The sequence below is a fragment of the Podarcis gaigeae genome (genome assembly GCF_964106915.1).
Source record: "Podarcis gaigeae genome assembly, chromosome: 7".
Lineage (NCBI taxonomy): Eukaryota > Metazoa > Chordata > Lepidosauria > Squamata > Lacertidae > Podarcis > Podarcis gaigeae.
This window is the reverse complement of record NC_139683.1, coordinates 32285349-32357437: the sequence shown is the minus strand read 5'-3', so window position 1 is coordinate 32357437 and position 72089 is coordinate 32285349. Positions and strand designations below refer to the sequence as shown.

The 72089-nt window shown below is 42.4% G+C and overlaps 1 protein-coding gene across 1 annotated transcript; it reads left to right on the top strand.

Annotated features, from left to right (window-relative positions):
- The first annotated feature begins 45096 nt into the window (after positions 1 to 45096).
- Positions 45097 to 70163, top strand: PI15 (peptidase inhibitor 15). The gene is made up of 6 exons (XM_083748763.1): positions 45097 to 47374; positions 47890 to 48227; positions 61593 to 61711; positions 62479 to 62611; positions 62733 to 62848; positions 63908 to 70163. The coding sequence occupies exons 2-6, from the start codon at positions 47955 to 47957 to the stop codon at positions 64041 to 64043; spliced, it is 777 nt and encodes a 258-aa protein (XP_083604889.1). The 5' UTR covers positions 45097 to 47374; positions 47890 to 47954; the 3' UTR covers positions 64044 to 70163.
- Positions 70164 to 72089: the final 1926 nt, after the last annotated feature.

The following is a 72089-nucleotide window of genomic DNA, read 5'->3' as shown; positions in this document are numbered from 1 at the left end:
TTAATGAAAAACAAAAGAAGTTTCTTTTCCTCCCCTCCACCTCAGACATTGGCTTCCTCCCCTCTCCTCTTTCTGCTATTCATTAAACCTAAGATACTGCCAAATGTAACTTTGAAAGATGTAATGCTGCATGAGGCATATTTATGAAGGAAACAAGATTCACAAAGTGCCATTACTATTTTTATGGGCTTGGAATAAAAGAAGAATTCTTTATATGGCTTACAAGATAGAATGGCAGCAAAGCCCTGATCTACTCTGGGGGATGTAAAAGTTGTCATTTGTAGGATAAATTTACAGCAAGGAGATAAGAAAGTTCTGAATTATGGAGTGGATGGAACATTAGTCTCAGAGGGCTTGAGAATATTATCTTCCCACCACTAGGTAATATGGCCAGTGAAAAGTGAACTGGCCCCTCTATATATGATGGATAGTGTTGTGCAAAACATTTTGTATACCAGTATCTATCTCAGCTAAGATAACAGTGGACATTGCTTCCTTTGACTGCTCTCTGCTTTGGAATAGTTCTGTGCAGCTCCAATGAAAATAGGCATTGAGGAAAAAACAAATATAGCTTTGATCGCTTTAGTTTCAGGAAAACTTAGCAATACCACAGCTGGACTGCACTAACTGTACTGTGCATTTGTCTTGCTCACTGCTTATGTTTGACTAGGTGTATCCATCTGACAATCCAATTGGCCAAACATTAATATGTGATCACACATGTTTCATTTTATTTGATACCAGTGAAACAACCTTTGTTATGATGAGTGGGGCATGGAGATCATGCAAATTACAGAGTCCCGCTCATTATTAGGGCAAAAAATTTGCTGCCCTTTCATAATACCCAGAATCTGTTGCATCAGGTAGCGGCCCAACTGTGCCCAATAGTAGGACCATCTCTGCTAGGCTACATGGCCCTACCCTGAGGAAGGTTCTTGTACAGACAAGAACTTGGCTTGATGAACCCATCCAGTGAATATGGACTATTCAGCTAAGCTATACTCAGGATAGACCCAGTGAATCATTTGGCTTGTTAGTCACATCCATTGATTTCAATATCTACTCTGAGTATAATTTTGTTGGTACAAACTACCCAATTGTAGTTATGGATCAACAACTGTGTACTGCATGAATAAATACAGAACTCAAGGTCATCCAAGGAAACTGAATGTGGGAAGATTAAGGAAGTGCAACAGAAACACAGCACATAGTTAAACAATGGTATCCATTCTCAAGATGTAAAAATGGCCACCTGCATGGATGACTTTAAAAGCAGAGTAGACCAAATTCATGGAAGATAATGCTATCAGTGACTACTAGTTCTCTCTTCACTGTCAGAGGCAGTTTGCCTCTCAATTATCAATACCACTTGTTCAGAATCCCACATGTAAAGAGTGCTGCTGCAACCAGGTGATTTTTGTAGGCTTCTCTAAATATCTGCTTGACAACAGTGAAAATAGGATGTTGAACTAGATGGCCCTTGGGCCTGATCCAGCATGGCTCTTTTTACACTCTCTCCCAGCCTATTTCCTCCAAACTGGAAGAATCTGACGAAGCGATGGGAGTGGGCAAAACAGCTACAGAGGACCCCATGTTGTGAGTATCCAGCACATGTTCTGGTAAGGAACACAACACTTTTGCTGCAAGCTATCCTTGTGATTCCTCTTGGCTCAAGAACAACTTGCAGTTTGAACAGTGTATGAGGTAAATGAAAATGCTATTATCCAAAGCCAACTAATCTTAAAAACTTGGTTAAAAATAGAAAGCATTACCATTTGTCTGGCATGACAGTTCTTGGTGATTTAATTGTAGAAATGGGAAGGTCATACTGAGTTACAAAGTGATTGGCTTGGTCTTTTTCAATGTCCATTTGAAACACCTCTTAGATGGCTATCCAAAACACATGGGGAACCTGTGGCCTTCCAGATGTTTTTCAACATTAATTGGACATAACTGGACACCCATTAGTCCAAGCTGGCATGGCCAGTCGTCTGGGGCAATGGAGTTGCACCGTATCAACATCTGGAGAACCATGGGTTCTCATTCTTCCTATACACAGTTACGATTGAACTCAACTCAGCATTTCATTACACATGTCTTGGATTGTTCTCTTAATGACACTTTCAAATATGTGTGTTATTAGGATTGAAGAGCTAAGTATTTATTTTATGTAAATATTTATCTGCTTTGAGAAATTGGATCATTGCCTTCTAACTGGGGTGAGCATTTATTCCAAATTACTTAACCACTCTTCATTAAAATATTCCCGGATGGTGTACAATATCATGAATAAAATTAGTTCCCACAGCAAACAAATTTAATTTAAAACCAAACAGCAAAATATGACAAGCAGGAAAAAAATCCAGAACCTAAAACTAGAATAGAACAAGAAAAGACATAAAAAATCAAACAGACCTGAGCAAATAGGAAGCGATAAGCAGTGTTTTAATAATAAGTGACTTTGTGAGGTTTTATGTATAGATTTAGGCTTTATTTGGCATGATCTACACTGGCCTTCTGCTCAGGCTATTTCTTAAATTCTCTCTGACTGACAACTCAGAAAAAGCTTCATATCCAGTTCGATGTTGAATGAGCAAGAATAAGTCTTTGCAGTATGACCCACTGCTGGATGAGAAGGCTATTAATTGCTACAAGAAGTACAGCGCAAGGGCAAAGGCCAATCAGGACCCTGGGTAGCTCCCTGCCAGCTGAGATTGGGAAGATGTTGATTCAGCAAGACTTAGAACCATCTGAAACCTTAGAAACACTGGCAGGGTGTGGAGAATTATCCTGCTTTATATGTGGAAAACCAGTCTGTTTTATTCCCACTTTCACCAAGGTTAGCATATTTCAAAACTGTATACAGTGGTACCTCATGTTAAGAACTTAATTCATTTTGGAGGTCTGTTCTTAACCTGAAACTGTTCTTAACCTGAGGTACCACTTTAGCTAATGGGGCCTCCCACTGCCGCTGTGCCGCCACCATGCGATTTCTGTTCTCATCCTGAAGCAAAGTTCTTAACCCAAGGTACTATTTCTGGGTTAGCAGCATCTGTAACCTGAAGCGTCTGTAACCTGAGGGACCACTGTAACCTCTGCCACCATATACTATACAGATTGCCAGTCCCTTAAACTGCAACCCAGTAGCTGTGGTACTTTAGACAGGCACACTTTGTGACTAATCAAAAGTAGCAAGTTGTTATTATTAACTATAAAAGTAAAAAAAAAAAGTAAATAGTATACTAACTTCTTCTTTAAGACTTATACTTGCTTTTATATGGTTGTTGTTGTTGTTGTTGTTGTTGTTATAAATGGCAGTTTGGCCCATCACCCCCCTGTCTGGACCTTCAGGTGGAAACTTCAACCCAGACCTCTTTACTGGGGTACCCTGAGATTTTGACATGTCCAAGGGGAGTGGCTCCCTCTCATCCCTGGGTTAGACTAAGGATCCAACCCAATGCCTTTCCCTGGCAAAGTTGACAGTTGCTATATGGAAGGTAAAATCCCCAAATTTATGGAATATGTATGTATTCACATCAATACATTGCCAGTTTAAATATGGATAAGGGAGTGCAAATCATTAATCCATTGGAGGATTAATGTATGGAGCTCATTAGTTTCTTCTTTCATTGTCAAAGCACCATGCATTTGACTAGTGCAAGAATGACACAGGATAAATTCTAAACAGCATGGATGTAATTCAAGAAAACATGCATTTCTTTGGAATTTAGTGAGGTTTCCAGGACTAAGACAGCACAGTTCTAACCTACACACAAATAAGTCCTGTTGAATTAAATGGGGCTTATACCCAGATAAATTAAGTTAGGACTGCAGCCTCAATGAATGATTACCAAGACTGTAATTGTACCCAGGAGCATAGGCCATTATTTTATCTGTACGAGTCCTGTAACAGCAGGGATGTTGAATGGAAAATGCCTTCTTTGGTACAAGGTCATTTCAGCCTCTCCAACTAAAATGTTAATTTAGAGTGAAACATTGTCTGCTCGCATTTCACTGCTTTGTAAGGAAGCATAGGGTGGTTGAATGCACACCCAGTTCCATTAACTTCTGACCTTTCTGAGTGAACTTTTGCAACACATCACACAATCAGTTGTGTTAATTTTAGCTGTAATTCAAATTATTTTTCAGTGTAGCAGTGTGGGGACCACCCATAAAGCAATAATATTCATAGTAGGAACACCTTGTTTTCCAGAGGTATACTATGTTCCTGACACACAGGGTGGAACCACCACCCTCAGTAGTGGTGTAGTGAAACCCTTGTTTCAGACCCTCAGTTCTTGCAGAGTGTTGTTGTGGTAAAGCCACTGCTGCCCTACATTGTGTACCCTATTCTGAGGACACCTGAGGGTAGTCCCTTAGTTTCTAACCATCGCAAGAACATAGGAAGAACACTGCTGGATGATGCCAAAGGCCTCTCTAGTCCTTCCCACAGTGGTCAAGTAGGACGCGGATGTGATAGTCCTCTTCTGTTGTTGTTCTCCAGTGAGTGGTGTTTAGAAATTGCTGCCCCTGATCCTGGTGGTAGCATATAGCAGGCAAGGGGAAAAGATTAGGAGCTACTAGTGCATTTGAAGTAGATTGGCAAGGATTTCTGACTCCCAATTGTTTGATAGTGGCAACAAAATAACCCCTCTCCAAAAATGGCATTGTTGAATGAAGAAAGCCGGGGAGGGAAATTGATTTTTGTGTGCAAGGATTATGAGCTCAGCTGTGGCCTGGTACTCAGAACAAACCCCTGAGCTCTGAATTATTTAATTCTAAGTGTGTATCTTTTGCACCTAGCTTCAACTGGTGGATCTCATGGGTTCTGGTCATCTCCATGACTTTGTCTCCACTTCTGCCTGTCACACTGCTTATGCATGCTTTATGTCTATAGAGCAAATGGAGCATCCAGAGCAGACATTGTAGTGATGCAAACAGTTGAAATAAAATGCCAATTAGAGACAAAAGTCCAGCACTTCAGAAATAGCGTGTGCATGGGGGGGGGGGGGGTGGAGACCAGATGTCAAGGGAACCAAAACTGAATTGTCAACAGATTGAGATCAAAGTCTACATTTTGGCTGGCCTTTATGATGCTAAAGAGGCTATCTGTTGTATTAAAAAATATATAACAGAAACAAGTGTGTGCTCAACATTTGTTTGTTTTTCCTTCTTATAGTGCTTTTTATTTTATTTTAAGGAAATGTTAAAAGGAAATACAGGTTTTATATAGCTTTCCAAAGACAGATTTTGGAATTGGATAGCATTTAGCCGGAGAAACATCTGCTGTACTTAATGAAAATTAGAAGCTGGAAGATTTCGAGAGATGGAGTGTCTGACTTAGAACTGCAAGAACCACACTTGGAGAGTTCAGCCATAAAAGTGACTGGGTGACCTTCTTGAGCCAAACATTATCTGATGTATCTGGCCAAATTAGACAAAGAAGTAGGAGATTCATGACTACATGTTCTGTCTTTTAAAATCAATTTAAAAATCAGCATCCTTTGCTGATATTTGCCAGAATCAGGACTGTGGTTCTGCAGGAGCTCTACCCCCTACCACATTGCTACTATTTGCTGCATTAGCGAAAGCGCAATGACAACCATGGAGTACCGACTGGATGTGAAAGACCCCAATGAACGACATATAATGAATGAGGGCCCTTTCATCTTTTTTGTGTGCATTCACAATGATCTGTGCTTATGGTGCTATTGGGGTGGTCATATACTATTGGACAGGACATTTCAATACTTTTTGCAACTTCAGATTTTTGGGGGAATTCACACTGCTTCATTTCCAATCAGTGCACATCCCATATCTTCCTACAGAAATCCTGTACAGTGGTACCTCAGGTTAAGTACTTAATTCGTTCCGGAGGTCCGAACTTAACCCGAAACTGTTCTTAACCTGAAGCACCACTTTAGCTAATGGGGCCTCCTGCTGCCGCCACGCCGCCGGAGCCCGATTTCTGTTCTCATCCTGAAGCAAAGTTCTTAACCTGAAGCACTATTTCTGGGTTAGCGGAGTCTGTAACCTGAAGCGTATGTAACCTGAAGCGTATGTAACCTGAGGTACCACTGTAACTTTTAATACCACAAATATTCTTTGTTCTGCTTTTGTTGCACTGTAGCCCTTCTGGAGGTGGCATTGGGGACACATTACAGGACAAACCAAAGCAGACTAGACCCACCACTGATGCGCAATTCCTTTGTCAAGATCATGTTGCAGAATATACCCACAATATAGCATCTGTCTGGGGGAAGTCTGAAATTTAAATATTCTTAAGTCTATGCTCTGTGTCAGGGACTGGGCAGAGAAGGAATGGTGGAGACCGCCTCCCTATGCTGACCCTTCCAGGGAGTAAGAAGAGAAAGACAGTATAGATTTACAACAGGGGTTTGAGGGAGGTCACAGTTCAGAGGCCGATGACGGGAAAAGTTGGGCCATCATGGGAGAGCCAGAGCAACACCTTGCTGACACGTTCTCATTAGAAAGCATTCCAGACCCTCCACCACCCAGAACCTGGCAAGCCTTAAAAGTAGGAGAGCAAAGAGCTCGAAGACAGAGGGCACGTAGCGGCACGGGTAGAGGAGATGATGAGAATGAGGAATGAGGAAGTGGGAGAGATGGAGGATGGAGATTCACTCGGGACAGCGCCATTATCCAAGAGGCTGAGTTCATTGTCTTTATACTTTCCTGGGCAACCAGCTGGGAGCTGCTGACAGCATCCTGACACCCTGCCTCCATGTTCAGAGGCATTCATGTTTCTGAATATCAGTGGCTGGAAGCCACAGGAAGGGAGACTGCTTTTGTGCTGCTTGCCAGTTTCCTATAGGCATCTGATTGGCCATTGTGAGAAAAGGATGCTGGACTAAAGGGACCACTGACTTAATCCCACAGACTCTTCTTATGTTCTTAACTCACTTAGGTTCATATTGGGTTGGTGAACCCTGAGCCTGAGGGTCTGGTATGGCCCCTGAAGCCTACCTTTTAGCACCTGCCATTTTTGTTTGTGGTGTATTTTTATATCCTATGTTATCAACATGTTTGCTTACATATTGGCAGCAGACTCAGCACCTAGATGGTTTTAAACTGGCCTGGACATCTGAGTGACTGACTGCTGAAGTAAGCTGGACAGTGGCATACACAGGCAATATTCCATTACAACTTTGTGTCTATTTAATGAATCAAAAATGTTTGCAAGCGATAATTGATTCCCATTAGAACATATTGGCGCAAGTGTTCAGCACAGCTGAATGTATCATCTTTAGGAACAAATGAGTGTTTTACAGCATTTTTGGAAAAGTAAAGCGATACATAAGGCGATACGAAAAGACACAGTGTTCTTTAAAAAGTCACAGAACACTTTCATATCTTACCAACAATATGACATTAGTCAAACTATCAGTCCCTGAGAAATGTAGTGCCAATGTAAATACCGGCAGATTTTGGCAGAACATTTTGGCCCAAGTTTTTGAGACAAAGCCATGCATCTCTTCCTTATAAATTAATTGAAGTGTTTTCCACCACCTAATTATCTCAAAGTACAAGGGCGCAGATCAATCCTATATATATTTATTTTGAAGCTGTTGTTTCTTAGTTCAGTGAGGTTTACATCCAAGAAAAAGTGCACAGAATGAAGCCAAAGTCTCAAAGAAGTCTATGGAACTGATTGGCTTTAAGTAGAGATGTACCAAAACTAAGGTATTCACCAGACCTGTAAGTAAACATGCACAGGACTGGTCTGCATGGACCATTCAAGTCAGCAGAACTTGTAAGGAGACAATAATCAGTAGATATTCTGTCTGAGGGCAATGGTGCATAGAGCATCAGTTTCCTGTTGAGGAATCTGGGACCAGTAATCCCAGTTCTTGTTGGGAAAAGGTGCTCTGCCCCACACTGTTGTCTTCCTCCAAGGGAAATTCTTGGTCTGGGGCTATGGAGGTGGCAATGGATGACAGAGACAATGAAAGCGTAGATCTGTTCATCCTGTTCAAAGTACGCTCTAGGCAGGGCTGTGCTCACCTGATTTTGTCCACAAACATACAAGGCTCACTTTTGCCTTGTATGCCTTCCTTGAGTTGTTGCAAAATCCCTAGTGCTCTCTAGAACTGGATAGTGCCTGCTTACTGTGTACAAAAATCGTGAACTGAGATGCTGAATTATGGCAGCTATGTAGACAAAATAGGGTTCTGAGAAAACAGGAAGATATATTGTGGAAACTCCAAGCTTTGCAAAAGCAGAAATATTTGTGTGGATGGGTGGGTGGGACTAGGATGGGTAACTCCCCCCCAACCCCCCCTCACAACCCTTCCCCAAATGAGTATGCTCATGGAATGAAGAGTTTCTGCTATGGATGGAAAACTGAGGGAGGGAGTGGAGAGTGATATGGAATATTCTGAAAGAAGGTCTGTCTGAAACACTGAACAGGATCATTCCACACTGCAGCAGCATTTTGTTGTAGGTCCCACTTGTGGTATCACAAAACTCAGAGCCTTCAAAGAGAGGACTTGAGCTGAAACTCTGTAGTATCAAGTAGTAATGGGCAAACTGATGATACTCAGTAGGAATGACAGTAATTCCATACCAGTAATTCATAGATACAAAAGTAAATTGTTGCAAAGATTCACTGACCTCATCCAACATTTGAAGAAAAAAAATATTAATGGATATTTGTGAGGAGTGGTGCATTTGTAGTAGCTTATAAGAGAAGCATTAAATAAATTTCCTAAAATTCCCATTGTAAATTACAAGGAGTAATTTTATATATTTAGGTGTGACCAAAAACCGATCATCTTCTGCTCTTTCAGAATAAAACTTTCATTTTTTTAAAAAAACCTCCCTTTAGACATTTGATATGATATTTTCTGCTACTTAACGTGTTTTTAAATCTATTTTATGAGTATTCCACTTGTTTACTTGAGTAGCTCACTAAGATTCATTGTAGAGTGAGTTGGTAGCTATATAAATAATCTTATTAATGCTGCAGATGTTTTTCCTATTTGATGGCCAAAGCTCTCTCACATCTAGGCTAGAACTTGTCTTCTTTCTTCAGCTTACTGTCTAAAGTTTTCTCAATAATTGGTTAGTGTTAAGGGCTCAGTCCTGCACAAAGTTCACACTTTCAGACTTGCAGTGTGGATGAGAGATGGATGATGGTTTCAATTGTGCTAAAATCATGAGTATACCATATGGTCCTCTGTGAACATGGTTTGAGGGAATGGGGTGCTTTTTGGGTGGAAGAAATGTTAAGGTATCTTAATCTAAATTTTACCTTTCCTACCACTGTTTGCAGATTCTATTTCTCCTCACTCATTCTTTGTCAGTACTATTTTCTAACGCTCCCCCCCACCTTTCTGGAGTGATCCCAGCCAATCAGAAATCACTCTGTGTGATAACACTGCAATATCGGATAAGCAATCATAGTGGGCTAAATGATGTTATAAAAAATAGGTAAAGGGACCCCTGACCATTAGGTCCAGTCGTGACCGACTCTGGGGTTGCGGCGTTCATCTCGCTTTATTGGCTGAGGGAGCCGGCGTACAGCTTCAGGGTCATGTGGCCAGCATGACTAAGCAAGCCAGAGCAGCGCATGGAAACACCGTTTACCTGGAGAGGTACCTATTTATCTACTTGCACTTTGACGTGCTTTCGAACTGCTAGGTTGGCAGGAGCAGGGACTGAGCAACGGGAGCTCACCCCGTCGTGGGGATTCAAACTGCCCACCTTTTGATCGGCAAGTCCTAGGCTCTGTATTTTAACCCACAGTGCCACCTGCGTCCCTTACATGATGATATAAATGAAAACAAAAGAAACTCATAGCCTTCTCTCTGAAAATTCACACTGGCTGTTAGCCTTGTAGTCAGGTTAACTAAGCTGATGGTGGCGCAATGGGTCAGTGTGCCTAACTGTTAACCAGAAGGTTGATGGTTCAAGCTCACCCAATCCTGTGGACAGGATTCCTGCATTGCAGAGGGTTGGACTAGATGATTCTCGGGGTCTTTTCCAACTGTAGAATTCTACGATTCTTCAACTTCTGTGATGCAGCAGCTCTAACTTCTGCATTTGTTGTCAACACTTTTAGCTCCTTTGAGAGACACCTGTGAAAAACCACTGCTGAAACCATTTTAGAAAAGCGTCTCCCCCAACCCCTGTCAGATCATCTGCATTTAGTATCTCTACTGCCAATACTAAGACTTTGGGATAAGGTAAACTACAAACTAGATAGTTAAAAACAAAACAAAACCCAGTTCTTGGAATTTGCTTATTAGAAGAGTAATTTTTGGTATTGGCCAACATAGTATTCAGAATCATGCTGCAAAAAAACCCCCAGCTAGCTGGCTTCATTAAACTGCCTAGTTATTTATTGGCAGATCAAGTTCAGGGAAAGAAAGTCAGTCTGCCTGGATGCAGCATTTATTGAGTCTGAAGCAAAATGTCAAGGGGAGAGATTTTACAGATGAACCATAAGTTACTGCTGATGTCGCATAATCTTGTTGTAAGAATTGCGACGATTGGTTGAAATGGACATGAAAATGTTTCTTCTGTTCCTTCAGGCAACATCCAAGAAGTGTATGAAGAGAAAAAATGTGAAATGAACAGCAAATAACACTGCATATATATTGCGGCCCAAATGCCATGAGCTCACGGCTGGTGTGGGCCAAGGCATGGGAAGATGCAATAACCACAGGACAATTTCTTGGGATTTAAACAAGCCACAACTTTATTGATTACAGATGTCAGTTGGTTTTGGTGTAGGCTTTGGGTTAATTGCTTGGCAGGGTTGACCCTGGTATATGGATCACCCTACGATGTACATCGAATTGGAGTGAGCTCCCCAAGATTGCCATTTTTGCGGGGTGCATGGGACGCAGGTGGCGCTGTGGGTTAAAGCCTCAGTGCCTAGGACTTGCCGATCGAAAGGTCGGCGGTTCGAATCCCTGCGGTGGGGTGCGCTCCCGCTGCTCGGTCCCAGCGCCTGCCAACCTAGCAGTTCGAAAGCACCCTCGGGTGCAAGTAGATAAATAGGGACCGCTTCCGTGTGCAGCTCTGGCTCGCCAGAGCAGCGATGTCACGCTGGCCACGTGACCCGGAAGTGTCTCCGGACAGCGCTGGCCCCTGGCCTCTTGAGTGAGATGGGCGCACAACCCCAGAGTCTGCCAAGACTGGCCTGTACGGGCAGGGGTACCTTTACCTTTACCTTATGGCCCATTGGCCCCTGTCTGGACATCCAGACAGTAGCGCTTCTCCCTGGCCCCCTTTAATAGGGTACACCAATTCCTTGGTGTGTGGGGTGGGGCACCCAACACCTGTTCCACCTTGAATAAAGATCCACCCCAATACCTTATCCACCAACAACTTTGGAGAATTGCTATGAGATAGGCAAAATCTCCAGACAGGCCAAATTTGTCCCAGGAATTTTTCTGTTTGGCCCCGAATTTGGTGACCAGGTGTTTCCACAGCAAGTTCTTCAGCTTGACCTGCCCACTCACCTTTAGGCCGAGTCATAACATGCTGCATAGGGTGGGAAGGTGAGAAATCCAATGACCACTGAGCACCCAAGTCCAGGTGTGGTCTCCTTTTATGCCTAGGAAGCAGACCAGAGGGACAACAGGGGGACAAAGTCTTCCCTCTGGTTTCCTGCCCAAGCCATCCCACCCCCTGCTTGCCTGGGATGGGACAAAAACTGTAGGTGAACCGTAGCAGCCAGCATAGCTGAGGGAGGAGAAAATGATATCATCCCTCACCCACTTAAGGACCAGAAGACCACACCCAGCTCGGCTATGGTTGTATTGGTCCACAATCGCTGCTTCCTGGCCAGGCAGACAGTAAGTGGTCCTTCTTGGTAAATTCCATTAATAACATGAAGGATGATTTCTGGGAAAGTCTATACAAACAAGAAACTGAAGGGTGTGTCACTGACAGCCTCAAAATGGAGCATTTATGTGTTAGAAGAGCAACAAATGTTTTCTGACAGCAGCTGAGAGGAGATGCCAGGCTGGGAATGATCCTTGCAGGCCCATGCTCACCCAGGTGTTGACCCTGAGCATCACCCAATGCTCTCCATCACCCAATGCTCTCCATTTGGAGGCTTCCGGAGCTGCAGAACCCTGGACTTCAGCTCCAGGGCCCAGCCCCAGTTACACCACTGATCTTGGTGGTGCCAATATCTTCTGGTAAATAAGAGAGGGATTTACCATATTGGTTCAAACTCCCGAATATAGGACACACCCCTAAAATGAAATCTCTAACTCACAACCTCCCTAACTGCAACACCATAGTTATAAGCCACACTTAGGTTTTATACAAATCAGCTTTAGGAATAAAGTGCAGCCTATATTCAGAACAATATGATATTTTATTGTGCCATAGATCTGATATGTTTTATTAGCACTCAGTGCAGCCAGACATTCATTCTCTCCTAATTTTTATTGAGTTTTGTTTTTAAAAATGTCATGTCAGCACTAGGTAACACAGTTGAGTGTTGGCCTCTCAGGCACCTGTTAGAAGTGCAGATCCTTGCCAGAAAAAATAGAAATTGGCAACCTTACATATTTGTTTCTCTTTCCTAGGGTCCTCTGTATTAGGACTTAATCTGTGAGTCAGATCCTCTCAGGCACTTTGCTGAACCAGCTGCTTCTCTCCCTGTTCCAAACAACAGATATTTCAAATAAAATATATTTATTTTGTTTGGGGCTTTCCCACAGACTTTTTTTTTTAAATAACTTTTGACAAACTGTACTGGCTGAAGTTTGATTCTGAGAAGGATGCTAAACTCTCTTTCACTCTGTGTGGCTGCAAAATGTCTTGGGGCCTGTTTGGCTGTGGTACTGTGCTTGACAAAACTGTTTGGATGGCAAATTGGAAAAGACTGCTTATTGTGTTGTTGAACATTGTATGGAAGGGTGTATGGAAGCTGCAAGAGATGCTTCAATATGGAGACAGATTAGAAAGTATTCCTTCTTCCTGAGTATAAGTATATGCTTGTTCCATTCTAGTTCATTACTGTCCACACCAGAAGAAAACAACATGGTGCCCACCAGAAGTTTTGAGCTACAACTCTGACCATTGGCCATTTTGACTGAAGTTGTTGGGAGTTGTAGTCCATCTGGGCACCAGAGGCACCATGTTGACAAACCCCAGTAGACACTTGCTAGCATCAGCTGTCAAGGACTTCAGACAGGGGACTCAATTCTGATCCTTAACTCCAACTTGAAATATAAGTGAAAGATTTTGGACTGGTTCTTCCAATATAAGATGGAAGTCCCAGTGTGTCTTTAAATTATGTACTGGAAGCGTAGCCCAAACATTCCTTTAGTTATTAAACTGGTAATGCTAGTAAAAATACTCATCACCACAGTTTCTTAGAAGGAGATTTCACTGGCATCAAATGTCCTTTCATTCAAGCAGATGCTATAGGGTTGGAGGACTGGGAAGTGAAGCAACAAAACCACCACAGACTATGATGCGTAACAACAGAGAGTATTGGCACAGTTCTTTAGGTTGGTTGCATTTCCTCTCCCTGCCTATTCAAAGTGGTTGGCTTCCTTTGCCCTTGCTGATGTTTTCAACCATTGGCTATGGGGTATCATCATGATATAACTATGTCCACCCCTCGATTCCTAATTGGCTGGGATTATCTGGGGAAAGAGAGCAAAGACAGAAAGAAAAATTGTGATGAACTGCAGCAAAGAGTGGAAAGAGTTGTTGAAAACAGTTGTGAACAGGCATAAAATGGGAAGATTTGAGGGTTGTTAAGGGGGTTCCCCTTAAAAGTAGTAGTGCACAAAAAATGAGGGCAAAAATCTAGCCACAATGAAATAATACACAGGAAGCTGCCTTATGCTGAATCAGGCTACTTGTTCATCTAGTTCAATATGTCTACACTGACTGGCAGCAGCTAGCTAAGGTTTCAAGTTGGAGTTTCCCCCAGCCCTACCTGGAGTTTCAACCTGGGATGTTCTACATACAAAGCAGATACTCTACTCCTGAGCTGCAGGCCTTCCCCTGTCCACCTGGCATAGTTCTGGATATTTGGCTTATCCCTTCCTTTTAAATTAATTTTTCTTTTTAAAAAAGTTGTTTATCTTTCTTTGCACTAAAGCACCCCAGCCAAGTTCTAGCATAGCATTACATCAAGCTGCTTTCAGGCCCTGGGGAAACAGACAATCAGTATGGGCAAATGATCAGCAGTGCCAAAGGATGAGGGAAGATAACATGTTAGCTGAGAAACAAAAACATAAAAGCAAAAACGACTGTTTCCTTTCCCTCCCTTTCCTTCCACAGTACTGTTGCTGGAATACCTCATTTGAAGATTAGGCATTCTAAGAACAGTGTTTCAATCTGCTATGGACTTTTCCAGTCTCGTGCTTGACCTCTCTCTCTCTCTCTGACCTTCTATGTGGCACTTAGTTCTAATGGGCTGAACAGCAGAAGTATTCACTGCTCTCCATCTCATAAGATCAGGGAGTATTGTTCTCATTTTATTCCTCAGGCCTTGAGCAGCTGCGGAAACCCAGCCAGGTGGGCGGGGTATAAAATAATAATAATAATAATAATAATAATCATCATCATCATCATCATCATCATCAGCAGCATGAAGGACAGCCGCATGCAATCAGACAATTAAGCCTAACTTAACATTGCTGATCATTGCACAGAAGAACCTATTTAAACGTGCTCTAAAATTCAACCATGCAAAGTGCAGTGTGCTGCAACTTAACATCCAATCCCTAGGGAAAACTTTAAAATACACTTCTCCCTTCCTAATGCTTGTTGGCAGGGTTACATGACACAAAGTTAATCTGTCTGTTGCTAAGAAGTATTAATAATAATAATAATAATAATAATACCCCACCCATGGTAGTCTCATTCTTTGTGGAGTCACTCTGCGCGGCTGTAGTTTGTTAAGGGGTCACCTGACAACTCTGAACACCCTTAAAAAAACCACACTACCTAGGATGGGGGACTGCCTGGGAAAACCATGAGTTTTCCCATTGAGTTCATGTTGGAAGGAAGGTGGCCTATAAATATTCTGTTCCACAACAGCCTAATTTCCACAGCAGTGTGAGATTCCATGGGTCCAGGTGCTCTTCCGAATTCGAATCTGGCTCTTTGTTGGCCAGTGATCCACATTTTATAACACATATCTCATTAATACTTCCACAGCCACAGATAGAACCAACAATCCTCCAATTAACCCAGGAGGGAGAGGGGGATTGACAGTTAATGAAACACCATGGGACTGTCCCCCCCGCTTGGGGTGCGGTTGGTTGGGTTTTATCTTCTAGGGGTACTTACCCTATCAGACCTCCACCTCTTTCCCATACCACTTTGACCCATGAGTCCTGGCCCAAGGATGACTTGTTATTGAGGGGATGTTACCCATCTATTGGGGAGGCTAGTATGGGATCTGGGGTTTCCACAATTGAAGGGCTAGGGAGGAATGGCAGTGGGGCTAGATATCTCTATCGGCGAAGGGTTTCAAGATGCAGTGATCCTCGAACCCCTTCCAATCTACACCCCATCCCAAGGGATGAGGGTAGGGAGAGCAAGGATAACACACCACCGTCATTGGTGCTGTGCAATGCCAGGTCCATAGGCAACAAAACCGCCACCATGCGTGACTTTTTTGTCTCGCAGGGGATTGACCTGGCTTGTGTGATGGAGACCTGGGTACGGGAAGGCGAAGTAGTCTCCCTACATGAGATAACACCCCCAGGTTACTCTGTCCTCCATCAATCGCGGACTGTGGGTCGGGGGGGAGGAGTAGCGTTGTTATTCCGGGAGGATTGCTCTTTCAGAGCTCTGCCATCACCGGCGATCTCCGGCATTGAATGTGTTGGTCTCGTGTGGGGCACCAAGGAGAGCTTGGCTGTCTGGCTGGTGTACCGACCACCCAGCACACCTGCAGCCACCCTGTCAGACCTGCTGGAGGTGGTGGCGGCCTGGGCCTTGGAGTTCCCAAACCTACTGGTTTGGGAGACTTCAACATCCATGCCGATGCCGCTCCCTCCTCAGGCTCTGGACCTAGTGACTTCCATGGCAACACTAGGGCTCTCCCAGGTTGTTTTGGGCCCCACTCATCAAGCAGGCCACACGCTGGATCTGATCTTTGGGGCTGGCATAGATGTGATCATGCTCCCTGCTGTGGAAGTGTCATGGTCTGATCACTACGCTCTGAAAGCCAAGATAGACTTCCCGCTCCTCCCCGGCTCGGGTGGTGAACCTATTTGGGCTCGTCCGCAAAAACTGATGGATCCTGATAGATTCCGACAAGCCTTGCGGAACCCTGCTCCTCCTGGTGACTCATTAGATGACCTTGTTGAGGACTGGAATAACCGGCTCTTGGCAGCCATTGATGAGATCGCGCCTAAGCGCCCTCTGCGACCCCGTCGAAACCGGGCCCCTTGGTTTACTGAGGAGCTCCGGAAAATGAAGCGGGATCTCAGATGGCTAGAGCGAGTATGGCGACGGACTCATGACGGAGCCTCAAGAACATCTTATAGGACGCTTATGAAAGCCTATGAGATGGCTATGAAAGCTGCTAAGAAATCTTACTTTGCAGCTTCCATTGCATCCGCTAGCTCTCACCCGGCACAACTTTTTAAAATAATTAGGTCAATAACATCCTTAGGAGGACAACCAAATTTAAGCACAAATTCGACCCACAGCTGTGAGGCATTCGCGAGTTTTTTTGCGGAGAAAGTCCTGTTGCTCCGCCGTGACCTCCCTGTCAATTTAGATACAGTGACTGAACTGGAGGCCCCTCGACTGACTTCAGGTCCAGTGTTGGACCATTTCGATCGGATACTCCCTACTGATGTGGATAGATTCCTCCAAGTTGGTAGGCCCACCACATGCCTCCTTGATCCATGCCCGTCTTGGCTGATTAGGGAGTGTCCAGATGTTGCGCGGACCCCCCTGGTTGAAATTATCAATTTGTCCCTTGACACGGGGACATTGCCAGGGGAACTGAAGGAAGCAGTGGTGTGTCCACTCTTAAAAAAAACTTCATTAGATCCCTTAGACCTATCAAATTACCGCCCAGTTTCAAATCTTCCATACCTGGGTAAGGTAATTGAGAGAGCGGTTGCTGAACAGCTTGGTAGGTTTCTGGAGGAAACAGCGGCATTAGATCCATTTCAGTCCGGTTTCCATCCTGGTTTTGGGACAGAGACGGCTCTGGTTGCCCTAACAGATGATCTCCGTAGACAAATGGATCGAGGCGGGTCAGGACTGCTGATCCTTTTAGATTTGTCAGCAGCCTTTGACATGGTCGATCATGATCTTCTGAACCACCGCCTCGCAGACGTGGTGTGATGGCCTGGGATTCCGATTCAGAGGATGAACCAGAGGAATCCCAGCCTGCACAGGAGTCCCCGCCTCCAGGGCCGGCTGAACTGGGGCAAGGCCTAGATGCTGAAGAGCCTGCACCTGTGGCAGAGCACCAGGAGCTGGCCCCAGGTGAAACCCTTCTGGCCCCAGAGGTGCTTGAGGACTCAGTGGCGTCAGGTGAGCCTCCTCCAGGGCCCAGTAACCCGTCGGCCTCTCCTGATCTGCAGAGGCTTAGGGCAGAGAGGCGAAGGGAACTGGTTGCTCCCAGGAGGAGTGCTCGCCTTAAGGCCAGAGGAGGCGGGGCTCCTGGGGGCCGGGACCATCCCCGGCCTTAGAAGAGGATAAAAGCCTAGTCAGCCCGGTCCCAGGTTGCGAGAGCAACGTCGTTGTTGGCTTCGGACCTTCCTGTGTTCCTGACCCCTGCTCGGCCTCCTGTTCCTGACCATCCGGTACTCCTGTTCCCTGCCCGGCCTCCTGTTCCTGACCATCCGGTGCTCCTGTACCCTGCTCGGCCTCCTGTTCCTGATCGTCCGGTGTTCCTGTTCCCTGCTCGGTCTCCTGTTCCAGCGTTCCTGTTCCCCGCCCGGCTCTCCGCCTCGGACCTCGCCCCTCTTCGTGTGGACTCTGCTTACGCCCACGGTACCTTACCCCCAGGACCAGGACACGTGGGGATACAGGGCATAGCCCGTAACTGGTTGTGCTCTTTTATCTCTGGTCGGGGACAGAGGGTGGCACTAGGGAGGGAAATGTCATCGTGCCACTCCTTGGTGTGTGGAGTGCCGCAGGGCGCAATTCTCTCCCCAATGCTTTTTAACATCTTTATGCGCCCCCTTGCCCAGATTATCTGGAGCTTTGGGCTGGGCTGTCACCAATATGCTGATGACACTCAGCTCTATCTGCTGATGGATGGCCACACTGACTTGGCCCCGAACACACTGACCAGATGCTTGGAAGCTGTGGCTGGATGGTTTCGTGGGAGCCGATTGAAACTAAATCCTTCGAAGACAGAGGTCCTATGGCTAGGTCGGGATGGCATGGGGATGAGGGACCAACTCCCTTCTCTTGCGGGGGCCCAATTAGTGCCATTGCCTTCCGTTAAGAGTTTGGGTGTAATCCTTGACGCCTCCCTTTCCATGGAGGCGCAAGTTACAGCAACAGCCAAGGCGACATTTTCCCACCTTCGCCGCATCAAGCAGTTGGTCCCTTACCTTTCCCGCCCCGACCTGGCCACAGTGATCCATGCGACGGTCATCTCCAGGCTTGACTACTGTAATTCGCTCTATGCGGGGCTGCCCTTGAAGCTGTCCCAGAAACTCCAGCGGGTACAGAATGCTGCAGCGAGGCTCCTCACGGGGTCTCTGCCATGGGAGCATATTCACCCAGTGCTTTTCAAGCTGCACTGGCTCCCGGTGGAGTACAGGGTCAGATTTAAGGTGCTGCTTTTGACCTTTAAAGCCCTTCACGGCCTAGGACCCTCGTACCTACGGGACCGCCTCTCCTGGTATGCCCCACGGAGAGCCTCAAGGTCCATAAATAACAACACCCTAGTGGTCCCAGGCCCTAAGGAAGTTAGATTGGCTTCAACCAGAGCCAGGGCCTTTTCAACTCTGGCTCCGGCCTGGTGGAACGCTCTGCCTCATGAGACCAGGGCCCTGCAGGATCTGATTTCTTTCCACAGGGCCTGTAAGACAGAGTTGTTCCGCCTGGCCTTTGGCTTGGAGCCAATTTGATTCCCTCCCTCTCTCTTTTTTCCTTTCTTTTCCTTCTCCTCCTGCGATGAGGCTACATTTTAATATTTTAATGTTCCATTATTTTAATGTTGTATTTTATTTCTGTTTTTAAGTTGTAATCATTCATCTTGTTTTTATTATTGCTTGTAAGCCGCTCTGAGCCCGGCCTTGGCTGGGGAGGGCGGGATATAAATAAAATATTATTATTATTATTATTATTATTATTATTATTATGCAGGGTTTGTGTTTCCTTTTGAAATGAAGCACAGCTTTCATTGAGTCTAGACGGAGGAGAATCCCAGCACTGCACCCCATATAGATGGTCCCTTACTTCTCCTAGCAGGCTTGGGTTTAAAGACAGGGAAATCCACCTTGCTCTCTCTCTTTGCTACATCCTGCCACTGTCATCCCACATCGTGTCCTGCCGCCCTCCTTCCTCCATGTTGCTGCTAACCAAGTGAAACTATTTCCCTCCAACCTACTCCATCCCAACCTGAAATCCTAAAGCCCTCTTGTCTCTGCCCACTAGCACAAAGCTGGAGGAGGGGGACTACCCCTTCTTGTCTGGTACATCTTTGCCCTCATCATGGCTTCCTTGATGGGTTAATGACTAGCCATCATCAGCCTTTGTCCTCCAATGATCCATGCTCAGCTAGCTCTGCCAAGCTGCCCTGGCTCAGTAGCATAAGCTGAATCCAGGGGTTTCCATGTTTGGCACAGTTTAATCAAACCTTGATTAATTCTATCTCTTACTCTATCCAAGAATTATGGGGGACTTGCACCCACAAACTCTGGCACCCAGAACCTATGGCAATATTAAACAAAGCAGTTTACAATCCATAGGGGAGAAAGCAATCTGGAGAGGAGGAAAAGCGAAGAATTGGCAATAGCAAACAACAGAAAGGCAGGTGAATGAGAAAGGCAAGGGGTGGAGAAGCACGCAGAAAATGTGCTTCACGGTATCTGGCATATTTTATGAAACACACACAAGCAAGAAGACTTACAGAGTACTGTCATTGCATTCACAGCGGTATACAGCCTATCAATGAACTTGGCTGCTTGTCTAGACAGAGAAAGGAAGATGTACTGGCTCATTTCCCCACTAGTATTCTATTTCTGTCTAATCATTCATGCTTAAAGTTCATATGAGAGTTAGAAAGTCAAGATAATATCTGGATATGTGCAAGTTCACTCTCTTTTGGGAACAACACTGCATACCTTCCTTGTTATGATCTTTTGCCCTTTTACACTCATACTAATAATCGTACTCCAGGGTTTATGATGCATATGTGTCTGTTCCTCTCAGGAATACCCTTATTTCAATTTGCTTCACACTATTGGTATCACTCAATCATCTTTTCTTGGCTTTAATCCCGCACTAAGAACAATGTCTTCACAGAGAATCCATCCAAGCTATGAAATTAGTTACAAGCTTCTCTTGGCAATATATTGCAGCGTTGCATACCATGTGAAGATTCTCTAGTGCTTTGTATACATTGCTTGCAAAAGTTCTGGAGATACTCACTTCACAGTTTCTGAGCTATGATAGTTGTTGCCCTACTTTGAACTTGCACTCTGGAAATCATGTTAGGTTATAGCATTTCATTTGTTTTGGAACTAAGCATTGCTGGAGTCTTTTTAAAACCAGTTCATGGTTATGAATTCCCTGCATGAACCTTTAATGGAAAGTTCATATTTTACATTCTGGAAAACAACTGATGTCAAGCACACTCTACCAACCTATACAAACTCTTTGATAGAGGTGATAGATAGATAGATAGATAGATAGATAGATAGATGATAGTTAGGTAGATGATAGATAGATGATAGATAGATAGATGCATATAGATAGAGGTGTTCTGGTTGATATAGGGTACTTGGACTTTCAAAAAGCATTTGACAAAGTTCCCCACCAAAGACTCCTGAGTAAATTAAGTACTCCTAGGGTAAGAGGAAATGGCCTCTTGTGGATCAGGAATTGTTTAAGCTGCAGGAAGCAAAGAGTAGGAATAAATGAACAGTTCTCTGAAAGCGGAGTCCCCTAAGGATCATGATTGGGACCTGTGCTTTTAAACTTGTTCATAAACAATCTAGAGCTAGGAGTGAGAAGTGAGGTGGCCAAGTTTGCTGATGCTACTAAATTATTCAGGGTTGTTAAAACAAAGAGAGATTGTGAAGAGCTCCAAACATACTTCACCAAACTGAGGGAATGGGTGGCAAAATTACAAATGCAATTCAATGTATATGAATGTAAAGTGATGCATGATGGGGCAAAAAGTTCCACATTTTGGTACCTGAGAGTAAATGAAAACAAATCCTATGCTGAGTCAAGCCTCATCTGCACTATACATTTAAAGCAGTTTCATACCACTTTGAACAGTCATGCTGAGCGTTGATAGGAGACCCCTATTCCCCTCACAGAGGTATAATTCCCAGTGTTTTCTGGGAAGAGGAATTGATTGAGGAATTGTAGCTCTGTGAGGGAATAGGAACAATTTCCCTAAGAAGTTTCAGCATCCTTAACCAACTACAGTTACAGGGTTCTTTTGGGGAAGCTATGATTGTTGAAAGTGTTATTATACTGCTTTAAAAGTATAGTGTAGATGAGGCCCTGCTGTCACTTAAAAAGGTTCCTTTGAATCCATCTACATTTGCCAGGCCCAGAAAGGATGAGACTTCATTGTGTTGGTGGAGGGTCATAGATGGTATCAACTTCAAAAAACTGGCTGTAAAGTTATCAATGACTGGTATCATGTCCAGGGCTGGTCAAAAACTTTTTGGTGCCTGAGGTGAAGGACATGATGGTGCCTTTCCATTCCATGTACAAAAATCTGACCAGATTGGCAGCTGAATCATACCTTAATGCTATTAAGGGAACAGTGTCCTCTGCTGCACCTGAGGGCAACACATTGATTTAGGAGGGGAAAGAGCTGACCATGTGCCATACTCTGTTCCCCAACACCTCACTGCTCTTCTCTGCCCCTCAGTAGCTGCTGCCTGAAGTGGTTACCTTACTCTGCCTAATGGTAGGGCTGGCAATGCTCAAGATTGACTTCATGTAGCATAAGTTTAGTCAAGTTACTCCACTTTAGATTTAACCATTTTGTTTTTTCTTAAAAACCCAAAAGTCATTCTCAATGGGATGCTTGTGTCAGAAGTAACAAGACTCTGGAATTTGGTCATATATCACTAATATGAAGCATACTTTTCATGAACCAATGTCGAGCTACAAGTCTGAAGATAATTCATCCATGTTCTTTAAATCTTTTCCCAAAGCAATTCAAAAATATGCAATCATTATAGGTCTGATATTTTAGGTTCAGCTGACCAAAGCTATTTTTGTCCAATGTTAGTGTAGTACAAAACTCTTGTTGGACTTTATGTCTCATGAAAGTAGTGATATTTGAAGCAGAGATGTTGACTGCGAGGTAAGAAAGTAAAATCTGTTTTCTAAATTTCTGTGGCCTTTTGAACCTGGTTTTGCAATATTGCTGCCTATCCAAATATGGTTATCAAAAACTTATTTGAGATGTCATGGGAACACTGTGGGCTAACATTTAAAACAGCTAATGAATAAAACGTTCTATTGAATTAAGCTAAAACAGGAAGTTTACAGACTTGAAATTAATGATCCCTTTCAAGAAAAATAATGCAGGGTTGTCACAAAATACATATTGAAGTGTCTTTCACTTTTAAGACACCAAATTTTGCTTGAACACTTGTCCTTTAAATGCATTATCTCTGCAATCTTTATATCAGGCCTGCAAAATATGCCAGCATTCGTATATCCACATTAGAGATGAGGTGGAGAGAAATTAGGATGACTTGTGGTATGTATCCTGAGTCAGTTGCCTGATTGTTGGCTGACATTGAACAGGGTCATGCCTGGGTTAAGGATCACCTCAATTAGCAGGTCAACAAAGGTAGCCCCCACCCCCCAGCGGCCATCTGGAAGTTCTCTAGCCTGCCCACTCCCCCCCCCACCTGGACTCCTGGTCAGATTATTCCACCCAGATTCCTTTACCAGGGTACCCTGAAATATTGCAGTGGACCGGAGGGAAATCTTGGTTCATCTGATCTGCCACTGAAGCCGTGACTCATAGCCAGGCCACCATTGGCCAGTTTAAATTTAAACTTGGCAGTCTAGACCATTGTCCCCCATGGCAGGCCGAGGCAGTAAACAAATGTATTTCTGCGAGGGAGGATACTGTTGCTCCCTTCCTTCTCCTGGCTGCACCAGGATGCAATCGCCTCGTCCCTGGAAAGATAAATGGTCTTTGATGAAAGAGACCAATTCATCATATATAGCTGCTTCATTTTAAAGACCTTGCCAATAACTCCAAAGAGAAAATAAACTAGATTTTTTTTTTTAAAAGGAAGAATCCTCTTTCGTATCAAGCCTCAAAAAAGGTTTATAATGCTATCCAAATGGTAGGCAGTAAGAACCTGACATTCTTCTGTGTTGAGTAAGCTTGTTGCTGAACAGACTGCAAAGCCAAGGACTATAAGAGCTTCCATCCAGGGGCACAGTGACATGTTCCTCCAGATAAACTAGGAAATAATCCAAGTAAAATTCACAGGCCCTTTATCTTGCAGGACAAACCTCCAGCAATCAGTGCTGATGTATAGCATGTCCACAGTGAAATGTATTACATTTTGTCTGACTGTCACTGTGTCCAGGAAGACAAACACCATTTAGAAAAAATGATAGTGTCACCTTAACCAAAGTTTGTTCTCAAAAGGAGTATTCTTTATTTTGTCACTTCAGAATAATAAGTGAATGATACTAAATTATGCTTTCTTTTATACACCAGCTTAGCAGATGAGAGATGCCTACATTTACAGTCCTATATATTGAGGCAGGTGGCGCTGTGGTCTAAACCATAGAGCCTAGGGCTTGCCGATCAGAAGGTCGGTGGTTCGAATCCCTACGACGGGGTGAGTCCCAGTGTTCTGTCTCAGCTCCTGCCCACCTAGCAGTTTGAAAACACGTCAAAGTACAAGTAGATAAATAGGTACCACTCCAGCGGGAAGGTAAACGGCGTTTCTGTGTGCTGCTCTGGTTCACCAGAAGTGGCTTAGTCATGCTGGCCACATGACCTGGAAGCTGTGTGTGGAAAAATGCCAGCTCCCTTGGCCTATAGAGCGAGATGAGTGCCGCAACCCCAGAGTCATCCGCGACTGGATCTAATGGTCAGGGGTACCTTTACCTTTACCTATATTGAGGAAATGCCTAAAAGTATGTTAAAAAAAAAATATGTGGGAAAGAAATGTGTCATTTAGGAAAAACAAAGCACACAAAACCCTAGTCCACATGAACCCTTCATGGACTTATCTGTAAACAGTGGTACCGTGGGTTACAGATGCTTCAGGTTACAGACTCCGCTAATCCAGAAATAGTACCTCGGGTTAAGAACTTTGCTTCAGGATGAGAACAGAAATCGGGCGGTGGCAGCACGGCAGCAGCGGGAGAGCCCATTAGCTAAAGTGGTACCTCAGGTTAAGAACAGTTTCAGGTTAAGAACGAATTAAGTTCTTAACTCGAGGTACCACTGTACTAGTATTGAGCAGGACAGCCTCAAACAAAGATGTACTCTCCCAAGCCCACATTCCCAGCATGTTCACACTCCTGTCTCAGCTCGCTTGGTCATGTCTACAGAATAGAAGATGATCCCCCAAGGATGTGCTCTATGGGGAGCTGGCTTCAGGCACCAGGTCCGATGGCAGACCAGCTCTGTGTTATAAAGATGTTTGCAAAGGTGACATGAAGGCTGGCAACATCAACCCTGGCATGTGGGAATCCCTTGCAGACACCTGCAGTGTCTCGAAACAGACAGACAGGTCATGTATGCATAGCAATAACTGGAGGAGGAATGAAAAAAGCAAACTAGGAGGGGCCGTATTGCAGCAGGCATAGGCTAAGAGCCATAAGATCCAGTTAATAGACTTGGTAATTTACCCAGGTCTTTGGAGCTTGTTGTCAAGGTTCAATAGGTAACCGAATACCTCTGAACCGGTCCTTGCACACAGCATAATGGGGAGAGGTGAGGGGTGTGTGTGGTGTGTGTGTGTGTGTGTGTGAGATCTGTCCTCTAGTTTGAGCACTTGTCTGAATGGATTCAGGCTTTCCTCCAACACCAACCATCTCCCCTCTGGCAGTATCCGTGATGTCTAAAGTAAACAGCAATCAAAACCAATGTCACAACTCCCTGCTCCCCGCCCCCCATCCCAGTCCAGTTCTAGGATGTGATCACAATTCAAATTACAGGAGGAAAATGTGCATCAGCAAGCTCCAGGGAAGAAAACAGAGAACACTTGTTCTGAGCCTTGGGACTGTACGCACTTGTTTGCTCTGGTACTGCTTCCTCTGTGTTGAACGTCAGACCCGATCGCTCACATTTACAGTTGGAACGTCTAAGAGGGCTATGATCTGATGCCTTTTCTATGTGTTGGCAAGTTCGACCAGAACAGATGCCAAAAGACTCCTATAAGGATTAAACTGTTAACCACAAATACACTGATTCAGTTGGGAAGAATTATATGTTGCTGACCTTATTAGCAGTTGCAATTAACTTTGGCTCAGGGAAAGCAGAGCTTTGAACATGTGCCACAGATAGGTTGAGGGGAGGTCAGAGAGAGCTTATCTCATTTATTTAATGTGCTTGTGAAATGGGAGCCCTCCAAATCACTTGGCACCAGTAGGCTATATGTATAGCTAGCCTATGTCGTTGCATAACCGTCTTATCGTTGTTGTTGCTGTAATAGCTGTGCTTCACTGCATTTACCTCTAACTCTGCATTACCTCTGTGCAGTTTGCTATACTTCACTTGCTCTACCTCTTCGTAGTCTTGGCCTCTGCTTTGCATGACTTCAGAAGGACTCTGCATGAACCCAGCTGTACAACTGCCTGAACTAATTTGCAGGATGGAGGCCTTATCTTAGAAACATTTTTTTGGGGGGGGGGGAATTGTTGTGAAACCTGATTATTACTGGGATTTTGGAGGAATACAAATAAATTGTACAAGTACAAAAGTTATTAAGAGCACTATGGTGTCCTTCAGTCCTTCACTAATATATAATTTTACTTTGAGACATTTATTTGAAAAGCACCCTTCATTAGCCAGATCACAATTTTTTGCTTTCACAGGAATATTAGGGTTAACTAGACCCATGACAAATGTGTTTTTGTATTTCATGTGTAGGTGGGTGGGTGTTTTTTTAATGCAAATAGCAGCAGCTGGCGTTGGGGTGGTAATTATCAGGAGCACAGCAGGCATCAAGGGGGAATTTAACCATTTCTTAGAAATTCTGTGCATGGATTTTTTGAAAGAAAGTAGCAGGTGTTGATGCTCTGATTTGGAGGGGGACCCTGACATTGTGGCAGGGGGGCCTCTACCTTCTCCCCTGCTGTAATTCCAATCCAGATTGAGCTCCACACCAAAATAAAAGCTGGAACGGTGCTGGTGGGGGGCAGGCGAGGCAAGGTGGAGTTAAAGCCTTTGCTCCACGCATCCAGTCTGGATCCCCTGCCCCAGCCCAAGAGCCTGCTGTTTACTCTTAAGAAGTCATTCATGCATTCACTAATTACATGAATGGCATCTGATCTGATCTGGACCTAAAACACTGTTCAAGTAGTGCTGCCACCACCTGGTGGAGCTCTCATAATAAGCCATTGATTTCTCAGATGACTATTTCAAGAGTTTTAAAACATAGCAGAGGTGAAGTATCACCCACAATTTTTGAGTGTGTGAAATATGGTGCTTTGGGGATGTTCAATCCTTCCCCACCATAAGTGTCTTGAATTAGTTTCGTCAAACTTTGTAGCCACAATGATTTGTCCCTCTGCTGCTGCTATGTGCCTTTTTCTTGTTTCTGTGTTATGGGCTGGTGGCCCACATAGCACCAAAAAAATAGGGGCAGATCCCTGGTTGCCCTGGCAGCCTGAGAACCCTACCCTATCTTCAGGAGGGCAGCAAAGAAGACAATAAGGGCTGACTCTCCTTATCTTATGACACTATCTTGCAGCACATCACAGACAGAGAAGTGTATCCCTTGGGACACATTCATTTGACGTGCCCATGAGCAATTGATAATTGTGCACCCCACCTGCCACCTGTAGCATTAATGGAAGGAGGAAGTTCAACTTGGTAGCCTTCAGTCCCTGTCAGGGTTTTAATATAATATAATATAATATAATATAATATAATATAATATAATATAATATAATATAATATAATATAATATAATATAATAATAATTGAAAAGTTGAAAAGTTAGGTGGTCTGTTTTGGCTCAGTCTCAGTTTTAATTATGGGGGTGATGATGGCTCTCTGTAATTGAAATGCTGATGTGGAGAAATGTTATTGACTGGCTGGCAATGTATCTAAATGTGCTTTCCATTATACTGCAATGACTTTGTTCAAATTTTGTACATAGATACCTGGTTAACATCACATATGGACATATGGGGCACTCAGCAACAGCCACTGTCTTCTTTTCTCTGCAGACATCCACCAAGATAGGATATGAGGGGGGAAGGAAGCAGTTTGCCTGGGACGCCCTGAAATCTGGTGTTGGCCCAGAATGTTGCATAAAGTCTGCATTAAGGATATGGAAGAGGTTTCAAAGCTTCTAAATGAAATCCTCTGGTCATCACAAACGGGAGTGTTACAAAGCATTTAAAGGCAGGGAACATCACAACCCCCACTCCACTAAACATCATAATAACAAATCATGGATTCAACTCTTTGTGGTCAGGAAGTGTGTATTATCAGGATTCATAAGAACAAAGGAAGAGGCTGCTGAATCAGGCCAGTGGTCCATCCAATGCAGTATCTGCTCTCACAGTGGCCAACCAGATGACTGTGGAAAGCCCAAAAGTCAGACCTGAGCACAAGAGCAGTTTCCCCTTCTGTGGTTTCCATCAGTTGGTATTCAGAGTTATTACTGTCATTGGACCCTGGAGGCAGAGTGTAGCCGCCATGACCCTGAGCCTAATTCCAGATCACAAGAAGGCTTTTAATTGTGCTTCATCAAATGCCCTTGGAAGTCCCCTTCAGAAATAATGCTTGAACAGGACTTTTGTCTCAAGTCATTGTAGTATTTCCATGTTATCTCTTCTTAGAACTGTGCTTTTTAAAAAAAGCAAAATGGAAGTGTGAAATCAGCCCTACAAAACTGTAAGGCTCATTGGGTTGTTATGATAAAAAGTTGGAGAAATACAAAGTGATGACATATCTGGAATTGAGTACAACGCTGTGAGTTAAGATGTTGTCAGACACATAGTGAGTTTCAGCTGGCAAGCTTACTTTGCATGAGGCTAATGATAAGCCGGCAGATGTTAAGTTGTTGATGGTGTTTTTTGGAGCAGGGTTAGTTCTAGCATTGCATAAAGTCTACATTAAGGATGAAGAAAAGGTGTCAAGAGTATGTAGCAGAAAGTCATTGATCACAACAGATCAGGAATTTGCAGAGCATGGGAAAGGCAGAAGATAAAGAACCTGAAGTATAGAGTTAAACAATCTGAGATTTCAAATATGTGATATTGCATATCTATTGTTGGAATATGTTAAAACTAATACAGAAATGAAAAACAGAAACCCTGAGCTAATGAAAAGTAATTCAATATTTAACTTTTTTTCTTTTAGAGGTTTTTAAAGTAATTTACCACACTAGCAGCTTGTTTAAAAGTAGATACTCAAAAAACATTTCACTTTAAGTAATAGTCTTCTTGTAGCCACCTTTATATTACAATGTGGGACGTGATCAGAGCAAGCCTTCTTGACACATGCTGAAGTAGATCAATTGACAGTAATGTGTATATTTATGTTATATTTTAGCATGAGTGGGCAATTGATGTAACCTCTCTGAGGCACTTTTTGTAGGCATTCATACTAGGCAGCATGAACTTTAGATCTACATGTGAGATATTTTGAACACTGGCACATAGCCAATGCTCAACTGTTCTCCACAAAATATACTCTTGGGAGATACCTGAAGAGGAGATATATTCCTTGGAATACATTCCTTTGGAATGTTCAAATGGTTTGCCCAAGTACCATTCTACAGTAGTGGGAGAAGCTGCCTTCATTAAATATATGTTTTCTACCCAGGCACAAATATCAAATGAGAGTCCATGCTGGATTGATTCTGGCAATCCTATCTCTAGACTGGCTTATTCTGCTTCCACCCTTTCCCTTTTCTCAGCTGTTCATCTGGATAGTGATCTTGCTTTGGAAAAAAGACTGCAGTATGTTTTGAATTAGATGCTGACTCTGCCCAACACTAATGGCCTGCCTGATGGTTCTTTTAGAAAGCCCACACAACACGTTTGACATCACTTGGTGGTTGGCAGCTCCTGGACAATCACTCCAGGGGGAAAAATACAGGATAGCATTGCCCAAGAATTCCTAAGTTCCCATCTTGGGACAAGTGGGAATCCTTGAGTCTGGTGGCTATCATGAAAACCATTTGAAAATCTTAAACTTATATATTTACTGTCAATTCTAATCTTATTGGTAGATGTCCTTATGTGTGGAAGGGCTTTGTGTAGGAATAGGAAGGACTTCTCTCTGCAACCTGGTGCCAGTCAGTGTATATTAGTGTATATAACTTTTCTACATTCCTATAACCCAATTTATTTATTTTTTTAAAAAAACCTTCTGATCAGGCATCAGTAGTTGTGCTTCCAAGGTAACCCAACCTGATGATCTGTTCCCTTCTTGGTTCAGAAGCACAGACCTTGAAGGGACCACAGGTATAATCCAGACTGACCCCCAAACCAATAACATAATATTTGAAGCAACATGGCAAACATAAAAAACAGCAGCACCTTCATACATCTGGGAGAGGCTCCTTGTGTTCTCCTCTTCTTCTTCTTCTTCTTCTTCTTCTTCTTCTTCTTCTTCTTCTTCTTCTTCTTCTTCTTCTTCTTCTTTTGAATTTATATACTGCCCGATACCTGGAGGTCTCAGTGTGGTTTTGTCTGGTGCCTAAAGGTGTACAATGAAGGCACCAGGCAAACTTCCCTGGGGAGAGCATTCCACAGATGGGGAGTCACTGCAGAGAAGGCCCATTCTCGTGTTGCCACTCTCCGGACCTCTCGAGGAGGAGGCACACAAAGATTATGCATAGGGTCAGGCTCTGACCCTCACTATGTGTTCCTTTGGGTATATGGGTTTTCATCAACTAACTTTTACTCTGAACAGACCCACTGAAATTAATAACCATGTCTAACTTAGGTACCTTAATGAGTTTACTTGTAGTAAAAATTATTCAGATATTACCCTTGAAGTATGCTTCCACTTGTGGCATGTGCATGAGAATGGGTCAGATCCTGTTGCCCTCTCCTAATGTGCAGTCATATCCCACCTTCTGCAAGTCCAAAGAGAGTGAATGTCAACAATGAAAAGAGCAGGAATAAATAATTAAGGTCTCCTAAAACTTTGTTATCTTTCATCATTTGGGGTTACAGTGACCTGTACCTGAGGTGGAGAGGGGTACTAGAGGGAGTGCACTAGCAAAATTATTAGACTTGGGGTTTGTTCAGAGCCACAAACACCCTCTGTTCATGAAACATTGGTAATTATGAGTTACTGCCATTAAACAAAAGTGAAATGGCTTCAACTCTAGTAAACAAAACCACATTTTCAGCCTCTAGGCTGCAATAAAAAAAAGTTTTGTAATTACTGTGCAACTTTGTGAAATTTTCTTCCATTATTGTGATAGCATCAGGGGACCCACTTGCAATGGAAACTGTAGCAGTGACATCATCAGTCTTTCCTGTGTGAGAAACCTTGCTCATCTCTCCACTCTTGGTAACCTGTCTGGATATGGGATATGCACTGACTACGTTAAGTTCTCTTCCCTCGATCCCCAGCTCCAACTAAACTTTTAAGACATTGTGTTTATAAGTCAAATATCATGTACAGTGGTGCCTCGCAAGACGAAATTAATTCGTTCCGCGAGTCTTTTCGTCTTGCGAGGTTTTTCGTCTTGCGAAGCACGGTCCGTCGCAACTGCACCTCTTCAAGCGGTTTTAAGAAAAAGGAAACAAACTCGCAAGACGTTTTCATTTTGCGAAGCAAGCCCATAGGGAAATTCGTCTTGCGAAGCAACTCAAAAAATGAAAAACTCTTTCGTCTTGCGAGTTTTTCGTCTTCCGAGGCATTCGTCTTGCGAGGTACCACTGTATTACGTTTACCTAGGAAGGTTACATATATGAGAGCTGCTATAAAGCCCAGCATAAAGTTTTGCAAAAGGTCCCAGGGAAGCACCAAAGAACAATGTTCATGTTTGTTTTCCTTCTGCTCCTGGTTCCTTTGATCCAGCCCTATAGCCAGAGAACTTAACGGTCGGTTGGGTAATTGCTGTAGATGCAGATCTATAAATAACTTGGCAAGAGGGGTTGCAGGGTCAGTCAGAAAAAAATATTATTTAGACTAGCCTAGAATAGAAAGGCATGTGAAAAATTCCAGAGCAACTTAATAATAACCATTTAATATTGGGTCGGGGAAAAATGAAATGTACTGCGTGGAACCCAAGGAAAGACAACCAGAATACTTGAGAGCTAAGACATCTTCCCCTTCCTACAAAACAGCGAATGCTCTTATTTTTAGGACCAAAGTTATACATATAGGATATTAGGCCTGGCATACTTTCTTTTTAACCAAAATTAGCTGTTGGGGGCTTCCTGCTGGATTGGAGCACGATGTGGCTTGAAAAAATTGCCCCCCTGAAGCTGCTGTTCTTAACATGTCTAGGATTAGAACCAAGTCATGCAGGAAGGTTTAAAGCTGTCTTTTCTAAGAGGGAGATTGGCTATTTCACTGCATTCTGTTGCAGTTGTTCTGTATTATATTGCAAAACTGTGATAGTTTACACTGGTGTTTTACACATCAGTCATAACACAAACTAGAACAAGGTACGGTAATCTTGTTTTTCTCTTTCATTGCTTGGATCCCCCCACCTTTCTATTCTTGGAGGATCAGGTGTATCTTGACATTGTTCAGATTTACTGGAGCCTTTCGTCAAATAACAGATACCATGTATGTATGTGCAATCTTTTAATTGTGTGACCTGAAATGCCAAGTATGGTAAATATCGTTTCACATCATTCCCACATTGATCAAAGGTCCGCAGTACCTGAGGGCTGATGGCAGACCTTGACAACACCCACATATGGAGCTGCTGTAGAATGGCCAAGCAGTTTTGAACTAAGTCCACTTTGCTATGAATTCTTTTTCAGCGGAAAGTGTTCTAAATTTAGTAAAATTCAAAACAAAACAAAAACACACACGGGGAGAGGAGAGAACCAGCAAGCAACAGCAAATTCCACTGTTGGGATGAATTGGTAACCAGGCCTTATGGTCTGATGCTCATTTTCTAACACCCTGCCAAGGCAAGAACTAGACTGCACCCAAATGCCTTTGTCTTTGTTGGTATTTTCTGTTTTACTCACAGGGCTCCTATTTGAGTCAATGCAGCATAATATTTATTAATTTAGCATAGTGGTTAGAATGTTAGTTCAGGAAGACCTGGGTGCAAATCAGCCATGAAGAAGACTGGATGGCCTTAGGTTAGTCACTAACTCTCAGACTAGCCTACCTCACAAACTTGTTGTGAAGATAAAATAGGAACGGGTGTAAAATGATACATGCTGCGTTGAGTTGGATATAAGGCAGGGTTGGATATAAATGTAATAAATAAATACATCTGATTCTTCTTTCAGGGAAATTTATTTCCAACATCCTTCTTTCCCATTAACCCAATTTCATGTTCATCATGTTTCATTGTATCAATATATACTTGCTTGCATAGCATAAACTTTTACTATACAGTTACTGAAATATTTTATTTAATACAAGCAACGCAAAGGGAGTAGGATTATTTGGTTCCTTCTAATACAAATGCCCTTTAACTTTTCTCTCTGTCTCCCTATAACAATATAAGAGTTTGCCAGTTATATATTTGGCAACACATTTGGAGGTACTCAGATTATTAATCTGCAATGTTATATAAAAAAGAAAGATTTCTAGGAAATTGTACTGTATACTCATAATTGGCAAACTCAGCAATAATACACCTACAGATTCCAATATAATATTGGAAACCTTCAGAAATCTATCCCAAGTGCCAGCCAAAGTTCTCCAAACTTTCTACTCTATTGTAAAACCCTATAATGCTTTCAGATGTTTGAGAATAATGGATCATGTGAGAGAAAAATGTTTAGCTAAGGAAAATTCCTTAAAGGCATGTACATTTTTCAAAGTCACTTAAGCTAGGGGAGAACAAAGCAATAGAATAGAGTGAAAGAAAATATACTTATTGAACCTCCAAAGAAAATATTGTTGGGGAGGTACTAGTAAAAGGGTCAGGAGCAGGCAGCCTGAGATTTTTATTTGAGTAGTGCAGAATTTGGATGTCTAATTTCAGGATGTTTTGTGCTGGTTTCAGTAACTGGAGGGAGTTGCTGTAGAACGTCTCTGCCTGTATTCTGTGGGCATAATTATATGACCACCATACTCTCTACCATGCTAAATGATTCTCCTCACTGGGACATTTGTTTTCTTTTGCTCTGATGGTGTTCTGAGCTCAAGAATTTGAAACACTCACAAATATCCTCTGAACATGTGCAAAGTGTTCTCCTCTTACATATCAACTACTATGGCCCCCCACTACCACACATTTTGGATTGAGGAGCAGAGCTATCAAATTAGGGTATCCTGTTGTAGACTTTTGTATTTATTTTCTTCCATATAGTTTGAGATAGCAAGGCAGTTCACCATCAACAAAACAGTGAAATACAAACCTATAACAATATACCAGCATAAATTAAAATCTGGAACATTTATAACCCATCCTATCAACATGCGATCAATAATAAAAAAAGAACTCCACAAAGACTAGCTGAACAATATGAACTCATGTTCAGTGCATAATGTCAAGCAATAGTTATATGCCATTCATTTGAAGGGGAAGAAGTTGAAAGACCAAACTGTCTTTTTTAGGGGGAAAGAACATTTTTGACACAGAGAACTGCTTCTAGCCAGTCCCAGTTCTAAAAGAGAACTATATGTTGCATTTAGAATAAATCCAGTTTTACTTTCAAGACTTTGTGTTCCAGTTCGAACAATCTGAGTTGAGCAGAGCTGAGCACCTCTCCACTGCTCTGAACGTCAGTCCCAGCTCTCAGTACGACATGTGTTCCTCTCCGCTATTATCCCTTCTGCAGTTCTTGGAAATGGGTGTCATCCATCTTCTAGCAGTGGTGGTGAACGGCCGCTGGCTCTAATCCAAAGTGGCTGTTGCGATGTCTAGTGGGATGACTTAAGAAAACAAGTCCAAAGGCTTTCCCAAGATTTTGTGAATCCTATGGAGTTTCTAGATGTTTCTGTGACCAGCAGGCTCCCACTTGTGGACACAGTACTCATAATGCCAGTTCAATGATTCACAAAGGCTTTATTCCAAAAATCACTATATGGCTTAACCATGGATCAAATTACAGGTTGTCCACAGGAGTCCACAGGAGAGTACATGGCTAGACACAAGCTAAGGTGTTGTCTTAACACCTGGCATGCATACTTTGCCTCCCTTTTGCAGAGCAGAGTGGGCACCAACATTCACATATTTTGGGTCCTGAGCAATGGAACTGGGCAGGCAAGTGAGCACTCCTTTGAATAGGCTGAGTCTGCACAATATTGTGGTCTTAGATGGGGTTTGTCCAGCTGACTCAGGTGCCTCCCCAATTATTGGGAATATCACATGAGTAGGAGGTTGGGGGGCACTGAGGTTGCTTTCCTTCCCCTGCTGGGACATCCAATGCCTGCATGATGGGTATGTTTCCCTCCCTAGCAACAAGCTCAGCACTCTTATCCTATTCCTCCTCTGCCTCTGACCAGCCCTGCCAAGAAGTCTTCATGATGCTCATAACAAGCAGGCCTTTCACTTCCATGTCACATCACAAATTATTTCAAGGCTGCATGAAGTTACAAAATGATTTCACATTGGGAGCTGCTCTTGGCTTGAAGCAAATAGCCAGCTTTGGGAAGATTTTGACATGGTAAATCCCAACCAGCTGTTACATCAGTAGACATTCATGAACATAACTATGTGAAATTTCACCAAGGAGCAGGGCAGGTAGAATCTCACCCCTGCAGCAGATGCCAAGATTCACAGGGTAGGGTCCTGGAAAAGTAATAATACAAGATTTGGTGCTAGGAGCATGGGAAATAATAAAACAAGATTTGGTGCATGACCAAAGAGCCAAAGCAATTGCATTTGGATAACCCCCCCCCCATTTTCCAGCCCTGTAAGTTAATGATGATCTCAGGAAGGTTCCCAAGGACATTTGCTGTATCTACCAATATGAAGTAAGATCAACACCTTAATCTGAAGTAGAGTGGATCTCCAGGTCATCTATATGTAATGTTTCCAAAAAGGCAGGAGTGTGGAATTGTGGCCCTCCAGCTGGTGTTGGGTGTCAGCTTTTATTGTCCTTTTCCACTGGACATGCTGGCTGGGACTGGTGGGAGTTGGAGTCCAACAACATCTGGGAGACACAAGTTCTCCACCCCTGCTGTTAAGTAAATGTTTCCTGTGTGGTGAACAGATGACAAGCACGGATCTTTTATCCTACACATGTGTCCTCAGAGGTTAGTGGGACTTGCTCCCGGGTATGTGTGCATAGGATTGCATCCTAAATCTCTTTATTGCTCCATTAGGATATATTCATATTTTTATTTGTGCTTGTTAGAAACATTCTTGAATATTTTCTTGTTCTGTCCCTCCCCCCCTGGTGAATGCCTGATATAATTCCTTAAATCATTTCCCCATTCAACTGTAACTTGTAAATTCCTGTTAAGAAATGACCTGCCGTTCATTTTTGGTTATGACTGGTATGTTTCTAATTATTTGTAAACCTAATGAACTCTTCGTCTGGTTCTGCTGACCACACTACGTGCTAAGAAATAAGTAGCTGGGTGAAATAAGTAGAAATAAGAAATAAGTAGGCTCGAATCCAGAAGCTAGAGAGGTGCCTATTGGGGAAACCCTTCCATCGATCCCGTTTTAAAAGAAACATATCTCCACTCCACGCCACTAGGGTATGTAGAAAGGATATATATGAAAAGGCTAACAGCTTCCAAATAGTTTTGGCCAAGTGTTGACACTTATCGAGTTGAGAACTGATTTCAAGTGAAATGAGTATACACTGAAAATGTTTAGAATACTACCGGTTTGCTATGTCAGAGCAGAAATGCTTGTAACACATATTGTTAAAATATGAAAAGATTTAGAACCTGAAGCTAACAAATTGTCAGGGACTGGGCAGAGGAGGAATGGTGGAGACTGCTTCCCCAGCCTGACCCTTCCAGAGAAGAAGAAGACAGTTCAGAATTTCAATAGGGGTTTGAGGGAGGTCACAGCTCAGAGGCATGTGAGGGGGAAAGCTAGAAAATAATGGGAGAGGAGGAAGAAGAAGCAACAGGAGGGTAACAGCTGAGGGTAACACAGTGTCATTAGAAAGCATTCCAGACCCTCCTCTCCCAGAACCTGGCGAGCCTTGAAAGTAGGTGAGCAAAGGGCTCGGAAACAAAGGGCCCTCGGAGCCACCCATAGGGGAGAAGGTGACAAATGAGGAAGTGGGAGAAAAGGGGGTGGAGCCTTACTCAGAGCAACGCCATTATTCCAAGAGGCTGCATTCCCAAGCCTCTCTGTGTAAACATTGAAGAAAAAGCAGATGGTAAGAACTTTTCTTGTCTCATCTGGCAATCTGCCGTGGTGGGTTGGTTCCTCTGCTGCCTGGCACAAATACTATCAAGAACATAGGAACATAAAAAGAGTCTACTGGATCAGGCCACTGGCCCCTCTAGTCCAGCATCCATTTCTAAATAGTAGCCAACCACATGCCCATGGGAAACCCACAAACGACCTGAACTCACCGGCCCTCTCCCCTCCTGAAGTTTCCAGGAGCCAGCATTCAGAAGCATTACTGCCTCTGACTGTGGATTGTGGTCTGGGGACTTTAAGGACAGCTTTCTGATGCATGAACTTGCCTTGCTCTAAGAATGGCCTTCTTCTCTGAGTTCCTCTGCTATTGAAGGTGAAATGGGATGACTGGAAACACACCCATTTCAGTTGTGGTACCCCAACTTTGGAACAATCTCCCTGATGGCTAGTGAAAAAAACTTTTAGCCTCCTAGATCTTTATTTTAATGCTATTCTACTGATTTTGACTGGGCTGTTGCTATTCTTTCATAGAATTATTTATTTTAACTGTTTTTATTGGTTTTATGTAAGCTGCTCTGGGATTTTTGTTGGCTAAACAGCAGAGTAAAACATACAAACGCTAAGCAAATAAGTAAATAAATACTGCATTGGATCCAAAGATTCCATTCTTCAGATGGAAAGAGTTCTTCTCCAGCAGAAAGAATCACGTGATGGAAAGAGCCTTTTCATTGGATCCCACCTTTTGTCAGCTACATAAACTCAACAAGCAATTTATGTGCTCTTTTTATTTTACCTTACCCCAAGGTATGAATCCTACCACTTTGTCAGAGCGAACATGTATCGGGCAGTATGGTAGTCTGTATTCTTTATTATTATCCCAGTATTACAAATGGGGCCTGAGAAATATTAGGTTACCCACCAGTGACTGATACTGAACATGAAGATTTCCTAAAGCACGTCCTTATTAAACATTTTCCCATAATATCTCTCTAAACAATAGCAGGAGGCACTCTAAATATATATAGTCATTGTTCAGTTATTTATAGGAACTTTGAAAAGTTTAAGAGCGCATAGCTAAACTCCTGCATTAAAACCCTATGGTAGATATGGTGTCTTCTTTGGTGCTGATAGGGTAAAATACTGGAAAATTGTGCTGGAGGAGCTGTTACCACTTTAGCCAAATAAGATGCCATGTATCTTATGGTGGAGGCAAGGAGAGGAGAGTTAATCCTTTTCCCAGTATTGCTCTATGCTTTCGTAACTGCAAGTTTGAGAGATATAATAAAATAAACACATTGTTTTTAAACAGAAGTTTTCATGCTGCTCTGCATGGGAACAGCTGGTATATTATGGAATAGTCTAAGATCCAGTTCAAAAATAATATTTAAGTTGGAACAAGTGCCTGTGTGATTTACACCTAACGTTGGTCAAAGTCTGACAAATAGCCAAATTGTAAGGGTTGGGGGGAGTAAAATGTCCATAGCGTTTTCTCATTTCTGGTTTAGCATTGAAAGACTATAACAAAAACAGCCCAAGTATTAAAGGTAGCCCAAGCACTAAAATTGTTTTCTGTATTGCATGGGTATCCCAGAAGAATAAGAATAAGAATTTTATTATTTATACCCTGTCCATCTGGCTGGGTTTGCCCAGCCTTCTGGCTTCTTGGAACTATTAGGTACCATGACAACTTTTTTGCACTCCGCCATATTAACAGTGCAAGTTTATGAATGTATATTCAGAACAAAGCCCTACTGAGTCCAATGCAGCCTGCTTGCAGGAAAGTGTGTATAGCGTTTCACATAGAAAAGGATAAATACTTGTTCTGTGCTTCCTAGTGGGCAGCACCAAGCCTAATGGGGTTAAGTTTCAGGTGTGAAGATTTTGGTTGATCAGTAAGAGAATCTTCTTGACAGTTAAAGTAGTTTAAAAATGGAATCCAATACCCCGATGAACTCTTCCTTGCTGGATGTTTTCAAGCAAAGGCTGAGCACCCAGACCATCTATCAGGGATGGTCTAGCTCTCTACATTGAACAAGATGTTAGACTAAATGGTCTACATGAGCCCATAGCTATACTCAGTGGCAGAGCTTCATGCTCCAGCACTGGGGGTGGAGAGAAGACGGGGGCATGGCTGGCCCGTGTCCCGAGGGTGTGGTGCGTGTCCTGGGGGCAAGGTGCACTGTCTGTGGGGCCGTGGGGCCCAGCGTTGGGAGGGGGCAGCTGAGATGGCACCCCACTGGGATTGTGGTGCCAGGGGCGGTGTGCTTCCCCCGCCCCCCTCTTGCTCTGCCACTGGCTATGCTCTGCCAATTTAGGGACAAGTATCTTTTGTCAAGTTAGGGAAGATAGCCCTTTAATATCATAAAAGCAGCCATGTATTCCTACTAAAATGAAACAGAGATTATGGTTGCACAAAAAGCATACATTTAAAGCACATGATCCCCTCCCCCCCAAATCCTGCAAACTGTAGTTTGTTAGGGGTGCTGTGACTTGTATCTCTTTAAGGGGTAAACTACAGTTCCCAGACTTCGTTGGGTGATGGAATATGTTTTAGTGTATGCTGGGCACACAGTCCATATTGACCATGTTTTCTCTACAGACAATGACCATTTAGAAACGATGGGCAGAAAGCAATCACATCACTTTCAAGGTAATATGAAAACCAGTAGTATATGTGTTAAAGTTTGCCCAGGAAAATTAATTACAGTGTTTGCAACCAAGCTAGGAACTAAAACTTGCATGTTAGTGGAGCAGGGACATAATTACTGTATTTTCTTTGCTTCAGTCCAAAGTGAGTTGTGGAGCAAACAAGGATGTATACCAGATTCAATGGTGCCTTGTGCCATTGGAAGCCGTAGGGCAGAAGACAGGGAGACTGACAGCAGGTGAAGTCAGTGCCAATGATGGGCAGAGCCAACTAATTTCAGATTGTCTGGATCCTCCTCCCAGTTGTTTTCCACAAGGGCCATAATGAAGCCAAGGAGGAGGAGGCTGGCAGTCAGACTGGTGTTGGTGGGGCAAAAGCCCCATTTGCCCTGGTCAGATTAGTGTAGACACCTGTTGCACTTCTTAAGTTGCACTGTGTATGTTGTATCTTGCGATATTTCTTGTCCTTTCTTCAGTGGTATTGTTCTCTTATACTTGCTGAAATCCACAAATAATTATTAAACAGCAATGAGGCTTTTTTTTTTAATGCCAGGAGTGCTTTTACTTGTTTTTAAGGAGTTCACAAGGCTCTGCCATAGTAGAACTCAAATCATCTGTTGAAGTGAAAGGATGCCCACAAGACATTTCAGTTCAAGCGAAATGAACCTTGTCTCAGCTGTTAATTTTTATGGGCTCACAACATTTAAGTCCTACTTTTGAGTTCTAGGGTTGAATACACTTGAAAGCCTGCACATAACTTGACTAGACTGAAGGGTTGGATACAAAGAGTACAAATCAGACGAAGTTCCAGAGAAAATGGGCTCAGTTTCACACAAAGTATTCATAAAGTATTTTCAAATATATAGTTGTAGATGCTGGAATAATTTCACACTGTTTTAGGTGCAACCAACTTATTCTCAGTTAGAATTGGGGCAAAAAAGAGTTTGGTTATATGAGCTAGCTAGTTCAACAGCCAGCTTGGGCTCCATCTTTTTCCTTGCTCCTCACCCCATAACGACTCTTCCCTACCAAGAAAAAGAAGGCTCACCTTGAGGATGGTGAAAGAGGCAGTGAAAAATACTCCAGGTATGATCTGCTGTGCTTCTCCTCCTTTTAAAGTTAGTAAAGACACTACTAAAAGAGAAAAAGAAAATACTTCATTTCCCTTAATCTCCAGCAAAAAGGCTCTGCCAGCATCACAACTGTGCAGCAACTGCTTGTGTTGGTCCATGGGGTCAAGCTGTTATCTTGAAAGATCTCATTTGGCTAGGAGCATCAGTGGTTCGAGAGGAAGACCTGGCATTAACCAAGAGAAACTTTACTCGAATGTGGCATAGCAGATTTAGACCCAATCCACAGTTGATGTACAGGATCAAGCTGTCAGATCCATAGTTGATCTATAGGATCATGGTATCAGTCGGTATAGGCTCAAGCTACATATGCAATAAATATAACTTAGTAGGCTTTTTCACAAATTGAGTGGTGTCAAGGGCAATACACGTATTCATACTGTCATATTTTTATAACCAATAACATTTTGCTCTTGGTTTCTACTATTTTACTCCAGTTGTATCAGTTGCCACTCACAGGTTAATCAAAGGAATACCTAGGCTGACAACAAGCATCTAAATCTATATAAATAATTCTCATATAGTGTATGGTGGCATTTAACCTCTAAAACAAATGATATAATCTCATTTGAAAGACTGGGGCTCAAATGAGGTATTTTTTCAACCTGGTATTATACGTCAGATTTGAAGTACACACATGTACGTATTTTTCAATCACAAAAGGAGTGACTTCCCATTGTATTTGAGAGGGAAAAGTGCTGAGAAATACATGTCTGACATCGTATGTGTGAACTTTTTGCTCTGGTCTCCAAGTTTAAGAGTATCAAATCTGAAGCAGTCTTCAGAATTCACAAATTTGCAGAAAAATAGTACCTGCTTCAGTACTTATATTCACATTTAATAAACAGCTTTCCCAAATAAAACTTCCCTGCCAGCTGTAGGAAATCCACAGAGAGTGGATATCATTAACATAAGCACAGTGAAAAATTTGGGGGTGGCAGCTACTAAATTGGGAAGGTTATCTGGCACTAGAGGTTGTAGCAGAGGTTTTCATCTGCATAGGTATAAAGCAGTAAGAATTCTATGGTTATCACTGGAATTTCTCTTCTGAAAAAAAGAGGAGTCACCCTCTCCCACCCACATAGACTATGAGAAACTCAGAAAAGCTCAAGTCAACATTTCCACAGCTGGAACTCAGTTTGACATGGATGACATTTATCTCTCTCTTAGCTTGCTTAGCTCCCATTGTTATTTTAAATGATTTGTTTAGAAACATTTCAGTGTAATATGACAAGGAGCGTTTCCAGTCAAAGTCAGTAAAAGACTGGAGATTTTATTTCAGCGGCTAAATGCGTCACACTGTGTTGGGTTGTCCAGTTGCCAGGATAAGTTATGATCTGTTGAAGTGAATCTCGCTTGGCACAATGTAAAGCTTGGAAGGGTTTTCACAGAGTTACGTACGCTTGCAGGATGAACAAATCCACTATTCTGTGTAATACTGTACACTGTATCAAATCAAAAAGTCCTAGAACTGACTGAACAGATGCTTTTTCAAGGAGTGTGAGCCTTCATACTTTTCATTAGACAATGCAGGCTTTTGGCTGGATGTTGTTTTCCCTAGAATGAAGATGATTTCAAAAAGTAGTGTTTACACATTCTTTGCCTATAAAAATTAATATATTTTTGAGACTGTAAAGCTCAACTTCTTGCCCACAACTACCTCATATGTTATGTATAAATAATCCATTAGGAAATGCCAGGAATTGCTACTTTTGCTCATAGGTTCAATCCTATGCACACTTTTCCAAGACTAAGCCTCATTGAACTCAATGGAACTTACTGTGGAGTTGACATGTGTAAGATCATGACTTAGGATGCTAACTTTTAGTCTAAAAGAATGACTTGTGTGATTTTAACATCAGAGAGACAGGGAGGATTCTGGTATATCATCACTGTAAGAGGCCATTTCAAATTTCAGAAAGGTGTGTGTGTTTGAAGGAACACAGGAACATAGGTAGCAGACTTAATCTGAATGACACCATTGGTCCAAGTAGCTCAGGGGTGAGCAAACTTTTTCAGCAGTGGGCTGTTCCACTGTCCCTCAGACCTTTTTTTGGGGGGGGGGAATGAATGAATTCCTATGCCCCACAAATAACCCAGAGTTGCATTTAAATAAAAGCACACATTCTACTCATGTAAAAACACCAGGCAGGCCCCACAAATAACCCAGAGATGCATTCTAAATAAAAGGACACATTGTACTCATGTAAAAACATGCTGATTCCCAGACCGTCCATGGGCCGGACTGAGAAGGCGATTGGGCCGCATCTGGCCCCCGGGCCTTAGGTTGCCTACCCCTGATCTAGCTCAATATTGTTCACACTCACTGGCAGTGACTTTCCAAGGTTTCAGGCAGGGGTTTCTCTGAGCCCGACCTGGAGATACCAGGGAATGATCCTAGGACCTTCTGCATGCAGATCACATGCCACTGAGCTGCATGGCCATAACAGTTCTTGGACACCTTCAAGTTTAAATAGCACATTTTTGAAAGTTGGAATTCATTGCTTGGAATTCCACCGGTCTAAACTCTGTTGTGAACTTACAGAAGTTACAGATTTGGTTCTTGTCCCTCAGTTCTTGTCTGCTATTTCACATGCGGGGAAAGTACCTTGGGCATAAGGTATGGAGAGGGAAAGTGGGAGATATGAAAAATGTTAAGCACTCCTTATCCGCTGTCACCTTTCTGCTTTAAGATGCTCTCTCCATATGATATTTTCCAAAGTAAATGAAATGACTGAGTAGAGTAAGAAATACCAAATCAAAGTACAGTGGTACCTCGGGTTACAGACGCTTCAGGTTACAGACTCCTCTAACCCAGAAATAGTACCCCGTGTCAAGAACTTTGCTTCAGGATGAGAACAGAAATTGCGTGGCAGCAGCGCGGTGGCAGTGGGAGGTCTCATTAGCTAAAGTGGTACCTCAGGTTAAGAATAGCTTCAGGTTAAGAATGGACCTCCAGAATGAATTACTGTAAGTTCTTAACCTGAGGTACCACTGTAGATAAAAGCTACACTGACGCCTTCATTTGAGTTTATTAGCTGCTAACAATTTGAGAGACATTTCACTTTGAATCAGAAAGAACTGTTGTAGACAACTGGTAAACCAAACTTCATGTTTAGGCTTTCAAAATAAGGAATGGAGATTTGTGTTTTCATCCCTTAGCAAAATAGCAGGAGCATCAACTACATTTTGGAAAATATTTTGACTACTTCCATTACCAGAGGCTTTTGTTTAACGTTTTGGCTCAATGGCAAAATAACGATTGTGTAGCTCAATGCATAAAACTGTAACTAATCTAACCAGACATACAATATTGACAAAGTTAAAGGGGTCTTCTTGGCAGAGTAATTCTGTATTCACACTATGCTGGGACCAGAGACATGCAGCCGCTACACCAGCGGAATGGCAGCTGCATCCAATGTATGCTCAGCCTGTGGGTGGGGGTGGGGGGTAGGAGAAGGATACAACACACGATCAGAAAATACAAAATGGCAGATACACTCGCAGCATTCCTGGCAGGTCTGGCCCAAGGCTGGCCCTGTTATCTTGTCATTTTATTTATTTCTCTATCCCATTTATGAACTGCTTCCTATAAAGCATTTCAAAGTGATTTCACAGTGACATGCAGATGTAAGATGTTATTTGCAGGATGCCGTCTCCTGCAGAGCACAGCAATGGGCTGAGTAGAAATCCCAAAATTGATTCTATCATACCCTCCAACATTTCTCCAATGAAAATAGAGATGTCCCCTCCAATATTTCTCTGATGAAAATAGGGACGTCCTTCTAAGGCCCAGTGTTGCCTTTCAGAACTTAGCAAAGAGGAAGATGGGTATGAAATTAGAATTTTTTGAGCTCTGTCTGTCATTTGCTTTGACTTCACCTACTGTTGGTCTCTCTGCCTTTTGTTCTACCAGTCCCTATGGGCACAAGCTACCAATGGCCCCACCCCAGGCGAAACAATATATAACTGGACACTGTGGAAGCAGTAGCAGGGACCAACTTTTTCTGTTTCACAATTTCAGCTCAGTTCAGGAGATTATAGAGTATGCTCTGTAACGTTCTTAAATTTTTTTGCTCCCCAAACTGGGAAGCAGACAGCAGGACTATGATAAAGCAAAAGCATAGGATTGGCTCTCTTCCATAGGCAGTGTAGGCCTGTCATCGTGCCATCACTAGGCCCACAGACCCTCCAGCATCTATCCAGATTTCTGCTTCCTGGGCTGCAGTTTTGCCAGCCAAACTGTGGACAGCACCATATTTATGGCAGTGCAGGTGGTCCCCCCACATAGGACAACAAGCTGAGGGGGTGCAAAATAACAACAACAATCAATAGGCAGTTTCTGCACATGCTGTCAAAGTGAGGGGTAGATGGGGCTCATCAACCTGGGAAGGTAGCCCATATAGGAGAAGGAAAACTCTGGTCCTAAACCTCGCTGCCTTATGACTATGCTTATGTGTGAGAAAGTCTTTGGGAGTAAACCCTGAGGAAAAATCTGTACCTGCTTTGGGAGAAGAAAAGGAGTAAACCCTACACAAATCTGGAGTGGAGCCCCTAGGAAGGTTAGATGGCATCTTGTATGCCTCCTTCCATCAACTCCTGCAGCCAAGTTGGTGCCAAATATATTGCTCTGCTTTCCTTTGGACCACATCAATGAGGCCAAAAGAGGAGCCTTGTCATCTGGGCAGCCCAGGACCTCCATACACGCTGCCCAGGCTTGTGCCCCGGGGAAGGTCACTTTGGTGCTGCTAATGCAGCAAAAACAATGGGAGAGGCAGCAGTTACAAGTTACTAGCCTCTGCAGCCACATCAGGCACTGTGATTCTCCAGCAGATTGACTTCACCACTGGAGGTGCACTCCATTGTCTTTTGAGATAGGTGAATGCCAGGAAATACAGGTAGCTACTCAAAGTACCAAAAGTATTGTGAAAACAAGAACTATTTGGTGCGTGTGTGCGTGCGCCATATTTTGTCATTGCTCAAGGTGCCTTATTACCAAAGTCTGGCCCATTGGTATGATCCAGGAACATCATATATATTTTCAAGAACATTCCAACACCATATTATTTACACCTTTAAATAGACCATTGAGCCTTATGTAACAATGAGGCATTGAGTGGCCTTCTTTAGGCATCTTGTGATTTCTTCAGTAGAATTAAAGTGTTATTGCTTGCTGCTTGTTGCTTTAACAATTGTATCTTTCTTCCGCAATGGCTGTCCATTAAAAACCCCCACCTCTGTCTGAAACCATGCCAGTCAGTGTGTATTAGACTATCTTTTTGGGTCAAGGGCCGAATGTTCCTGGGGAGAAAGTGGTTGGGTAGCACATACTAATGGCGGTGTCCAGGCCCAAAACAAAAAAAGGAGAAGATACACCCCACAACTTCCTCTTCTCCCCTCTTTCCTCCCTTCATTAGTCAGCCACCCATTCTCTCTCCCCCTGCCCCCACTCTCTCACACGTTCACAACAACAGACATCTTCATTCATCTCTCTCTCTCAGAGCTTGAGGGGCCACCCCAAAGGAAGTGGAGGGCCACAAGTGGTATAGTCAATACTGTGGTATAGTCAATACTGAGCTAGATGGATCTGCGATCTGACTTGACTGTGAACCAGCTTCACATGTTCTCTGTATGCAAAGTAGATAAGCACCTGAGTATATTGAGTGTATACCCACAGTGCTCCTCTCTGTTTCTGTTGCTTCCATTACTTTCTCCTGTGAATACTTTGTCCACTGACATCACACAATATTTTTACTGAATGTTTGAGGGGCCTGATCTTGAAGATTTCCTCAGGCCTCCCAGACCTGGCACTGCTTCTGCCGAACATTGAAGGCGCTCCAATCTGCAACCCCATAATATGGGATTCCTGGCTCTGGGTGATTGGCTACCCTTCCTGCTGCTGTTGCATTCTTCACAGACCTAGTGTTATGCCCTCAGCTTTTGCTGTATAAGTGGCTGAAATGCTCCCTGCCTAAGCAATTCCAACTATATTCTGCTAAATGTGAACCAGATGTTTCCCTGACCCCCTTTTGCTCTCAAGTCAAGCTGCTTCTGTAGCTTTTCATAGGCAGGCATTCAGGTGACTGAACATCTTTCCCAAGTTATCAGTTTATTCATTCCGGCTTCACAATTGCCATGAAAATAAACCTATTAGCAGTGCTTCAAGTGTCGGCTTCACACAGTACTGCCTGATCAACCAAACACTTCTCTGTTGCTTTAAGCTACTGATTGTACATGCTATAATATCATTATATAAAGAAAACTTACGAAAAGCAAAATATATGTGCACTTTATCAGATATATATTTATCAGCACTAGGGATTAGGGAACCAAACTGGATGCCAACCGTGTGTGGGAAGGGGATGGTGGGGGCAGGAAAACTGTGGGAAAGGTTGAACATTTTGAAAGGGAAAAGGGTTGACTTTTGCCTCTTTGTAGTCAGGGGTAGGGGTGAGTGAAATAATAACCTAATATCCCACAGTAAAAAAACACCCCCAAAACAGATGGTATCCAATCACTGTGTTTCCTGTGCAAAACTCCTCCCCTTTCATTTTTGGCTGTGCAAAAGACTCTTGGAAAGATTTGCCCTTCGTGGCTCGCACAGACTAACATATAAAAGCTGTTAGCAGCTCCTGTAGCCAGCCGCTAGAAAGCTTGCAAAGTTTCTCTCTCCCTCTCCCTCTCTTTCTCTTTGAGGGTTTGTAATAAGACACACACTTCTTTCCAAGGGTTCACACTAGAGCACAGACAAGAGCTGTTTAACTTGGAAGGACAATACACTAGGCTTTTTGGTTCTGCAAAGAGGTAAGCCATTGAGCTCTGTCAGTTTGCTTTGCATGCACTTTTTTATTAATGCACATCCTATTTTGCTGGACTCAGTTATTAGCCGTACGAGTGAGATACTGTGTTTCCATGCCTTCTCAGGTTTCTTGCCTATCGCTTTGCAGCTGAATATTTATTGCGGGTGTAGGGTGGGGGGAATGAGTGCAAAAGCACATTCCTAATCACCAGGATGGATGGAGCTTTCATTGTCAGGCTATTAGATGCTCTATGCTGTAGTCAGATGGCCAGTAATAAATCCTGTTGTATGTTATAGGGCAATGTGTGTATATGGTTGCTAGGCAACTTGAGACAAAGCAAGGCATTATTTGACTCTCTGGAAACATAGTTTGAGTTACCTTATGTACATGACTAAACAGCTGAAGAGCTAGGTAAAAATACTATAAATAAATAAACTCAAGGTTGGGGGAAACTCATCTGAAAGAGAAAGATATTCACATTCACCCCAGTCACATTATTTAACCATTTTCCCTTCACAGATCTTCTGCTTACCATAGTGAGTTGAAGTAAATCTTTGCTCCCCACCCCACCACCAGGGCCCAAAATGACAGTAATTTCTGCCATCAGTGGCACCCTCTTGATTTCCATTCTCTGTGAAACAAGTGCAATAGAGTCACACAACTCCACTGAGCTGTTCTTGTCAGCCAATAATTACACAGACGCTGGAGTGGCCTTGAACATTCCTCCGGATTCTGCAAGCCCTCCCAAAACCAGGAGGAAACGATATATTTCACAGAATGACATGATTGCCATTCTGGATTATCACAACCAAGTCAGAGGCAAAGTCTTCCCACCAGCATCTAACATGGAATATATGGTAAGTAGACGTTCATTTACTTCCCTACCCACTCCTGAACTTTAGAAAGTATAAAGCTGATGTTTCATACTACTAAACCAAAGTGGCACCAAACCGGATGTTGTTGGACTACAACTCCCATCAGCCCCAGGCAGCATGGCCACTGTCCAGGAATGAAGGGAGTGGTAGTCCAACAATGACTGGAAGGCAGTACATTGGCTACTCTTAATATTACACTATGTCATTTCTCCCCCTCTCCTTTCCCACCCTCTTTTAAATTAGACCAGTAGCTTTTGAAACCTCTCTAGAGGTTTGAATGAGCAGAATAACCCAGGCCACTTATGACACAGAAATTTGGGATAGGGTATAATAGTGGCTGCCATGCCACTATTACAGGTCTGTCTTCAGTTGTGCATATTCTGAATGTCAGTAACCTCTTGCATTAATGCTGCATTGTTTGTATCACTGCAAGGTGCAATATACACTGATGGTGCTTTCTCTATGAAATACACAAAAACAATCAGAAGCAGGGGTGGAGGGGCTTTTCAATCTTCTTTGCAATGTTTTATCTGAATGTAGGGTTCCTACTATACCTAAAATAACAGAATGACCTCCAGATGTTGTTGAATTCCAGTAGTCATCATCTCTAACCAGCATGGCAAAATGGTCAGGGAATGAGGGAATCAGCACTTCACCCATAGTTTAGTATCCATGCTTTAATGCTCCCATGGTTTTTAAGGGTTAAACATAGCCCTAAAAACCATGGCAATATTAAAGCATGGATATTTTTTTAACACTCCGGTTATCATGATATGTTTGTGTGATACTTGTGTGATACTCTCTTTTGAGAGAGAGAAAGCCAGGAATAAAAGGAAGTATGTTAACATTGCTATGGGACATATTAACATTGCAGACTTGAACTATGTGAACTGCCATTCCCTCTTTCCAGGAAATCATGGTGCTTGTGGTTCTGTGAGGGATATTACTGATCTGTAAAAGAGAATTCTCATCCTGTTCTGCAAGCTACAGTCTCCAAGATTCATTCTTTCTTTTTTTTAAGGGAGAGAGGGAAAAGTCATGGCAGTTACCTAATGTGAAGCCAATAAAAGTTTGTAGTGGATTGGCTTAGGTTAAATTCTCCTCCACTGTACCTGACAATGTAGGCTATTGTTCATGAAAGCTCATGGTGCATTTAGTAAGTGCAACTGTGCCACAGCACTTTTAAATTTTCTTCACCTTGGTTATCTCCTGATACAGGGACAGCCCTCCAGATGTTTAAGACGACAACCCCATCAGCCCAAGCCAGGATGGCCAATGGTCAGGGATGATAGAGGCTGTAGTCTAATAACATCTAGAAGGTCACAAGTTTCCCATCTCTACCTTAAGCAGTGGTGTAGGAAGAGGGGGCGGGGGGGGGGGCGGTCCGCCCTGGGTACCATTCTGGGAGGTGTGACAAGATGGCCGTCCATACACGTGCTGTCCGTATGGGCTGCCTCTCGCATGGCGACTCAAGCGGCAGCCCATATGGCCGCCATGCGCAAGTGGCAGCCCGTACGGACTGTGCATGTGCAGCATTCCTTACGGGGTGTGCATGCGCAGGATGCTGCAGATGCGCAGTCCATACGTGCTGTGCCGCCCCAGGTGCAAGAGAGGGTTCTTCCGCCACTGAACTTAAGGACTAATAATATAAACAGATATAAAAGACCCAGGACGAAAACAGAGAGAGGGAGAGAAGGGATCAGGGAAGAACAACTTTAAATTGGAATTCAGCACAAAACTGCCTAGAACGGATCATCCTCAGCTTATCTATGAGTTGGGATATAGATCATAGATTTCCTGCCACCTTCTCCTACCTCCTTGTCCCCCACAAAAGGCAGCTAATGTTGCATGGCCATTTTGAGGAGCACATGGCACCATTTCCTTGTGGTTGAATCTCATACTGCAGCAGTAACATCTATTAATTATAGGGGATTGCCTTGTACTTTACCGCTCCCATTCAAGCTGCCCTGATGCCCCACATGCCCCATCCAACCCACATGCTCACCAGATATTATTTTTTTATGTGATTGTTTTCTTTAGCTTTGATATTAGAAGAGCATCAAATATGCAACAAAGTAAAAAAAAGAATAGAATGACTTTCTTTGGCTGAAATCCCTCCTTCCTGCCTCATCACCAAAATAACCACCCCATTCCCAGAAAATATAAATTCCATATACAGTGTTGTACATCCAGGTCATTCATCTTCTTCCTACAACATCACAAGAGACATCAGGGGAAAATATGTAAAACACACAAACACATGAAAACGGGGATCAGAAAGAGCAGGAGATAATCCCAGTGACTGAGCAAACATGCCAGTAGCCCAAGTGTTTAGTCAATGCATTCTAAGGATGGATTCCTGATTCCCTCCCCTCCCCCAATGTTTGCAAAGCTTGCTGTCTTGTATAAGCAGTCTGTGTCTTGGAAGCCAATTTTACCATTTCCGCCATTCAGGTTTGGATTACCTTTGCTGTCGAAGCTTTTCATACCAGACATTTGGCAATAAGTGCAGCATGCTGGAACCAAGCTTGCTGAGAGCCAGGAAATGCCCATGTTCTTGGAATGCAGCCAATCATTAAGTTTGTGGGTTCTAAGGGACCAAAATACCTTGTGGTATTGACCAAAAAAATTTCAGGACCCAACAGAATCATCAGCTGAGTGAGAAGGACCCAACCTTAACTGTATTCCCCACAATGTAAACTAGAAGAAAAATCTTGCTTAACAAGAGTCATGGGGCGAACCAGTTGATATGCAAGGAAATGGTTGGTTGAATCAGTCTTGTAAATCTAGCAATTCCCATAGTTCTCTCTATGCATGAAACCCTTGCAAATATATAATTGCACAACCAGATTTAGAGCTCTGTTTGCACATTAAAGATTTGCTCTTCCTGCCTCATTAAGTTATAATGTTGGGATTGGGGGGGGGATATCAGACAACAACCCAATGTTCAAGGATAGCATTCCTTGAACTTGTTGAGAGGTTGTATGGTAAAAGGTAAAGGTAAAGGACTCCTAGATGGTTACGTCCAGTCAATTCGACTGTGGGCTATGGCACTCATCTCTGCTTTCAGGCCGAGGAAGCCAGTGTTTGTTTGCAGACAGCTTTCTGGGTCATGTGGCCAGCATGACTAAACCGCTTCTGGCACAATGGGACACCGTGATGGAAGCCAGAGCATTTGGAAACTCTGTTCAGCTTCCCGCCACAGCAGTACCTATTTATCTATTCAAGTTGGTATGCTTTCAAACTGCTAGGTTAGCAGAAGCTGGGACAGAGCAACAGGGGCTCACTCCATCAGGATCTAGCTCTCCAAAATTTCAGACAGAAGTCTTTCCCAGGTCCTCCTGGAGATGCTGGGCCTTCTTCATGCATCTGTTCTGCTGCTGAGCTACAGCTCAGTGAAGCACTTCTGAGGGTACTTCCTTGTGTGTCCTCATTATTCCTACTTGATGCACAAAACTTGTAGCTGACAAGATTTTTATTTGATCTTACAGGTGGTTATGAGGTATGGGGAAAGAGTTAACTTCCAAGATATGTTATTTAGGATTTTATAGTTTATGACCAGCATCTTAAGTTGTCCCTAGAATGCTTCAGGAAGCCAATGCACACTCTGGAGCACCTGCCAGTAATGTGATCCTGCCATTCTAGCCCCCTGGAGATGAATTACTATGTACTACAGTAGCTCTACATATAAAATTTCATTTCTTTGCAGCTTTCGGTGAATGCATTTTAATGTAACAAATAGGCTGGCTCAGCATAAATTCTGTTACCTACTGAGTAAAGAATTCACATAGTTCTGAAAGGGCTATTGTTTTATTATACAAGAATAATGTTCATCTTAAAGTCACAGGAGCATCTTAGATGGCCACGTATTGCTAACGACTTATCAGCAATATTGACTTATTTTGAGTAGGAAATTCAGAGGAAGGAAGGAAGGGCATAATTCAAACTTAATTTTAATAGGTGAACCTTCTTAGGAATAATTAACATATATAATATCAACGGAGGTTGTTTTTGACTATATATAATAAATAAGTAAACAACAACAACAACAACAACAACCAAGGAAATCTTCCCTTCAGGACTAGGAGGTGGTGCTCCATTGTCAAGTTGTCTTACTCATGCTTCCCCATCTGAATTCTGGAACTGTGCAGTGCCAAGAAAATCACTTCAAAAGCAACAGTACTTTTCACTGCAGAGTTCAGGAAATTAATCAAGATAAACACTGGAAATGAAAAGGGGGGAACCCAGAACTATAACAATGGATATTTATTTAATCAATTTTGGAGAGAAAATCTAAATTACTTGTTCTACTGCTACAATTTCTTTTCAGTCTCCAGTTTAAGATCCACAGGATTCAGCATCTCTATAGGAAACTATAGTTTCCTAACTACATTGCAACACTCATTATTTGAATCTTGTCCACTATTGTAGAGAGCTTCACTCTCTTATCTTTTACATCATGGTGGTCAATAGTGGGGAATTGGGAATTCACTATGTGATGGTCAATTTTCATCTGGTGAAAGTTCTACTAAACAATAAGGGAAGGAGAGTGGCAAATGTATCACATAAAAATATAAGAAGAGCCTGCAGAATCAGGCCAATGGCCCATCTAGTCCAAGATTCTGTACTCACAGTGTCCAAGCAGATGCCTGTGACAAATTGGCAAACAGGACTCAAGCACAAGAGCATTCATTTCTCCTGTGGCTTCCAGCTACTTAAGTACACAGAGGTCTTAAGAAGACACTAAAAATGGCAGACCAATTAGGGGAACAACAGCATGTCCCCAGTATGCAATTACTATTGGCGTCCAGTACCATCACCTACAATAATTCTGCAGAGGAGTCTGTCCCCTTTGGGATTTCTACCTTGCTGGACTCAATGCCCTCTTTGATGTACAGAGCGACACCACCAGGTTTCCATTTTGCTCACTATATCAATACTATCCTCTAACTCTTTCTCCCAGGGAAAGAGTTCCATAAGCTTGGCACCACCAAAGAGAAGGCACCAACACATGCAATTATTAACCTAGCTCCCAAACACTTTAGTTGAAATGGCATATATTTTGTATCTCCAATCACACACGATCCTTCTTGGCATAAATTCTTACTGCACAATCCTGCCTATGCCTAGATTTACTTTCAGGTAAGTGTGACTAGAAAGTGCAGCCTGAATGAGCCTTTAATTTGATTATAAACTATCCATGTTTCACTGAAAGGTAGTCATTGCAAGTGACACTGGATCCCCTAGCATATTTTGAAGCTCAAATAGCAAATGTCACATGCAGTAGTTAGGAACACATTGTTCGTGCCTACAAATGTGCTGCACTGAAAGGTCACAAAATGGGTTTGTATTCCAAGGCCACTGGAAAAGGACAAGCCTTCAGAAAACCACAATTGCATGTTTGTGTCAGTTCAGTCTTAGGGACACAGGAAACTGCCTTGCATTAGATCAGACTGGATGCTCATGTAGCCCAATATTGTCCACAGTGATGGCAGCTGGTCTCTAGATCTCAGGCAGAGGTATCTAGTTTCTGATTATTTTCACAGGAGAACCTGAGAACTGGGCCCTGCTGCATACAGATTATGTGCTTTAGTGCTTGGGGCTCACTCACACTTCCGCTTGGGTCTGAGCAGTTCTCTGCTTGTCTCATGCTTTCTAGTCCAAGTGGTTTTGCCTTTGCCCCACTGCTTTCCCTTCGAAGACCCACTCTTTAGTGCTGAATCCATTAAAAACCCAATTGGCATTTGTTCCAATTGTGTGCTAAATTGTGGGTTTTCCCAAGGTGGGGGGAGTGTGGCGGGGCAAATGGAAGTGTGGACAAGTCCTTAGATAAAAAACCTTCCCAGCTCAAGTTATGATCTTGCATTCAGTTATGGTTGCATAAAAGACCCTCTGAATTGTTACGAACTAAAACTGCACACTAAGTCACAGGCACAGGTTCACTCCACTGAATAGCCTTAGAACCTTGCAATATTGTTTTGTACACAACAGTAGGTGGCAAAGGGCTGGGAACTGAATCTTGCCCTACCTCCAAGTTCCTTTGTTAGCAGATAAGTAGACTTGGGCAGAAGGGGTCTTGTGACATGTTTGAATTATGTACCAATTTACTGTTAGTCACTCAAAGCTACTCTAAGAAGTTGTGTTGATGCAGAACCTGGTGGTTCTACTGCCTCATCTAACTTTCAATAATCTGTACTGTAGTATATAGAGGACAAGATGTGATGTGGCACCAGCACTCAGAGTTGTTCAGGAGCAAGGTCAGAGAGAGATGGGGAAATGGAGCTACAATTTATATAGCTTAGACAATGGCTCTGTGGACTTGCACTGCCAGCCAAATATGAAAGAGACTGCAATTTTGAATAATGTATGGAAATGTTAGGTCCAAAGACATTGCTTAAGTAATGTCTGAAGAGCTTGCATTCATCTAGGAGCCAACTATTACCTAGCTAGCATATGCAAAGCACAAGTAGCAGGTGGTTTGGGCTCTACAGCACCCAGGAGAGCTCCCAAATGGCACTTCCAGGAAGTCAGCTGTTGACCCGCTAGAGTGCAATGCTCTTTTGAGCCTTTATATTCAAACAAGGCCTGAAAACTGTCAGAGTGCTGCTTCTCAGTTCTAGGAACAACATGCTGGCCTGTGTTGACATTGAATGGTCTTGGACTGTGAACTATGCCCAGCTAATCAGATACACAATAGACAGGTAATAATATCAACCATGGAATAAAATTAATCCCACTGAAGATTAACCTCAGTAACCACCATACTATGTTGACTCAACCTTCAAACCACAGAGAAGGTGACCTTCCCATTTCCCCCCCATAAACAAAAAGTACTTAATGAGTGAGGATGCTCTTACATAAACAAACCTGCTGTCAATCATCCTGCAGTTACTTTGGGTAGTTTGTAAGTTAATTATTGTGCTAATCAAAATGATGGGACAGGGGAAAAAGAAAAGAAGAGACGTGTGAGTGAAGAAGAGAAATACATTGCTCAGCCAAAGATTTCAAATATTTTCACTGCAGTGATGCCCACTGCCAAAGTTAAAAGTTACTGTTCAACTTAAAAAGAGGCTTATCTCTTCAGCTCAGGGAAACTGCTGGGTCTGGCAGAGGAAGTGGATTTCTTGAAGGGAAATCTCTTGTGCATTCATGCCTCTTCTTTAGATCCCAACCCAGGAACCAACTGGGTAAAATCCTTGTCTCAGCGCTGCTTTCAGTAGCTCATTTCTATATTAGAGATTTGAAAACACATGCAGGGCAGTAGCCAGGAACTAATTGAAAGCATACGTCTTCAAAGCTTTAGAATACCAGAGGCAAATATTATAAACGTGTCTAATAAAGATCCTGGGACTTTCTCTGCAGGCCACTGCTTTTTACTGACATGTGACCATTCTGACATTATAAAGTCACAGCTCCTGCCTATGGCTTTTTGTGGGATAAATCTTTGCTTACATTTCCAACATGCGAGAAAGGAAATGCAACATCAGAAGCAGCCGTCGGTGTGCAATGTCAGCCAAGAAACATTAACAAGGTCATAGTCATGTTCTTATCATTGCTTTGCCTTGATTTTGGCCAGACTGTCAAAGTGTATGTTTCCAAAACTGAACCTTGACTGGGATATACATGGATACATTAAGAGCACATAATGTCTTTAACATCACAAGATATGCATCTGTTTAAATGCATAGCTATGTTTTTGAAAATTGGCCAGGTCCCTATGAAGCTTTTAATGGCGTATTAAAATCTGAGAACGTGTAAAAAGCTGTAGATTTTTCAACTGACTTGCCTTCCCAGTCCCCCCAAATGATATAATCCATATGGTGGCTTTTTTGCAGCAACCGGCTACAGACTGAACTAAAATTCTTACTGGAAATGTTTTTAAAAAATCAAGCCAGGAAATGTGTTAACAATGAAAGATCACAGAGCAGTTTTAACAAATAGACATTGGAAAGGATCTCCTTTTAGTACAAAGCGCTTCCTGAACTATTAAAAAAGAAAGAAAGAAAAAAGGAAGGAAGGAATGGCCTAGTTTGAATAGCTATGGCATGAGTGCTTCACTCCAGTTCTCCTGAAAGTGGTCTGATTGGAGGAATAGGTACCATATGCAAATTTAATATTTGTGGAAAGTCTTTTAAAAGGTCAGTCATCCCAAAATAAATGCAGCCAGATCCCTTGTGAAAGGCAGGCATCAGAATTAGGTGTATATTAATGATTTAGTACAATTACTGTCTGACTATTCCCTCAGTTCTGAATGTAGAAAGATCCTATCAAATGAGATTCTATATTTGACATATCAAGGAGTTCAGGACTGTGCACCGAAACATATGGAAACTATTCCCCTTGACATCATTAATTCACTTCTATATCTGAAACAAAACAAAGGAATATTGCGGGTTTTGAGCTATTTAAGTTAACAACAGAATATTCAGTGATGCCACAGGATAAAAATTGCATCCAAAGAATATAATTCCTAGAAATGCTGGGAGACTAATAGTGGAATATAGAGTTAGGATTTGCATGATGAGTTTGGCAAGCACTAAAATCAATCTGTAAGACTTTGCAAGAGGTTCATTCTGCTGATGAAATAACAGAGGTTTTGTTTAATTCAACACAAGCAAGGGAAATTTTCAGAAGAACCCCATTGAGCATGGCAAATACAGTGCCTTGAATTTTGACAGGTAGTACATGAGAGGTTTCCACCCAGGGCTATGTGCCATCATGCACAGACCACTGCCTCTTGGTCTTAGTTCTCACTTTGTGAAATGGAAACAGCAGTAGTCAACCACACAGGATTAGAAGTAAGCACTGTGCATGCTTTGATAATAAAAGTTAAGTATTTTAAAGTAGGGGACAGGGCTTCCAGATAAGCTTCATCCCTAACTTGGTACTGTAGAAATGGCACTGAATTTAGTTTGAAAAAAGAAGCCTAATGCTACCAGTTTGGGATAGTGAAATGCTCATATTTGATTTCCAATAATTCCATTATTTTGTATGGATAATGGAAAATATTTTTAAAGAAGCAGCCTTTCACTGTTTCCATCTATGTGTTCACACACACACACACACACACACACACACACACACACACACACAATGACCAGCGTTTAACAGCAGTCTGCAAATGGTCTTGGAGAAACACAATATATGACATTGTTTTCCCCCTGTGCTTACCTGTGAGCCCTTATAGCTATTGGCTGAAGTGTTGTGATGTCCTAGAATGGTAAGAAACTAACATTCTATAAGTTGAAAGGAATGACTCCATTTTGGAAGGTTGGCAAACATTTCAAGGTCTATTAAATATTATTTTGGGATTGGGAAACTATAGGCTGCATCCAACTAAGTTTTACTTGGAGTAGATGCATTGAAATTAATGGACCTGTGTTAGTCCTGTCTATTGATTTCAGGAGGTCTGCTCTAGATACAACTCATTATTTATTTTCAGCCAGATCTGTTGACCCACACTTCCTACCAATAATTGGATGGAGTGTGAAATAGGACTAGAATTAGATGTCTGAGAATAGTTTATTAAGGGGAGGGGATTTCTCACAAGTGTAGCAACCTCTTGTTTGCATACATACGTACATTTTTATAAGTCCAGAAGTGAGGTGGTGTATGGGATTTTATTCCTGCTGCACATCAAGACAATTTATCTATGGCAACCCCTGTGGATGGATACCATTGACTTGAAATATTGAACCAAACCTTTGTTTATAGTTCTTTAATAGATTACATAGTTACTAATCTGAAACACACACATGCAATTGCTCATAGAAAAGTGCCAATTGCTAGCTGATCGCTGTATTAATTCATTTCTATTAGTATATGGACTTTCCAATAGATTACAAATGCAAGAATGATTTCTTTGCAAAGGGACAGCTCAGAATCCAGGTGATCTCATAGCTGAAATAAATACATAATGCCAGCCAAATCTGTCTGTATAAATTCCAATGAGCTCATGTGTTTTCATCACTTAGTATGCACTGAAAAGGAGAGGAGAGGCATTTTCCAGCCATGGGTAAAAAGCAGGCAGATAGAGAAGTGGTTTCCTCTATATTAAATACTTGGCCATATATGGTGATTGCTACATAGGTTGCATGTGTCCATTGAACTGCTTAAAGAAACAAAGGTCCATAATACAAATGGCCAAGAAAACATCTCTTTCTACCTGCATCACATAGCAGACTGTGGTTGGATGGTGGTGTTAGAGCCAACTTCAGCTGCAAAACATCTTGTACCCTATTTGTTTTCCCAAAGCTGTGGCACAAATGTTTGTCCACTGTTCATGTCAAGAATCTCTGGATCCGCCTACAAAGGCTGATACAACAATCTCTGTATCTGAATCTGTGTGCATGCACATGAAAGCTCATACCAAGAACTAACATAGTTGGTCTTTAAGGTGCTACTGGAAGGAATTTTTTTTTGTTACAACAATCTCTCTTTAGTGTCGCAAAATACTCTCCTTTAAAGTTGTCACTGCCTGGATCTCCCAGTGAGTTCTTCTCTTCCTAAAAGCAGCTGTAGGGGAGGGGTTTTAGATCAGGTCATAATGTAAATGGGGTGTGGTTAACCCTTTCCCTTGTGCTTTTGTTGTTGTTGTTTAGTCGTTTAGTCGTGTCCGACTCTTCGTGACCCCATGGACCAGAGAACGCCAGGCACCTCTGTCCTCCACTGCCTCCCGCAGTTTGGTTAAACTCATGCTGGTAACCTCGAAAACACTATCCAACCATCTCGTCCTCTGTCACCCCCTTCTCCTTGTGCCCTCCATCTTTCCCAACATCAGGGTCTTCTCCAGGGAGAGTTCTCTTCTCATGAGGTGGCCAAAGTATTGGAGCCTCAGCTTCAGGATCTGTCCTTCCAGTGAGCACTCAGGGCTGATTTCCTTCAGTATGGAGAGGTTTGATCTTCTTGCAGTTCATGGGACTCTCAAGAGTCTCCTCCAGCACCATAATTCAAAAGCATCAATTCTTCGGCGATCAGCCTTCGTTATGGTCCAGCTCTCACTTCCATACATCACTACTTTCCCTTGTGCTAATTGATGCAAAATCCCTCCTCTCTGAGCTGCTTAAGCAAGAAAGGTGTCTGTATTGTGCTCTATTCCCACCCACCCCACCCAACAGCAATTTCAGAGGGTTGTTTTGCATCATGGAATCCATGCTGGAGAAAGAGTTTAAAAAATCCCTTCTGCCTTGCCACAGAGGCCAGTCCAAATCTTCCTGCCATGATATATGGCATGTGGGAGATCTAATCACAGAACCCTTGCAACATGTGTAATTTGACCCTAACACTATTCAAGGCACTATTCATTTAAAGCACTTTGATACTACTTTAAACAGTCGTGGCTTCCCCCCAAGAATTCTGGGAGCTGTATTTTGTTAAAGGTACTGATAGTTGTGAGGAGACCCCTACCCCCCTCACAAAGCTACAAGTCTCAGAATAGCTCTGCCAAATGGATCACTGTGCGGTGAAAACATTTCCCAAGCACCCTAGAAATGACTGCATATTTGGATCTGATTATTCATGTTATGTCAAGTGGGAAGGGCATTCCAGAGATTACATCAGGTTTATTCACACCCAATATCGTCCATATACTTTTTTTAAACAGAGGGACATGATTTATGCATATGGACTCAAGTGCCTTGGAATTGGTTTCCTTGACTGAAATGAAAAACCTGTGTGTGTGTGTGTGTGTGTGTGTGTGTGACGGGATGTGCTCAGAATCCTCCGCGCCACCAGGGGCAAACAACAACACATAGAATTGTAATCTTGCCCAACAAATAAACGTGATGATTCCCCTTCAGATCTCCCCCCCCCCCTCAATGCACCAATGTCATGGATAAAGCTGGCAGGGGCAGAGATGCTGGGAGCAGGTGTACTGCACACAGCCCCATAGCTCCCTTCATATATTGAGTTTCCAGTACGTTTCTGAGCACAAGTGTTGGTGCTGACCTTTAAAGCCCTAAACGGCCTTGGTCCAGTATACCTCAAGGAGAGTCTCCACCCCCATCGTTCTGCCCGGACACTGAGGTCCAGCTCTGAGGGTCTTCTGGTGGTTCCCTTGCTGTGAGAAGCCAAGTTACAGGGAACCAGGCAGAGGGCCTTCTCGGTAGTGGTGCCCGCCCTGTGAAATGCCCTCCCATCAGATGTCAAGGAAATAAGCAGCTATCCTCTTTTTAAAAGTCATCTGAAGGCAGCCCTGTTTAGGGAAGCTTTTAATGTTTAACAGACCATTGTATTTTAATATTTTGTTGGAAGCCGGCCAGAGTGCCTGGGGAAACCCAGTCAGATGGGTGGGGTATAAATAATATATTATTATTATTATTATTATTATTATTATTATTATTATTAGGCAAATGCCTGAAAGAGCTTATACATGCATAGAATTAAGCCTCAGGGGCCTGCCAGACATCATTTTTATTGTGCATTCATGATGATTGGTGCTCATGATGCTATCGAGGCAGTCTCTTGTGATCCCATGTCCAAGACTATTTGCACTTGGATGGTCATACTGCTTCCAAGCAATGTACACCCTGTAACTTTCTGCTGAAGTCCTGTAACTTTTTTATCACAAATGTTCAGGTTTGGAGTTTTTGTCACACTTTTGTTGTGCCAGAGCACCTCCAGGTAGCAATTTCATGGTAGCATGGGTGCAGCACAGCGGAACTAAAGCAGAATAATTCTATCACCAATGCACTAATGTTGTATCAATAGCATCTTGCAGAATACACCCACAATAAAGCACCCATTTAGAAGGGTCCTGAGTTAGCTGAGTCACCACCATCATGTTTGGTCAATCTATCAGGCTTGTGTAAGAAACACGGCGGAAGTGACCAATCTGATTTAGGGAAGAGGGAAAGTTCTGCCACACCCCATGCAGTTACCTTCAACTCTCTCTGTTTCATTTTCAGTGCTGTTTTTATAGAAAAAGAGGTGCTGGAACTCCCCACGAATGCCTTCCTTGTTCTCTTCTACAGTGGTACCTCTGGATAAGAACTTAATTCATTCCGGAGGTCTGTTCTTAACCTGAAACCGTTCTTAACCTGAGGTACAACTTTAGCTAATGGGGCCTCCTGCTGTCGCCGTTCCACCGGCACATGATTTCTGTTCTCATCCTGAGGTAAAGTTCTTAACCTGAGGTACTACTTCTCGGTTAGCAGAGTCTGTAACCCAAAGTGTTTGTAACCCGAGGTACCACTGTAATGGCAATGGAGCCCACTTGAGAGGTGCGGAATTCCATTGAACTCTGGCTGAAAAAAGCCCTGCTCCCACTTAACGCAATGCAGTTAATATTTTAGAACTCCCCACCCTGTTTCTGTGTTTAGTATTACTAAAGAATATGTATTTTTCCAGGTGTGGGATGAAAATCTAGCCAAGTCTGCTGAAGCATGGGCTGCCACCTGCATTTGGGACCATGGCCCTTCATACTTAATGAGATTCTTGGGACAAAATCTGTCGGTACGGACTGGAAGGTGGGCAGATGACTTGTAGCATATCTTCATTCAATGTATTTTGGCAACAGTTACCCTGATGCAGAAGATTCCTAAGAACACTGGCACAAAAGCAGCCCCTTTCACTTAGTTAATGAGCCAGCTTCACACATGCAATAGGATCCAGGCCCAGAGCATTCTTTTCCAGTGAAGTAAACAGAGAAGCCTATCTGTGCAGGAGTACTCTGTGTACACTGGAGCACATGGATCAGCAATGGGGTCTGACACAACGCAGTGACTGTTGCTATTTTGGTAAAGAAAATTATTGCGACGTGGGTCCAAGAATACATGATATACAAATTAGGCAAAGAGATCACTCTTTAGTTGTAAATGTATGCAAATGTTCACATTTCATTTTTTTAAAATACTGTTTTATTGTTCACCATTTGGAAATTTTAAAAAGGACATATACACAAAAAATAAAATAATCACCTTCACAGCTCTGTCCATCCAGCAAGATAAGAAGCTATATAAATAACAGATTATGTATAAGTATCAGCAACACTCTAGCATCAAACAGAGCATGCATTTTCTTCAGCATGTCCCAGGGCTTATTCACAAAAATATAGGTCAGTTTTTCAAGACACCATGATCATGGAAATCGTAGTCACTCTGTAAGAGGCCAGAGCATACCTGAGAACTTGATCACGTGGAGGAAATAACCACAGCCTAATATCTGTCTTATGCACATCAATAATGCTGAACATTCAGAAATGTCCCTATCTCTCTGTGACTTCAATCACACCTAGGTATCGATCTATTCTCCAGCTGGTGAAGCCATGGTACGATGAAGTGAAAGACTATGCATTTCCGTATCCTCAGGACTGTAATCCAAGGTGTCCGCTGAGATGCTATGGGCCCGTGTGCACACATTACACCCAGGTGATTTGAGTTCAGCTTTTCATACGTCAATATCATGCTTCAGTTCAGTGCTCGGCTCCCTACGCTATCTGTGTTTCTCTCCACATTTGACTCTAACAAATGGATATTAATCTTTCTTCAGATGGTTTGGGCCACTTCCAATCGAATAGGCTGTGCAATCCACACATGCCACAACATGAATGTCTGGGGGTCAGTCTGGCGACGAGCTGTTTATTTGGTATGCAACTATGCCCCAAAGTAAGTAGCTCTCTTTTCTTTTCACCAGCTTTCATATTAGCATGCAGGCTATCTGACTGAGCTGACTCATCATCTTTTTAGTAGTGCAACAGAGCAAGAAGAGGCTGGAAGCGCAGATCTGGGGCTTTTTTTCACAGTATGAGTGATGATGTCATCTGCCAGAGGGCCAGGGCGGATCCTCTTTGCTCTGGACAGCAAATGAGGAGATAATGGCACTTTCACATTTTTTCTGTCTACTCTCTTCTATCATTTGTGACAGATGAGAGTAGAGCAAGGGTGGGTAATCAGACTCTGAATACCATTGACCCCTGAGGGCACAGTCAATGGGCAGGGATGATGGGAACTGTAATACAGCAACATCTGGAAGGACATGGGTTTTCCAGCTTTGACAGCTTCTCTGCCCCTTCTGGGTGGCAGGGCCAGGCAGGGGTTCTTCTTCAAAGCTTGGCATTCTTGGTTAGGCGGCCAGGCTTTGTCCATATGCTTCCAACCCTACATTCGTAGCCATGGGGCCTAGAAACCTGAATAACATGAATATCACATCTGGTTATGATACTATTCCGTATCAAGTACCAACTCTGTGATTTCTTCTTCTTCTTCACTGAATCACACAATAGACTTAGCCCTACATACAATAACAACAACAACACGTTATTACGGTTGTAGATTAGCATAAGGAGGGAGGGGTAAAATCATTTAAAAAACAACAACACATTTCTTTTATTAAAAAAAATAAAAGGAGGTAAAACAGAATATATATATAAAAGTCCATAAGAATCCAAAAGAGACGAAGAAGGTCTAAAACAAGGGTTAGGAACATCAGACAAGAGTGAAAGAGTGCAAAAGGCTAGTATATATAAGACCACAGCTAACAGTCTACAGAGTACTCCAGTACGAGTACTCATTATATCTAGTTTGTGGCACAGATCATCTGAGCGCTGCTGTGCAGAATCTTTAGCCCTGCATAACAGATAGAAAACTAAACCTAATTGATCTGTTGGAGAGATACTTCAAACAGTGATTCTATGTGCTAATCACATTATTACTTTTATTCCTCAGGGGGAACTGGATTGGAGAAGCGCCATATAAAGTAGGGGTGCCGTGTTCTGCTTGCCCTCCCAGTTATGGAGGATCCTGCACTGACAATCTTTGCTTTCCAGGAGTAACATCAAACTACTTATATTGGTTTAAGTAAAATAGTGCAGCATCCCAATAACTATTCTGGTCAAATGAGACTGTAACAAAATATTGTATATTGAACTTTGCACATATTGTATGTAAATAATTTTAATAATATTAATAATAATAAATGTACTTTGTGAAGTAGTTTGAATAATTAGATTTCTGGATGTGGCAAAAATCCTCTTCAGCCCTGCTTAATTGATAGAGTCACCCTTCCAGATCACTGATAGGCAGAGAGGGATATCATATATTTACAAAGAGAAAGAAAAGGAAGCTATAGAAATGGCAAGTAATGGAGTGATCCACAAACAATCTCAACTGGGGTACTTGGATTTAAGGTAATGAAATTCTGCTTCCTTAAAAGTCATTGGGAATATATTTTCTTATCTTCAAAAACTCCATTATTACAGGGTTGTAGTGATATGCAATGTTCTGAGTTTTACAAATGTCTTCTAGCCAAACTGGCAAAATAGAAGATATGTACAAATCAAGCAATTTAAGGAACGCAAATTAACTCTGTAATAGAACAAAATCACCTATGAATTATTCTTTTGTGTGTCTGTTATTCTTTAGAATGAGAAAAGCAAGTGCATTTTGGTAAAATAATAATCATAATGTTTGTAAAAAAAAAGGGGGGGAGGCCTTCAGATGATTTTGTGAGGGAAAAATTACTTAAACCTTAGCAGTGTGTGTTTTGTAAAGGGTACTTGTTCCAGAATCTAAGCAGTATTGAGCAAATGTTCTAGTTTATTTCTTTTCTTCAAAGCATGTGCGTTACTGCAATTGTGGCCTGGTGCTATGGACTGATTTTATCTGTGAGAGCACAAATAATGGAAACATTGCTGCAGCAAGTAACATCCTAGCCATGTCAAAAGAGGCAGAACTTTCTGGCTATGCCCTTCTTGACATACCTTTTCTGACCAGATGCTCATACCTGAAGCCATAAAGGTTTCTTTGGGCACTGCAGGGGGGTCCCCTTTTCCCTTGGATTGGTACTCCCTGTTGAGAGAGCAGACCTGATAGCTGCTGTCGTGCTGATGCAGGTCCCAGGACCACATCAAGATGTTCAGTAACATTAGATGGAGCTGTTAGGCTCCTTCATTCGTGGTAGAAAATTTGCTGCATTTGCCTTCTTCAGATTTGCTGTTCCCTATGACCAAGTCAGACTCAGTTCAGTGCCTTTATCTTTAACTGGCTCTGTTCTGTTAAACTAGGTAACAGAGTTGTGAGTGATAGTTGTGGTTGAACCTTTGCAATCATATATCTGAATGAAATGCCAGGCAGAGGAAGATGACCACAGTAACATGTGGATGTCTGGAGCTGGGGCTAGCAGCATGCAGATGCTAGAGGTAGGGGCAGGAACACAATACTGCCCCCCATAATTACGTAATATCCCTTTCACATGTTACTAAAGAGCTAAAGCGTAACTGATATTCATGGGTGCAACATCAAACGGATTTTACTCTTGTGAAATAAGCTGTTGTTCTTTTTGTATGAATGATCTCGTCTAGGGAGAGGATGAGTGTTGAGAAAAATGCAAATCCTATATATTTTTAATTTTTTTTGGGGGGGGATAAGTATGACATTAAAAACGCAATACTTTTTTTAAAAACAGTGTTTATGCTTTCTAAACAGAGCTAGTAACTGTAAATATATGATTCTGTAATGTAGCAGAAACTATTACATACATATGGTACTATTAACTGTTATTCTTCTACATTGTATGAATAAGCTGGTTCTGTGGAATAGCTGTCTTTCAACAGTTCAAGTAACAAAAGTTTTCTATTATCAAAGAGGTGCATAAGCTTTTTCACAGTCTACAACAATGGTGCTAAGAATGGGCGAAGGTCTGGCTGCATTGAAAGCAATGACTTATTTTTTTTTAAAAAAAACATTCCTTTCAGTGAAGCCAGGATTAACCCATTATAAACACACTGTTAAGTGCAACAGGAAACCAAAATGAGATAAGCTATTTCATAAGAGCAGCTTCGTTTTAAAAAGGCAGCAAGTTTTGGAGGGTTCAAAAAAAGTTTCCCCTCCACACAGCTAGGAGACATTTCAATGCATCACATATTTGACTTATATGACTGAAGAATAGTAGGATGTTTTAAAATACTGTGTTTACCTGTAATCTTGTGTTACTTACTATCAGCTTTCGATTGACTGATGCCAGTGGGTTTTAAATTAGGTTCCTCAATAACACAGGGTTTATCAATAAGACGTTCAGCAGTGGCAGTCAAACTTTCCTGAAAGACAACTTGAGTCACCTCTATTATTATTGATCTTCTGTGATATAAAGGAAAGGCGGTTATATTTCGGGAAGAGCCTAGCTGGCCAGGTCAATGACTGATTGGCAGATGCATAGGTTCCTTAGCAGAACAATATGGGTCCCTTGGCAAACAAACTTATGTAGAAAACATTCCTTGACTATATGAGGTTTGAAAGTCATGGTTATATAATAGCAAAGTTGAGAAATATACATTTACCTCCATGGCCAGTATCAAATGGTGCTTGAGAGAACAGCTCCGTGTGAGGCTATGTCTTTTTTGCTAACAACAATGGGACAATTCTAGAGAGAGCATAGACAACAATCCATCAAATATCTGGAGCAACAGCTACTCAACTGCTGTCTTGCTTCATTGCTGGCAAATACACAGTGTACAAAATTGGAGCAGCACAAATGTTGCAGTACGAATGTGCTGCAGTTTCTTTTTTAACAGAGGTGAAATTCTGGTGACTAGTCCCTGCGGTCTTTCACTGGAATTGCTATTTCTCTCAATGCCTTCATTATTACAGGGCTGCATGTTGATTAAGTTTAGGGTGAAAACTGATCAGTGACTTCCTGACTGGTATAGGCATGCCATTTTAAAAATACATTTTTGGAACATTGCAATCTTTTTCTCCTTCAAATATGAAACAAATATTTACCAAAAAATGAGGATGGGGGGGGGGAGGAGACTAGAACAGAGTAAACTGAATTGGACTTCCAGATGCATGGTGAATCAGTGGGGTCCCAGGAATAGGAAGTGGCTAGCTTGTCCAAAATGTTGTTAGCAGTCTAACACAGCTTTCACATGTTTTAATAATTACTTGAGTATTTTGGCTGATTTCCTCACCAAACAACAATTTTTGGTGCTATCATTTCATGCTTATAGTGTTAACTACACATGATGGTGCTAGAAATGTTTTCTTTGAGTGGTAGCTTTAATTTTGATATTACTAAATGTGCCCTGATAATTGTCACCTTCATGACAAGGAGAAGCAGATTGTCCTATAGGATACACAAAATCTCTTTACCAAAGCACTCCACATCCTATGACATCAACATCAGGTTGTTTAAATGGCTATCAAATCAATCTTTAGTAAAACAAATGAGATGAGAAAAGAATATAGGGCATGCAAACTAGTGGCTTAGGTTTAAAAGGGAACCAAATTGCTTTGGTAGAGTGCAGTACCAAAAAATAGAGTGGTACTTAAAAAAACCAAAACCCTTACCTTTTTGGTAGAGTGCAGTACCAAAAAAATAGAGTGGTACTTTACTTAAAAAAACCAAATCCCTCACCTAACTTATTGATAGAAGCCTTTTGATTCATTTAAGAATGCCCTAATTAATCAGAAAGTGGTTGTTGTTTTTTTAAAAAAAACCTTACTATTTTTTAAAAAAATATAAGTAGTTATAAAAACCACAAGAGGAATTCTGTCACACAGGAGGAAATGCTGAGCCTTCTGTTCATGCATCATCTAAAAAGCAAATAAAGTATTCATTTTGCTTCAGGACTATTGTTCTTACTCAAATCCAGATTTCTGCAAATTTAAATGATTGGCCAACCAATTACTTTACTAAGAATGGTATTGCTTAAGGCGGTTAAACCACCCCACCTGAAGCTCTGCTGGGCTCTTGCCAGCAAGGCAAAGTGAAGGCGAAGGTGTGTTGTTATTGTGCTTTTCTGTTATTTTCTAGCTTTGAAAACATTCACACTTCAGCCTTCCCATTGGGAGCAATCAGAGTAAAAGACTTAGACCAGCACTTAAGCTTGCCTAAATCTCTGCCTGGTTTGGGACCGTGTCAGGTGTCTGAGAAAGCTTTGAATCCTTTAAATCCAAGCCATTTACTGTTCCTCCCTTAGCAAGCCCAGAAACCACCCCGAAACATCACCCTTTTGGGCCTTGTCAATGTTGGTTTGACCAGGGCACCAGAGATTTCCACAGGGATGGGGCAGGGCTGTTCTGCTACATGAAGGGAATAGGAGTCTTCTAACAACTCTTGGCACCCTGAACAAACTACAGTTCCCAGGGTACTTTTCAGGGGAAGTCATTGATGTTTAAAGTGGTATGATACTGCTTTACATGTGTATAGTGCAGATAGGGCCTGGCATAAGCAAAACTGATGATTGCAATCCATCTGAAAGAATGAATATGAAAATGATGGCATATTCAAATAGATTTTTTTTTTATCTTCTGCAAGAAGCAAAATATCAGTGGAACTGAGTATCAGTGGGATCATAACAATAATCAAACTTCACATTCTGAAGCTATAATGGTTTCTTTAAAATCCTTGTTGACTATAGTGCTATAACCATATAAGTAAATGGTTTCAAGACTCTGGGCATTATGTAGGGATATTTTTTACATTCATCATAAGTAACTGTAGCAGTCCTGGTCACAATGACCCAAATGCTCCCAAACAATGATAGTTGAAAGTAATAGGCAGCCTAGTAATAATAAATGTACTCTCTTTCTCCAAATTCAACATGCGATTAAATGGCAATCAAGCTGTTTCACTAAGCATGTTGTTGCCAGCCAGCTGAACAGCCCATATATTCTACCACTGATGGAAAATCATGCAATGATGCACCAAGGAACCCATAAAAACAACTACCGGTATCTCAGATGTATTCACTGATAATACAGCAACCTGAGGTATATTAACCCATAAAGCTTGAGGCCGCTTAAAGTTGTACACCCGAAATGTTTTAAATGTACCCATAAACCTTGTGAATTAGGAATGCAACAAATACATCTTGAACCTGTATATCATAGATCAGATGTCAAAGGCAAATTAGGAATATTGTTAAGTAAGTAAATAAATGCACCAGGGAGCTCTGGTTATCTGCAGCTCCATGAGAAGTGTGCACTTTGGGCCACATTCTGCTGCTACATGAGCAGCCCTGATAAACCACTGATTTTGGCTTTTGCTGCATATCTCAGTTTGAACAGTTTGTTTGGGAGCAACTGCCATGGTAGGGCAGTGCTATGGAGTGAACGAAAACATAATTGCTGTTCACCTGGAGGGTGCAGGTTTGCGGCAGGGTGCAGTCAGGTTGAGGTTATGTGGGTGCACTGGCAGAGTCAGTCCGTTTCCAGCAGTGTACTCATGCAGCCCAGCCCTCACACTGTTCAGGCAAGTAGTAGGAACACAACTGGGTGTGTGTGTGTGTGTGTGTGGCTCTGTGGCACCCGTCTACCATGCCAGCTCCTCCTGTTCCTTATACTACAACAAATGCCTTGTTTGGACATCACCACAAACTATAGCTTGTCATGATGTATGAAGTGAGAACTGCTTTTCATTAGCTATGGTTTGTCTGAACTTGCCAGATTTGTAAACCATGGTTTGAAGTTGGTTGCTTGGGCATATAATTGGTGAAAATGAAAGAAAATATTTCCAGTCCTCCTTCGTATGAATACTTGAGTCTGAGGAAGTGCACAAACCTGAGGCTTACTCAGGTAGCACTACATTACGGTATTACATCCAAACTCAGCTGATGTTATGAGGACGGCTTGAGGAGGACTTTCAAACTTGCTAAATACAATATGCTGATTGCTATCTGGAAGCAGCACTTAAAATGTATTTTTTATGTATTTATATGACAGAACATCTGTTTCCCTTTTATATTTCTGTAACCTTTGTTGGTTGTTCCCCACCTTTTAAGATTTCCTGAGAATAAAGTTCATTGTTTGACACGGGTGTTGCAATGAATAAGCTTATTTCCCCCCATATTATTATGGTTTTATTATGAATTGTGGCAAATATTACACTATCTATTCTTGATCTTGTGGAAATATAAAAGTGTAGATGGTTTTGAGTGAATGTATAAGAATATGCATTTAAATAAAAATGGTCAGTATTTCATCAGTTTCATTGTTATTTTTGCCCCTTTGCACAAAAGTGTGGGATCAGTTTTCATTGGAGGAGCAGAAAATGCATGAACAAGCATGCACTATATCACCCACATGCCTTGATTGGGATAGGTGTGTGTGAATCAGTCCTGATAGGTATGAATCAGTGCTCTATTGAAAGCGTATTTTGTGTCTCTTAGCTTGTTAATCTGCACATGGATGTGAAGGGCTGGTCTGCCAGTCAAAAGACAAATTTGGTAAAGGCAGCTTCTGAGGGGAAATCTCATTGGGGAAAACCTTAGAAGATGCAGATTGCAGGACTCAAAAAGGCTGATTCATAGTTAAATTTGTCAGCAATTGTAGCTGCATTTTTCCAGGAGCCACAATCACAGTGATGCCTTCCAGCTCCCTGCACATAAAACTGAATTTACACTCGTTTTTTTCATGTGGTTGTGTGAAAGAATGTTACAACTACTATGAACGAGGGTGAACCAGCCATCATGTTTCTTAAAGCACATGCAAAATAAATATGCCTCAGAGTACCATTTAGTACTATGCCCAGATTCCTAATTAGAGCAGTTTTACATGCATAGGTTATATATGAATCTGCACCCAGTTTCTTGGTTGTGTGCCAGTCTGTAATGTTGTATTATTATAGCAAAGTAAAACTAAAAATAGTTTCAAATAACCCTTTGCTGTACCTTCAATTTTGTCGGTAATTATAGCAGCTAACTGATGACCAAAGCCAAGAATGTGATTCAGTGGGTTCATGAAGTAGGTTTATAATGCTGTCAAGCTGCAATAGGTCAGGTTCTGGACTGTTGGGTTCCAGCAAAGGGGGGAGGGGCATTGCTCTAGGCTGAAGCAGGATTGGGTTCCAGAGTTGGGTGTGTGTGGGTAGAGAGCCATGGGCCAGGAGGTGTAATCAAAGCCACAAAGAAATCAATGTCTCATAGAGAAACCTGTATGAGGACCAGGTCAGAAGCACATAAGCAGTCAAAACCAGGCAACCTCTACAGCGGCAAAACCAGGCAGGAGCAGGTTCTTGGGCAGTGTCCTCACACCAGGGGCAAGATCCTCAGACTGAGGGTCAAGTTCTGGGGATACTGCTTTACAGGACATGCAGCACAGGGATTGGCCCTTGGGAGTCAGATGACTGAATAATCAGGAGTGTTGGTACTACAGACAGCTAGTGCCTTTGAAGCACAGAGCTCAGCCAGCCAGGTGAAAACTGTAGTGGAAATGAATAAGGCAGGCCTGTTTAGGGAAGTTTTTAATGTTGATGTTTTATTGTGTTTTTAATATTCTGTTGGAAGCCGCCCAGAGTGGCTGGGGAAATCCCGCCAGTTGGGTGGGGTATAAATAATTGAATTATTGTAATATTCTTATCAACCAGTCATGCAGGAAGGTAAGGCACAAGAGCTGGATCACTGGCAACCCCCGTTAAGGACAAACATCAGCATCTAATATATGCACAATACTGGCCCTGCCATATTTTGATGTATTTTAGTGTATTTTTGGTTTCTATGGAAGCCGCCTAGATGGGCGGGGTATAAATAATAAATTATTATTATTATTATTATTATTATTATTATTATTATTATTATTAAGCATTGAGCTCTTTCCCAGAGGAATATATGTGTCAGGACCAAGCTGAAATGGGGGCAAAATGGGGGGGGGTCAGCTCTCTTAGGGGGTCAGAATGAATGACCAATAAATGAATGACCTGGAGGACCCCAAGTTGCTTATTGAACAGAATGCAAGTGATGAACCTTCCACACCAGTACAGGATCTGGCATGTTCTAGTATTGCGACCACTGACAGGAGACTGAATTAATCCACAGTTCTTTCATCAGCACTTCCCTCCATGCTTCTCAGACAAACCAGACTGCAAGTGTAATTAGGAACCACTGACAAAAGCTAGCTGAGCACTGACATGCTG

What these genes read in the sequence shown, in the direction of transcription:
- PI15 (XM_083748763.1), top strand. Translation starts at nt 47,955, where the DNA reads ATGACAGTAATTTCTGCCATCAGTGGCACCCTCTTGATTTCCATTCTC. An exon ending in CATCTAACATGGAATATATG is followed by an intron (nt 48,228 to 61,592) that starts GTAAGTAGACGT and finishes GTATTTTTCCAG; the next exon opens with GTGTGGGATGAAAATCTAGC. An exon ending in GTATGCAACTATGCCCCAAA is followed by an intron (nt 62,849 to 63,907) that starts GTAAGTAGCTCT and finishes TTTATTCCTCAG; the next exon opens with GGGGAACTGGATTGGAGAAG.